General features: G+C 40.0%; 1 protein-coding gene and 1 long non-coding RNA gene across 2 annotated transcripts; one reads left to right on the top strand and one right to left on the bottom strand.

Annotated features, from left to right (window-relative positions):
* Window positions 1-33,549: 33,549 nt before the first annotated feature.
* On the bottom strand, window positions 33,550-53,893 carry LOC132658814 (uncharacterized). The gene is made up of 3 exons (XR_009598867.1): window positions 53,801-53,893; window positions 52,475-52,531; window positions 33,550-38,925 (listed from the first exon to the last, which is right to left on the bottom strand). It is a non-coding gene; the product is annotated as an uncharacterized LOC132658814 (long non-coding RNA).
* Window positions 53,894-55,115: 1,222 nt separating this feature from the next.
* On the top strand, window positions 55,116-60,844 carry LOC101123095 (diphosphoinositol polyphosphate phosphohydrolase 3-beta). The gene is made up of 2 exons (XM_027963167.3): window positions 55,116-55,219; window positions 55,464-60,844. Exon 2 carries the CDS (start codon window positions 55,526-55,528, stop codon window positions 56,018-56,020), a length of 495 nt encoding a protein of 164 aa, XP_027818968.1. The 5' UTR covers window positions 55,116-55,219; window positions 55,464-55,525; the 3' UTR covers window positions 56,021-60,844.
* Window positions 60,845-72,089: the final 11,245 nt, after the last annotated feature.

Raw genomic sequence — 72,089 nt, 5'->3', positions numbered from 1 at the left:
ACTTTTTGTGGATCTATTATAGATTTTTGGTTTGTGGTTAATATGAGACTCATATGTAACAATCTGCATATGTAGTTGAGCATTTTAAGTTGATGATCTCTTAAGTCCAATGCATTCTAAAAGTTCTACATTTTTAATTCCCCATGTTTTATGTTTTTTATGTCATATTTTACAATTTTTTATCCCTTAACTACTTATTGTAGACATAGATGATTTTTACTACTTTTTTCTTTTAATGTTCCTACTAACTTTAATCTTTTAATCAAGTGATTGATTTACTACCTTTATTATACATTTTCATTTACCAATGAGATTTTTTCCTTTCATAATTTTCATATTTCTTGTTATGGCCTTTTCTCTTCCTCTTAAACAAGCTCCTTTAACATTTCCTGTAAGACAGGTTTAGTGTTGATAAACTCCTTTAGCTTTTGCTTGTCTGTAAATCTCTTTGTTGCCTTCAGTTCTGATTGACAACCTTGCCAAATGGAATAGTCTTTGTTGTAGGATTATTTTCTTTTCACACTTTAAATATATCATGCCATGCCCTTCTGACCTGTAGAGTTTTTACTGAAAAGTCAGCTGATGATCTCAGAGTTCCCTTGTATGTAACTAGTTATTTTTCTCTTGCTGCTTTTAAGTCTCTCTTCATTTTTAATTTTTTGAAATTTTAATTATAAATTAATTATATAATTTAATTATAATTTTTATTTTTATGGACCTCTTTGGGTTCATCTTGTTTAGGACTTTCTGTGCTTCCTGGACCTAAGTATCTGTTTCCTTCTGCAGCTTAGTGAAATTTCCAGCTATCAATTCTTCCGCTAAGTTTTCTGCCCTTTTTCTCTCTCTTTTCCTTCTGGGACCCCTACAAGGCAAATATTAGTATTCTTATTGTTGTCCCAGAAGTCCCTCAAGCTATGTTCATTTTGTCTTATTTTTTTCTTTCCAGCTTGTGTAATTTCAATACTCTTCTCTTCCAGATCATTGATCTCTATATCATCTAATCTACTGTTGATTTCTTCTAGTGAATTTTAAATTTCAGTTATTGTATTCTTCAAATATAATTAGTTTCTTTTTTTTTTTGTATATTCCACCTCTTTGCTAAAGTTCTCACTATGCTCATCCATTCTTCTCCCAAGTTTGGTGAGCATCTTTATGATCATACCCTAGAACTCTATATTGGATATATAGCTTATCTCCATTTCATTTAGTTCTTTATCTGATATTTTATATCATTTTGCCTAATTTTCTGTGTTTATTTCTTTGTTAGGTAGTTTCATTAATCTCCTTCTTGGATAAGTGACCTTTTGTAGGAGACATCCTATGGGGCCCAGCAACATGTTCCTCTCTGACCACCAGAGCCAAACACTTCAAGATTGTTCCCTACATGGGTTGTGTGTGCTTTTCTGTTGTGGCAAGGCTGTTTGCTATGTGCATATTGGTGGGCAAGGCAGGCTTCCAGCATAGCTGTCCATGAGATCCAGCAGCATGCAACTGCTGCAAGCTTTCTGGTGGTCAGGATAGACTCCCAATGCAACTGGCCGTGAATCTTGGCAACTGCTCCAGGCACACTGGTATGTGGAGCAGGCCCCCAGCATGGCTTGCTGTGAAGCCAGTGTCATGCTACTACTGCTGGCATAGCGGTATGCTGGGCAGGCCTCTGGGTGGCTGGCTGTGATACCCTATACTGTGAAACTGCTGTGAGTGCACTATTTGGTGTGGCAGATGCCAGTGCAGCTGGCTTCATGGCCCAGCAGCATGCAACTCCTGTGGGCACAGCTGACTGTGTGGCCCAATGGTGTGCAGCTGCTGTGTACATGCTGGTGTGTATGGCATGCCCCCAGCACTAACAGGCGAGAAGGAGGATTCCAAAATTCACCAGCACCAGTGTCAGCATAGAGAAGGAGATCACAAAAATGGCTGCTGCCAGCATTTATGTCTCCAAGGGGAATCCCAACTGCCCCCTGTCTCTTTTTAGAGGCTCTCCAAGATCAGCAAGTAGATCTGATCTTGGCACCTTTCAAACTGCTATCTCTGCACTGTGACTCAGAGTGAGTGAGTTTTTGTGCACTCCATTTAAGAGTGGAGTCTTAGCTTCCTATAACCCAAAGACCCTCATGAACATGTCCTGCGGGTTTTCAGTGTCAGACATTTTGAGGGCTCATCTTCCTGGTGTGGGTCCCCTGGGTTTGGGAGCAAGAATTGAGGATCAGATTCCTTGCTTTGGGGAGGACCTACATGGTTGTGATTTTCCTCCTGCCTGTGGGTTGCTGCACTGGGGGTATGGTTCCTGACTAGAACACATCTGTGCCCATCCTACCCATTTTGTTGTGGTACTTCTTTGTATTTTTAATTGTGAAGAATCTTCTCTACTAGTCTTCAGGTTATTCTCAGAGATAGTTGCTCTGTAAGTAGTTATAATACTGGTGTGCCTGTGGGAGGAGGTGAGCTCAAGCCCTTCCTACTCCTTCATATTGATCCAGACCCCACTGGAAAAAGCAAATATAAAACACAGTTTAAAAAAATCTATCTGCTTAAAATGAAAATATCTCACAATACTAAGTATTGTCACCAGCATGGAGAACCAAGAACTTTTATGTATTGTGGAGTGTAAAAGAATACAACCACTTTAGAAAACATTTTCTAGCAGAGTTGAGGTTATTACTCACTGTCACTCTTCTATGACTCACTAATTTCATTTCTAGATATGTACCTAACAGAAAAGTGTGCATCTGTGCAGATGGATATATAGATGTAAATATTAACAGCAGCATTTTTCATGATAGCTAAAAATTGGAAAATTCTAAATGTCCATTAACAGTGGGTTACACAAATACACTTTGGTATGTTAATATAATGGAATATTCTGCAACAATAACATGAATGGCTTTCACAAATAAATAGAGCCAAACACAAATTACACATACCTTCTGATTTTTTTATATAGATCTAAGTAACTTGGAGAAGGAAATGGCAACCCACTCCAGTGTTCTTGCCTGTAGAATCCCAGGGACGGGGGAGCCTGGTGGGCTGCCATCTATGGGGTCACATAGAGTCGGACACGACTGAAGCGACTTAGCAGCAGCAGCAGCAGCAAGAAACATGGAAAGTGAAACTGTACTGTTTCAGAGATATGCATATGTCAGAAAAATTACAAAGCAATGAATAAATTACTAAAAATGAATAGTGGATACTTCAAGGAGTGAGGGTGATACTACAGCAAGAAAAAGACACATGGGGACTTCAAGAAGGTTGGCAATGTTTTATTTCTTGACCTTAGTGATAATCCACAAGTATTCATTTTTATATGCATATCTATATTTCATTCTCATTTTTCTATATGATATCAAAACAATAACTTAAAAATAATGAGAAAATATACAAAATTTTATGACAACCTCTGTGAATATTTAAATCAATTAATATATATTTGAAAAATATAGCTTAACAAGCTTGATTCAAGAAGATACAGAAATCATGAATAGACTATAACCATAAAAATAAATGAATGAGTATTAAAAAAACTTTTCATAATAAAGCAAAAATAAAATATTCTAGGCCTACCAAATATTAAAGGAAAAAATAACCCCAGTCTTCTATAAAACATTCCAAGGAACATAGGTGAGACGGAACATTTCCTAATTCATATTATATGATAATGATTTTCATAGTAAATATTATAATATATAATTATTACAATAAATAATTATAAAGGTATAGATAAAGAAGAATAAGTGATGAATCACATTCATGAAAATAGATGAAAAATTGTTAAGAAAATATTATCAAATAAATTCAGCAAGTATAAACAAAGTGATACATCAAGACCAAGGTTGGAAATAAATTATTGTAATCTACCATATTAACAGAATAGAGCATGGAAATCATATACACGCAGTAGAAGGTGTCTGACAAATGTCAAGCTGCATTCATAGTATTTTTTCAAACATTTAAGAATAGAAAGAAACTTTCTCAACCGAATAAAATTTACCTTTAAATCCCTACAATAAACATCTTACTAAAAGAGTGAAATAAAGAAGTAGTTCCACTTAACAATGCTATTGGAGACCTTAATTCTCTCAGTAAGGCAAAAATAAAAAGTATAAGCATTATGAATGGAGAGATAAACCTGTCATTATTGAAAGGTGACATGATTATGAACTAGAAAACTCAAAATAATCTATAGACTAAACTGTGGATACTGGAATATACATATATATATATATACACTATATATAATTTGCAGCCCTAGATATCTGTGAATAAGTGATACAGAATGAATAAAATTAAAATGTAGGAACATTAATTTCATCAGAAGAATGAAGTACTGTATCAGTATGGATCTAATCAGGAAAGGCATCACACATGGCAGGAAAAAGTGTAAATTTGGTACAAATTCTTATTAGCTATGACAAAAGAATAACTATGAGATATAAAGAAACTCTGTATGACACCCTAGGGCTGAGAGTTCAGTACACTATATATAGAAGAGAAATTGGTTGATTTAGCCAGGCTGGTTCTGGTCTACAGTCTCTGGACAAGTAGAAGGCAATCCAACCCTCTGGAGCATAGGCAGGGAGAAGGTAATCAGTAAACTGGTGACTTGGATGTACAGTGGGTGAGTAGAGAGGATGGGACCCCTCCAGGCCACAGACAGGCTTGTGATAGGTTCTGCAGAAAAATCAGAACACTGGTGTGGGTGAGTAGCTTTCAGGGAAACAGGCACAGGAGGGAGGACTTTGAGTAAACATGCTAGTAATAATCATTCTGGGGTAGAGAACCTTAGGGGTTCCGGTTTCTGTGTTGAGAGGTTCCGTGGACCGATTACTGCCAGGCAGGGGCTGCAAGATTATTGAGGGACCCTGAGTTCCTGCTGAGGCAGCTGCCTACTAAGCTGACTCACACCTACACCATGAACTCACCCGCCACAGCTGGATGAAGGAAAGCCTCTTTTTCAATGTCCCTCTACTGCCATCTACTGAGAAAGTTTAACATCATGTGTAGTTAAAAGCAGACATGCTTAGTGGAAGTACATTTTCAGACCATATATTGAAGGCTATATTCCAAGCCGAGAGGTAATAAATTCGTAACTGTCACAAACACCACAGAATAAATCAAAGAATGTAAAGACCTATGTATAAAAACTATAAAACTTTATTCAGAGATACCGCTATAGGTTAAACTGTGTCCCCCACCACCACCCCAAATTCATGTGTTTAAATTGTAAGCCCTAGTACCTCAGAATGCGAACTTATTTGTAAATAGTCATTGCAGTTGTAATTAGTTAAGTAATTAGTAATTGTAATTACTAATTGTAAGAGTAATTGTAATTAGTTAAGTTAAAGTCATTATGGTGGACCCTAACCCAATATGACTGATGTCCTTATAAAATGGGGAAATTGGGGAAAAGAAAACTAAATGGAGGAAAGATCACAAGAAGACACATAGGGAGAAGACAAGTAAAAGAGTGAAACAGAGGTATGGGACAGATTTTCTTTTACAGCCCTCAGAAAGAATCAACCTTGCCAATACCCTCATTTCGGATTTCTAACTTCCAGATAGTGGTATGTGTATACATATGTCTATAGACATAGATATATAAAGAGCAATATTGGATAGGAACCTGGAATGTCAGGTCCGTGAATCAAGGCAAATCGGAAATGGTCAAACAAGAGATGGCAAGAGTGAACGTCGACAATCTAGGAATCAGCAAACTAAAATGGACTGGAATGGGTGAATTTAACTCAGATGACCATTATATCTACTACTGCGGGCAGGAATCCCTCAGAAGAAATGGAGTAGCCATCATGGTCAACAAAAGAGTCCAAAATGCAGTACTTGGATGCAATCTCAAAAACGACAGAATGATCTCTGTTCGTTTCCAAGGCAAACCATTCAATATCACAGTAATCCAAGTCTATGCCCCAACCAGTAATGCTGAAGAAACTGAAGTTGAACGGTTCTATGAAGACCTACAAGACCTTTTAGAACTAACACCCAAAAAAGATGTCCTTTTCATTATAGGGGACTGGAATGTAAAAGTAGGAAGTCAAGAAACACCTGGAGTAACAGGCAAATTTGGCCTTGGAATGTGGAATGAAGCAGGGCAAAGACTCATAGAGTTTTGCCAAGAAAACGCACTGGTCATAGCAAACACCCTCTTCCAACAACACAAGAGAAGATTCTACACATGGACATCACCAGATGGTCAACACCAAAATCAGATTGTATTCTTTGCAGCAAAAGATGGAGAAGCTCTATACAGTCAACAAAAACAAGACCAGGAGCTCACTGTGGCTCAGATCATGAACTCCTTATTGCCAAATTCAGTCTTACATTGAAGAAAGTAGGAAAACCGCTAGACCATTCAGGTATGACCTAAATCAAATCCCTTATGATTATACAGTGGAAGTGAGAAATAGATTTAAGGACCTAGATCTGATAGATAGAGTGCCTGATGAACTATGGACAGAGGTTCGTGACATTGTACAGGAGACAGGGATCAAGACCATCCCCATGGAAAAGAAATGCAAACAAGCAAAACGGCTGTCTGGGGAGGCCTTACAAATAGCTGAGAAAAGAAGAGAGGTGAAAAGCAAAGGAGAAAAGGAAAGATATAAGCATCTGAATGCAGAGTTCCAAAGAATAGCAAGGAGAGATAAGAAAGCCTTCTTCAGCAATCAATGCAAAGAAATAGAGAAAAAGAACAGAATGGGAAAGACTAGAGATCTCTTCAAGAAAATCAGAGATACCAAGGGAACATTTCATGCAAAGATGGGCTCAATAAAGGACAGAAATAATATGGACCTAAGAGAAGCAGAAGATATTAAGAAGAGGTGGCAAGAATACATGGAAGAACTGTACAAAAAAGATCTTCACGACCCAGATAATCACGATCGTGTGATCGCTCATCTAGAGCCAGACATCCTGGAATGTAAAGTCAAGTGGGCCTTAGAAAGCATCACTATGAACAAAGCTAGTGGAGGTGATGGCATTCCAGTTGAGCTATTTCAAATCCTGAAAGATGATGCTGTCAAAGTGCTGCACTCAATATGCCAGCAAATTTGGAAAACTCAGCAGTGGCCACAGGACTGGAAAAGGTGAGTTTTCATTCCAATCCCAAAGAAAGGCAATGCCAAAGAATGCTCAAACTACCACACAATTGCACTCATCTCACATGCTAGTAAAGTAATGCTCAAAATTCTCCAAGCCAGGCTTCAGCAATACATGAACTGTGAACTTCCTGATGTTCAATCTGGTTTTAGAAAAGGCAGCGGAACCAGAGATCAAATTGCCAACATCCGCTGGATCATCACAAAAGCAAGAGAGTTTTGGGAAAAACATCTACTTCTGTTTTATTGACTATGCCAAAGCCTTTGACTGTGTGGATCACAATAAACTGTGGAAAATTCTGAAAGAGATGGGAATACAGACCACCTGACCTGCCTCTTGAGAAATCTGTATGCAGGTCAGGAAGCAACAGTTAGAACTGGACATGGAACAACAGACTGGTTTCCAACAGGAAAAGGAGTACGTCAAGGCTGTATATTGTCACCCTGCTTATTTAACTTATATGCAGAGTACATCATGAGAAACGCTGGACTGGAAGAAGCACAAGCTGGAATCAAGATTGCCAGGAGAAATATCAATAACCTCAGATATGCAGATGACACCACCCTTATGGCAGAATGTGAAGAGGAACTAAAAGCCTCTTGATGAAAGTGAAAGAGGAGAGTGGAAAAGTTGGCTTAAAGCTCAACATTCAGAAAACAAAGATCATGGCATCCGATCTCATCACTTCATGGGAAATAGATGGGGAAACAGTGGAAACAGTGTCAGACTGTATTTTGGGGGGCTCAAAAATCACTGCAGATGGTGATTTTAGCCATGAAATTAAAAGACGCTTACTCCTTGAAAGAAAAGTTATGACCAACCTAGATAGTATATTTAAAAGCAGAGACATTACGTTGCCGACTAAGGTCCGTCTAGTCAAGGCTATGGTTTTTCCAGTAGTCATGTATGGATGTGAGAGTTGGACTGTGAAGAAGGCTGAGCGCCAAAGAATTGATGCTTTTGAACTGTGGTGTTGGAGGAGACTCTTGAGAGTCTGCTGGACTGCAAGGAAATCCAACCAATCCATTATGAAGGAGATCAGCCCTGGGATTTCTTTGGAAGGAATGATGCTAAGGCTGAAACTCCAGTACTTTGGCCACCTCATGTGAAGAGTTGACTCATTGGAAAAGACTGTGATGCTGGGAGGGTTTGGGGGCAGGAGGAGAAGGGGACGACAGAGGATGAGATGGCTGGATGGCATCACTGACTCGATGGACATGAGTCTGAGTGAACTCAGGGAGTTGGTGATGGGCAGGGAGGCCTGGCGTGCTGCGATTCATGGGGTTTCAAAGAGTCGGACACGACTGAGCAACTGAACTGAACTGATGCTGTGTTTGTTGTTTAAGCCATTAAGTTGGTGGTATTTTCTTATAGCAGCCCTACTAAACCAATGTCCTTTTCATCATAGTGGACTGAAATGCAAAAGTAGGAAATCAAGAGATACCTGGAGTAACAGGCAAGTTTGGCCATGGAGTACAAAATGAAGGAGGGCAAAGGCTAACGGAGTTTTGCCAAGAGAACACGCTATTCTTAGCAAACACCTTCTTCCAACAATACAAGAATCGACTCTATTCATGGACATCACCAGATGGTCAATACTGAAATCATATTGATTATATTCTTTGCAGCTGAAGATGGAGAAGCTCGATAAAGTCAGCAAAAATAAGATCTGGAGTTGACTATGGCTCAGATCATCAGCTCCTTACTGTAAATATCAGACTTAAATTAAAGAAAGTAGGGAAAACCACTAGGCTATTCAGGTATGACCTAAATCAAATCCCTTATGAATATACAGTAGAAGTGACAAATAGATTCAAGGGATTAATTCTGACAGAGTTGACTGAAGGACTATGGAGAGAGGTTCATGACATTGTACAGGAGGTGGTGACCAAAACCATCCCAAAGAAAAAGAAATGCAAGAAGGCAAAATGGTTGTCTGAGGAGGCTTACAAATAGCTGAGAAGAGAAGCAGAAGGCAAAAGAGAAAGGAAAAGATATACCCATCTGAATGCAGAGTTCCAAAGAACAGCAAGGAGAGTAAGAAGTCCTTCTTAAGTGAACAATGCAAAGAAATAGAGGAAAACAATAGAATGGGAAAGACTAGAGATCTCTTCAAGAAAATTAGAGATACCAAGGGAGTATTTCATGCAAAGATGGGCACAATAAAGAACAAAAAAGGTAACGACCTAACAGAAGCAGATGAGATTAAGAAGAGGTGGCAACAATACACAGAAGAATGGTACAAAAAGGTCTTAAGGACATGGATAAACATGATGGTGTGGTGACTCACCTAGAACCAGATATTTTGGAGTGTGAAGTCAAGTGAGCCTTAGGAAGCATTACTACGAACAAAGCTAGTGGAGGTGATGGAATTCCAGGTGAGCTATTTCAAATCCTAAAAGACGATGTGGTCAAAGTGCTGCACTCAATATGCCAGCAAATTTGGAAAACTCAGCAATGGCCACAGGAATAGAAAAGGTCAGTTTTCAATTCAATCCCAAACAAGGGCAATTCAAAAAATGTTCAATCTACCGCACAATTGCACTCATTTCACATGCTGGCAAGCTAATGCTCAAAATCCTTTAGGTAGGCTTCGGCAGTACATGAACTGAGAACTTCCACATATACAAGCTGGATTTAGAAAAGGTAGAGGAACCAGAGATCAAACTGCCAACATCTGGTGGATCATAAAAAAAAAGCAAGAGAATTCCAGAAAATCACCTGCTTCTGCTTCATTGACTACACTAAAGCCTTTGACTGTGGATCCCAACAAACTGTGGGACATTCTTAAAATAGAATGGAATACCAGACCACTTTACCTGCCTCCTGAGAAACTTGTATGCAGGTCAAGAAGCAACGGTTACAACCAGACATGAAACAACTGACTAATTCAAAACTGGGGAAGGAATACATCAGTGCTGTATATTGTCACTTGCTTATATAACTTATACGCAGAGCCCATTATGTGAAATGCCGGGCTAGATGAATCAAAAACTGGAATCAAGATTGCCAGGAGAAGGAGGCGGTCCTAAGGTGACAGAGGAATAGGTCGGGGAGACCACTTTCTCCCCCACAAATTCATCAAAAGATCACTTGAACGCTGAGCAAATACCACAAAACAACCTCTGAATGCTGGCAGAGGACATCAGGCACCCAGAAAGGAAGCCCATTGCCTTTGAAAGGAGGTAGGACAAAATATAAAAGATAAAAAGAGAGACAAAAGAGGTAGGGATGGAGATCAGTCCCGGGAAGGGAATCTTAAAAGAGAAGTTTCCAAACACCAGGAAACATTCTCACCAGTGGGTCTGTAGGGACTCTTGGAATCTCATAGGGCAACATAACCGAGAGGAAAAATAAATAAATAAATAATTAAACCCCACAGATTACATGCCTAACAGCAACTCCCAGCACTCCTAGCCGCCACCAGCAAGCTGGGGCTGAACAGGGAGGTGCGGGATGCATTGCTTACAGTAAGGACCAGGCCTGAATGCCCTGAAGGCAATCTGAGGGAACTAACTTGAGATAGCAACCCAAACTGTGGGATAGCCAGAGAGAGGGAAAAAAAAAGAGAGAGAACTATCCTGCAATAAGCCCTAACCTAAGACACTACCAGGCCCACTCACAGAACAAAGGACTGAGCAAATATCAGAGGAGAGCTAGCAGGCTGCGGACCAGCCCATCCCCCGCCAGAGACAAACAGGTTGGGGGCAGCCAGAGCCAGAAAGTGGCAATTGCGGCCCCAGAGAGGCATCCTCTACCAAACTGCAAGCAGGCTTCGTTGCTAACCAAGACTTCTTGGGATTCTGGACGGTTGACATCCACCGGGAGGGTCGCAGCCAGAGATTACCTCCCCAGAAGAGACACACGGCACACCTGAGAAGGCGCACCTATTGTACACCCAGAAAACCGAGCAGCTGGGACGGAGGAGGCGATAAGACGCACCCCCCCCCAACACCTGCGGGTGACTGCGCTCACCAAGCACCTGGTCACCTGAGCTGCTCAAACCTGGGAAGGGCACAAAACACAGGCCCAATGGAGTATGCACCTTTGTGGAGTACCTGAGAATCTGAACCTGAGCTGCTTAGACCTGGGAAGTGCATGCAACCCAGGGCCTGCCTCAGACAGTTCCTGGCAGAACAACCTAGAGCCTGAGAAGTGTAGACCATGAAAGAACACATGCCATGAGTAGGGGCAAACCCAGTGCGTTTGAAACACTGTGAGCACTTCCCACACATGCCAGTGATTTGTTTGCAGTGTTCCTCCCTCCCCACAGCACGACTGAACAAGGGAGCCTAAATAAGCAACCGCAATCACCTCCTTGTGTCAGGGCAGAAATTAGACACTGAAGAGACCAGCAAACAGAAGAAGCTAAAATAAACAGAGGGAACCACTTTGGAAGTGACAGGTGCAACAGATTAAAACCCTGTAGTTAGCACCAACTACATTGGAAGGGGCCTATAGATCTTGAAAAGTATAAGCCAGATCAAGGAACTATCTGAAACTGAACTGACCCCACACTGTCTGCAACAGCTCCAGAGAAATTCCTAGATATATTTTCACTATTATCATTTTTAAAATTTTTTTTAATTTTAAGTCCTCTATTACTCCTTTAATGTTCATTTTTATAACCTATTACCTTGAAAAAATACCCTATTTTTAAAGCAAACTTCATATATATATTTTATAATTTTTGTGACTTAGTTTTGTTTTCTTAATATTGTGTTTTTGCGAGTCTAACCTCTACTCTAGAGTTTTAATCTTTGCTTTTTGGTATTTGTTACCAATTTTGTACCTTTAAGAACCCAATCTTAGATACCCATTTTTACTTGGGAGTGTGATTACTGGCTAGATTGCTCTCTCCCCTTCTGATTTCCCCCTCTTCTCCTCCTAGTCACCTCTATCTCCTTCCTCACTATTCTCTTCTCTATGTAACTCTGTGAACCAGTCCAGGTGTCCCTCACTGTGGAGAAACTTTTCATCATTAACCTAGATGTTTTATCATCAGTGCTGTATAGATGGAGAAGTCTTGAGGCTACTGAAAGAATAAGACTGAAAATCAGAGGCAGGAGGGTTAAGCCCAAAACCTGAGACCACCAGAGAACTCCTGACTCCAGGGAACATTAATCGATAAGAGCTCATCCAAATGCCTCTACCTATACTGAAACCAAGCACCACCCAAGAGCCAACAAGTTCCAGAGCAAGACATACCATGCATATTCTCCAGCAACACAGGAACATAGCCCTGAGCTTCAATATACAGGCTTCCCAAAGTCACACCAAACCCACCGACATCTCAAAACTCACTACTGGACATTTCACTGCACTCTAGATAGAAGAAATCCAGCTCCACCCACCAGAACACTGACACAAGCTTCCCTAACCAGGAAACCTTGAAAAGCCACCCGTTGAATTGCACCCACAGTGAGGAACCTCCACAATAAAGAGGAACCACAAACTACCAGATTATGGAAAGGCTACCCCAAACACAGCAATATAAACAAGATGAAAAGTCAGAGAAATATTCAGCAGGTAAAAGAACAGGATAAATGCCCACCAAACCAAACAAAAGAGGGAGAGATAGGGAATCTACCTGAAAAACAATTGAGAATAATGAAAGTGAAAATGATCCAAAATATTGAAAAAAAAAAGGAGTTACAGATAAATAGCCTGGACACAAGGATTGACAAGATGCAAGAAATGTTTAACAAGGACCTAGAAAAAAAATAGTCAATATATAATGAATAATGCAATAAATGAAATAAAAAATGCTCTGGAAGGAACCAACAGTAGAATAACAGAGGCAGAAGACAGGATAAGTGAGGTAGAAGATAGAATTGTAGAAATAAATGAAGCAGAGAGGAAAAAGAGATGGGAGGGGGGTTCAGGATTGGGAACTCATGTACACCCGTGACGGATTCATGTCAATGTATGGCAAAACCAATACAGTATGGTAAAGTAAAATAAAGTAAAAATAAAAATTAAAAAAAAAGAATGAGGACAACCTCAGGGACCTCTACAAGGAAACAAACTTTAAATGATACAATAGACCAGTTAGACCTAATTGATATCTATAGGACATTTCAGCCCAAAACAATGAATTTCACCTTTTTCTCAAGTGCACATGGAACCTTCTCCAGGACAGATCATATCCTGGGCCATAATTCTAGCCTTGGTAAATTAAAAAAAAAATTGAAATCATTCCAAGCATCTTTTCTGACCACAATGCAGTAAGATGAGATGTCAATTATAGGAGAAAAACTATTAAAACATCCAACATATGGAGGCTGAACAACATGCTGCTGAATAACCAACCAATCACAGAAGAAATCAAAACAGAAATCAAAATATGCATAGAAATGAATGAAAATGAAAATACAACAACCCAAAAACTATGGGACATGTTAAAAAGCATAGCTAAGGGGAAGGTTCATAGCAATACAGGCATACCTCAAGAAACAAGAAAAAAGTAAACTAAAAACCTAACTCTACAACTAAAGCAACTAGAAAAGGAAGAAATGAAGAATCCCAGGTTTACCAGAAGGAAAGAAATCTTAAAAATCAAGGCATAAATAAATGAAAAAGAAACAAAAGAGACCATAGCACAAATCAACAAAGCTAAAAGCTGGTTCTTTGAGAAGATAAATAAAATTGGCAAACCTTTAGCCAGAATCATCAAGAAACAAAGGGAGAAGAATCAAATCAACAAAATTAGAAATGAAAATGGAGAAATCACAACAGACAACACAGAAATACAAAGGATCATAAGAGACTTCTATCAGCAACTATATGCCAACAAAATAGACAACTAGGAAGAAATGGACAAATTCTTAGAAAAGTACAACATTCCAAAACTGAACCAGGAAGAAATAGAAAATCTTAACAGATACATCACAAGCACAGAAACTGAAACTGTAATCAGATATCTTCCAGCAAAAAAAAAAAAAAAAAAAGCCCAGGACCGAGGACTTCGCAGCTGAATTCTACCAAAAATTTAGAGAAGACCTAACACCTGTCCTACTCAAACTCTTTCAGAAATTGCAGAGGAAGGTAAACTTCCAAACTCATTCTATGAGGCCACCATCACCCTAAAACAAAAACCCAACAAAGGTGCCACAAAAAAAAAAAAAAACTACAGGCCAATATCACTGATAAACATAGATACAAAAATTCTTAACAAAGTCCTAGCAAACAGAATCCAACAACATATTAAAAAGATCATACATCATGACCAAGTGGGCTTTATCCCAGGGATGCAAGGATTCTTCAATATCCACAAATCTATCAACATAATACACCACATTAACAAATTGAAAGATAAAAACCATTGATTATCTCAATAGATGCAGAGAAAGCCTTTGACAACATTCAACATCCATTATTGATTAAAAAAACCCTCCAGAAAGCAGGAATAGAGGGAACATACCTCAACATAATAAAAGCTATATATGACAAACCCACAGCAAACATTATCCTCAATGGTGAAAAACTGAAAGCATTTCCCCTGAAGTCAGGAACAAGACAAGGGTGCCCACTCTCACCAGTACTATTCAACATAGTTTCAGACTTTTTGGCCACAGCAATCAGAGCAGAAAAAGCAATAAAAGGAATCCAGATTGGAAAAGAAGAAGTAAAACACTCACTGTTTGCAGATAACATGATCCTTTACATAGAAAACCCTAAAGATTCTACCAGAAAATTACTAGAGCTAATCAATGAATATAGTAATGTTGCAGGATATAAAATTAACACACAGAAATCCCTTGCATTCCTATACACAAACAATGAGAAAACGGAAAGAGAAATTCAGGAAACAATTCCATTCACTATTGCAAAGAAAAGACTAAAATACTTGGGAATATATCTACCTAAAGAAACTAAAGACCTATATATAGAAAACTATAAAACACTGTTGAAAGAAATCAAAGAGGACACAAATAGATGGAGAAATACACAATGTTCATGGACTCTAAGAATCAGTGTGGTGAAAATGCATATACTACTCAAAGGAATCTATACTTTCAATGCAATCCCTATCAAGCTACCAATGGTATTTTTTCACAGAACTAGAACAAATAATTTCACAATTTGTATGAAAACACAAAAAACCTCGAATAGCCAAAGCAATCTTGAGAAAGAATGGAAATGGAGGAATCAACCTGCCTGACTTCAGGCTCTACTACAAAGCCACAGTCATCAAGACAGTATGGTACTGCCACAAAGACAGAAATATAGATCAGTGGAACAAATAGAAAGCCCAGAGATAAATCCACGCACCTATGGACACCTTATCTTTGACAAAGGAGGCAAGAAGATACAACGGAGAAAAGACAATCTCTTTAACAAGTGGTGCTGGGAAAACTGGTCAACCACTTGTAAAAGAATGAAACTTGAACACTTTCTAACACTATACACAAAAATAAACTCAAAATGGATTAGAGATCTAAACGTAAAACCAGAAACTATAAAACTCCTAGAGGAAAACATAGGCAAAACACTATCGGACACAAATCACAGCAGGATCCTCTATGACCCACCTCCCAGAGTAATGGAAATAAAAGCAAAAATAAACAAATGGCACCTAATTAAACTTAAAAGCTTTTGCACAACAAAGGAAACTATAAACAAGGTGAAAAGACAGCCTTCAGAATGGGAGAAAATAATAGCAAACCAAGCAACTGACAAAGAATCTCAAAAATATGCAAGCAACTCCTGCAGCTCAATTCTAGAAAAATAAGCGACCCAATCAAAAAATGGGCCAAAGAACTAAACAGCCATTTCTCCAAAGAAGACATACAGATGGCTAACAAACACATGAAAAGATACTCAACATCACTCATTATCAGAGAAATGCAGATCAAAACCACAATGAGGTACCATCTCACACCAGTCAGAATGGCTGCAATCCAAAGTTTACAAAAAATTAATGCTGGAGAGAGTGTGGAGAAAAGGGAACCCTCTTACACTGTTGGTGGGAATGCAAACTAGTATAGCCACTATGGAGAACAGTGTGGAGATTCCTTAAAAAACTGGAAATAGAACTGCCATATGAACCAGCAATCCCACTGCTGGGCATACACATCAAGGAAACCAGAATTGAAAGAGATATGTGTAGCCCAATGTCCATTGCACCACTGTTTATAACAGCCAGGAAGGACGTGGAAACAACCTAGATGTCCATCAGCAGATGAATGGATAAGAAAGCTGTGGTACATATACATAATGAAATATTACTCAGCCATTAAAAAGGATACATTTGAATCAGGTCTAATGAGGTGGATGAAATGAGGTGGAGCCTATTATACAGAGTGAAGTAAGCCAGAAAGGAAAACACCAATACAGTATACTGATGCATATATATGGAATTTAGAAAGATGGTAATGATAACCCTATATGTGAGACAGCAAAAGAGACACAGATATATAGAACAGTCTTTTGGACTGGGAGAGGGCAAGTGTGGGATGATTTGGGAGAATGGCATTGAAACATGTATATTATCGTATTTGAAGCAGATCGCCAGTCCAGGTTCGATGCATGAGACAGAGTAATTGGGGCTGGTGCACTAGGATGACCCAGAGGGATGGGATGGGAAGGGAGGTGGGAGAGGGGTTCAGGATGGGGAACACATGTACACCTGTGGTGGATTCATGTCAATGTATGGCAAAACCACTACAATATTGTAAAGTAATAGCCTCCAATTAAAATAAATAAATTTTAAAAATAAAATAAAATTTTAGCATAGATATATAAACATAAATTCAAAACCATCAACAATATGATAAACTGAAATACACTGTAAAATTTCTTCCATTATTCAAATAAAATATTAAATTTTCTTTAAAAAAAGATTGCCCAGAGAAATATGAATAACCTCATATATGCAGATAATAATAATATGGCAGAAAGCAAAGAGGAATTAAAGAGTCTCTTGGTGAAGGTGAAAGAGGAGAGTGAAAAAGCTGGCTTGAAACTCAACATTCAAAAAATGCAGATCATGGCATCTGCTCCCATCACTTCACAGCAAACAGAAGGGGAAAAAAGAGGAAACAGTGAGAGATTTTATTTTCTTGTGCTCCAAAATCACTGTGAATGGTGACTGGAGCCATGAAATTTAAAAAACTTGCTCCCTGGAAGAAAAGCTATGACAAACCTAGACAACATATTAAAAAGCAGAGATATAACTTTGCTGACAAAAGTCTGTATAGTCAAAGCCATGTTTTTTCTAGTAGTCATGTATGGATGTGAGAGTTGCACCATAATGGCGGCTGCATGAAAAATAATTGATGCTTTCAAACTGTGGTGCTGAAGAGGACTTTGAGAGTCCTTTGGACAGCAAGGAGATCAAACCAGATAATCCTAAAGGAAACCAACCCTGAGTATTCATTGGAAGGACTGAAGCTCCAATACTTTGGCCATCTGATGTGAAGACTCATTGGAAAAGACCCCGATGCTGGGAAAGACTGAGGGCAGGAGGAGAAGTGGGCAACAGAGGATGAGATGGTTGGATGGCATCACGACTCAATGAACATGAGTTTGAGCAAACCCTGGGAGATAGTGAAGGACAGGGAAATCTGGTGTGCTTCATTCCACAGGGTCACAAAGAGTAGGACACGACTGAGGTAATGAACAACAATAACAATTTTGTTATAGAAGTCTACAAATGTAATACAGATTTTGGTACCACGAAGTATGCTGCTGATGTAACAAATGCCTAAAAATGTGAGAATAGCTTTGGAATTAGATCAGAGTAAGGTGGACCCCTAATCTACTATGACTGGTGTCCTTACAAAATGGAGATATTCATACCCAGAGGGGATGCCAAGTAAGAAATGGAGTTATGCTTCCACAAGATATGGAAATACCAGAGGCTAGGAGAAAGGCATGGGACAGATTCTCCCTCATAGCCTTCAAAAAGAAGCACCTGCTGGTACCTTTATCTTGAACTTCTAGCCTTCAGAATCATGAGACAATAAAGTCCTGCTATTTCAACAACTCAGTCTGTGATATCTTGTTACTGCAATCTAAACTGAAAACTAATACAGATAATATTCATTCAACAAATAGAGAAATGTACTATGTTCACTGAGAAACTCAATATGGTAAAGACATTAGTTCTCTCTGGATCATTTTAAAGATTCAATATTATCACAAACAAAAATACCAACAATCACTGTATGTGGCATTTGAGAAGGCAATTTTAAATATCATGCAGTAATGCAGTTGGTGAAGAATACCAAAGAGGTAGAAAAATGTAGGAAGATGTTCAATAGTACAGGCAGTCTTTACTTTGCGTGGTAGTTGAGCACCATAAAAGCTGAAAGCAAGCAAAGCAACTGTAATAATCAATAGGAAAAATTATGATTGTTCTGTGAATGTTAGACATTTTTGTCAAAAGTTAAAAACTCTCTTACTTTTGGTTATACATGTATAATTTTTTTAAAAAAATATTAATATTAAGGCTGTCATTTAAGACAGTAGAAATTCTGAGAAATAAACTGTCAAATATCTCTGAGGGTTCCTTTACTGTAAAGTTATTTTATGCTATTCATAGCATCATTATTCCTAATACTCCCAAACTGGAAATAACACAAATGCTCCTCATTATTAGAACTGGTGCATATATGTTAGAATTTATAGAATGGTATTTCTGCAGCAATAACAAATAAGGAAACTACAGTTACTAGCATCAAGATAAACAACTTTCATTAGAGTGAGAAAAATTAATAAGTCAAAAGGACTAAACAGAGTATGACTGCATATTAAAGGGTTTAAGAACAGGAAACTATAGTGTGAAGGGGTGTATGCAAATATGGTAGAAGTATCAATAAATACAAGGTAAAGATTTTTACAAAGGTCAGGAAAGGTGTACATTGAGTGGGGGTGTATTTGAGAAGGGGCACACTAAGGGTTTATAAATTACATGAAGTGGTCTTTAAATTAGGTTATCATTACACAAGTGTATGCTTTATAATTATTATTTTGAATGCAAACATTTTATATCATATATTGCAATTTCCTGATACATATTTAGGGCTATCCGTAAAAATGAACACTTAGATTTCATGAGTGGGAAAGAAATGCAGGAAACATCTGGGAGACTCTAATGTTCTATTTCTTGACATATATGAAGACATGTGTGTATATATATCTTACAATAAAAATAATTTCATGTCCATGTAATATGTATGCTTTTGTATATTTTCTTTTACAAGTAGGCTAGTATATATTTGGGAAACAATGGTAGGCTTTAGCCCAATTAAATATATTGGAAGTACCTCCAAAATCATCTCAATTTGGGGCTTTGTTGTTGTTACTGTTCTGCTCAGCAACCTGAAACATGACTTTGAGTTTGGAACTTTTGGACAAGGCCAGGATGCCCAGCAAAAAGAAAAACTAGAGAAAGGACAATGAGGGGGATATCTGAGCCACATATTAGAAATATATCAACTTTTGATGAAGGTCCTTTCTGAAACCTAAGAGTGGCCAAAGTAGATCATTGAAATTCAGGTATGAATCACTCACTATTTTATTTCTGCACAGTGAGCAACTCAACTGGTGCCTGTCAGGGATTCCCTCTAGACTTCCCTGCTCATCACACCTTCTTGAAGCATGACGAACAATCTCCTGATGCCTTCCTGTATGGTAAGTTTGAATTGCTTTTTATTTTCTGTAAGATGACAGATCTCATTTAATTACCTTAAGCTCTCAGTTCGTGTGGCAGGCTCCATGGAGAACTTGCCATTTGAAGGAGCAAACAATATTTGGAACAGCAGAGGCTACTGAGCCTGGGACTGAAAGGCCCACCAAAGGTTGGGAGACAACTGTCAAGACTCTGGTCATGACCACAGACCAAGGGAGAGGGGCAGGCCCCACAAAACCAAGGGATAGGCTGCTAAGCCTTGACATTAATACCATGGCCACTTTCTTCCATAATACAAACACCTGTTAAAATTTCAGATGGCAAAAATTAGCGTTCAATGAGGAGGATCTCTTTCATATTCCCCTGACCCCCAGCACCACTGCCAGAGGTAACAACTACAAACACTTCAGCCTATCCTCCCTGTAGAGCTAGATGTTTAGAAGTGTAAGTATAGATAAATATCAACATTTCTTTTTCCATTTTTCTTTTATGGAGTTATATTCTACCCTATATCAAAAAGAAGGCCTGCAGTAGGCCCCTCCCATATTGGGAAAATTCACAAACAGACTCACCTTGCTCAAAAAAGAGGTCTTCTGTGCAGCCTGTGCTCAGCTGTGGCCAAGAATGGCCCTGGCTACATTTCAGACTCTGCCCATCCCTGTACATTGCTGAGCTCAGAATTTGATGGTAACCTTCATCCTGTCAACTCCATGAAGTTCTTAGTGGAACATAAGACTCTCCCCTTCCTCCACAGAAAGTACTGAAGTCAGTCATCTCACCAGTCATCAAAAAGGACATGTAGAATTTGCTTCATTCCCTGAGGATCTCATTTATACTGCTTTCTTATTGGAAAGCAGAAATAATTTTGACCTGGAAGACTGGATTCCCAGAAATGCTTACCTCTAACATTGAAAATATCATCAAACATGTGGGGTTGCTCTCCTCTTCACCTGGATGGGCCTGAGAGTGGCCAGGGAAGGAAATATACCGGCCTATTAACCAGACACATGATACTTGGGAGCTACTCCCCCCATATTCCTTCAAAGGCCTGTGAAAAACATGGGCTTTTCTGGGTTGCTTATCTCCACAAGACTGTTGAAATGATCTCTTGGAAGTGGCCTGGAAAATTCAAGCCCTGCAACCTGCTACAAAGGCTTAATACACCACCTTGGGCACCTGGAATGGAGTGATATACAGATCCCCACCTAGTCTTTAATTCACAAAAATGGATCTTACCATTTCCCTGACTGTGAAAGTAAGAAAAGCAATTGAATAATCTTAAGCAAGGGATTTACAGAGTGGGATAACATATACTTTATGTGTAAGGCTACTGAATAGCTGTAAAATTCCTATCCCCACCACCAAATACCAGTCCCTAATGAAGAGCCAGGCCTCTTACACTGATGTACTTTATTTCACTATGGAATAAATAGCTCCCTCCCACCCCGATTATAATTAGTACATATGAATTATTTTCAAAATTCAAATAACTCAGGAATGCATGTGAATAAAAGAAAAGATCACTTCAAATTACTTTTCTGCTTTGAAGTTTCTCTATCTTGAGGTGACAGCAATTAATATTTTGCTGACTATGTGAGGCAGAATTGGACACCATAATCTTCACTCCTTCAGTTTCAGTTTATTCGCTCAGTCATGTCCAACCCATGAATCACAGCACGCCTTAGTGTTATTCATTTCTATACATATGTTGTATCACATAACAAAATGGACTTTGCAAATATAATTAAAGTTACTAAGCAGTTGACCTTAAGATAGAGTGACTATCCTGGATTTTTCAGGTAATACTACTGTAAAAACAAAAGCCCTTAAAAGTCCACGGTGGGAACAGAAAAGAAAATCAGAAAGATATAAAACATGAAGACTCAATAGGCTGTTGATGTTTTAAGATGAAGGGGTTCATGTGAAAAGGAATGTAGGCAGTTTGAAGATCCTTGGAGAAAGGACCCTGGCTGACAGCTAGTGAGAAATGGGAACCCCAGTTCTACAACCACAAGAAATTAAATTCTGCCAACAACCTAAATGAGCTTAGAAGTGGATTCTTCTTCCACAGCCTCCAGAAAGGAATGTGGCCTTACCTGCACTTTGATCTCTGATCTCAGAGAACCCATTTACGCCATACTGTTTCAAGACTTGTGACTATGAAAACTGAGATAATAAATAGATTTTGTTTTAGAACATCAAGTTTGTGGTAGTTTGTAAGGAATAGCAATAGCAAACATGATGGTAATTCTTTAATGTACTTTTTATATATGTACTGTTGTAGTTGTTCAGTAGCTAAGTCATGTACAACTCTCTGCAAATCCATGGATTGCAGCATGCCAGGCTTTCCTGTCCTTCACTATCTCCAGGATTTGCTCAAATTCAGGTCCATTGAGCTGGTGATACTATGTAACCATCTCATCCTCTGCTGCTCCCTTCTCCTTTTGCCTTCAATCTTTCCTAGCATCAGGGTATTTTCCAATCAGCTGGCTCTTTGCATTAGGTGGCCAAAATATTGGAGCTTCATTTTCAACATTGGTCCTTCCAATGAATATTCAGGGTTGACTTTCTTTTAGTACAATTACTCAGTCATGTCCGACTCTTGTAACCCCATGGACTGCAGCACACCAGGCTTCCCTGTTCATCACCAACTCCCAGAGCTTGCTCAAACTGATGTCCATTGAGTCAGTGATGCCATCCAACCATCTCATCCTCTGTTGTCCCCTTCTCCTCCTGCCTTCAATCTTTCCCAGCATCAGTCTTTTCCAATGAGTCAGTTCTTTGCACCGTGTGGCCAAAGTACTGGAGCTTAAGCTTCAGCACCAGTACTTCCAATGAGTATTCAGGACTGATTCCCTTTAGGATGGACTGGTTTGATCTCCTTGCACTCCAAGGGACTGTCAAGAGTCTTCTCCAGCACCACAATACAAAAGCATCAACTCTTCAGTGCTCAGCTTTCTTTGTGATCCAATTCTCACGTCTGTACATGACTACTGGAAAAAACCATAGCTTTGACTAGATGGACCTTTGACGGCAAAGTGATGTCTCTGCTTTTTAATATACTGTCCAGGTTTGTCATAGATTTTCTTCCAAGTAGCAAACTTATTTTAATTTCATGGCTGCAGTCACCATATGCAGTGATTTTGGAGCCCAAGAAAATAAAGTCTCTCATGTTTCCATTTTTCCCCATCTATTTTCCATGAAGTGATGGGGCCAGATGCCATGGTCTTAATTTTTTGAGTTAATTGTTTAGTTTTAAGCCAGCTTTTTCACTCTTCTCTTTCACCTTCATCAGGAGTCTCTTTAGCTCCTCTTCACTTTCTGCCATTAGGGTGGTATCATCTACATATCTGAGGTTGTTGATATTTCTCCTGGCAATGGATATGTCCTATCAACTTGATTTATAACTGAAAAAGTTCACCTCAATTACTTCGCTAAGGTAGAGTTTGTCAGGTTTCCCCATTGAATAGTTCCCCACTATTTTGCAACAAGTTCCATGAACACTGAAAATAAAATCAAGGGACCTCCATGGTGGGCCAGTGGTTAAGAATCCGCCTTGCAATGCATGGTATATGTGTTCAATCCCTGGTCAGGGAACTAAGATCCCACATGCCTTGGAACAACTAAGCCTGCACACTAAACTTAGAAAGTCCAAAGGCTGCAGTGAAAAAGAGTCCACATGAGACAACAAAGATCCCTGTGCTACAACTAAAACCTGATGCAGCCAAATAAATAAATAAAAGAAAATTGAAAGTAATATTAAGAATAACTCTAAGTCTACAAATTTGATAATCTAGATAAAATGGTCCAATTCCTTGAAAGACATAATCTGCCAAAACTCACACAAGAAGAAATAATTTAAATAGGCCTCCATCAATAAAATCAATAAAAAATTGAATGAATAATTCATAACCTTCCAAAATGGAAAGTGACAGGCCCAGATAGGTTCATTTGTGAAATCTACCAAACATTTAAGGATGTGATTATATCAGTTCTGTATAATCTCTTCCAGAAGACAGAAACTGAGGGAATATTCCTAATCCATCTGTGAGGCCAGCATTACCCTAATATTAAAACTATACAGACACTAAAGGAGAAAAGAAAACTATAGACCAATATCTCTCTTAAGAAGACTCTTGAAAGTCCCTTGGACTGCAAGGAGATAAAACCAGTCAATCCTAAATGAAATCAGTCCTGAATATTCATCGGAAGAATTGATGCTGAAGCTGAAGCTCCAATACTTTGACCACCTGATGCGAAGAACTGACTCTGATGCTGGGAAAGATTGAGGGCAGGAGAAGAGGGCGACAGAGGGTGAAATGGTTAGATAGCATCACTGACTCAGGAACATGAGTTTGAGCAAACTGCAGGAGATAGTAGAGGACAGGGAAGCCTGGAGTGCTGCAGTCCATAGAGTCAGAAAGAGTTGGATATGGCTTGATGACTAAACAACAACAACAAATATCTCTCAGGAATATAAATACAAAAATTCTCAGAAAAGTATTAGCAAAGCAAACCCAACAATGTATGAAAAAAATCACCAGTCTATGTCCAATGCAGGATACAGCATGCTTGGGGCTGGTGCACGGGGATGACCCAGAGGGATGTTGTGGGGAGGGAGGTGGGAGGGGCGTTCATGTTTGGGATCGCATGTACACCCGTGGTGGATTCATGTCATGTATGGCAAAACCAATACAGTATTGTAAAGTAAAGTAAAAATAAAAATTAAAAAAAAAGAATTATATACCACAATCATGTGGAATTTATCCTAGGCATGTTAGACTGGTTCAACATTCAAAACTCAATAGGCAAATGAAAAATTGTTTGACTACATCAATAGATGCAGAAAAACTATCTAAGTCCAACACACAATCATGCTAAAAAGTCTCAGGAACCAGGAATAGAGGGGCCCTTCCTCAACTTGATTAAAAAAAAAACATGTACAAAAACCATATAGCTAATATCATACTTAATGGTAAGAAAGTACAAGTTTTCCTGCTAATATTAGGAACAAGGCAAGGAAGTCCCCTCTCACCACTACTTTTCAACACTGTACTCAAAGTCCTAGCTAATACAATTAGACAAGAAAGGGGGAAAAATGTATATAGAAATTGGGAAGAAAGAAAGAAAACTATCTTTGTTGTCAAAAGATATAATCAGCTATGTAGAAAAATCTGAAAGAATCACCAAAAATCCTCTAATAAGGAGGTTCATTAGTTCCATGCCTGGAACTAATAAGCAAGGGTTAATATGCCAAAGTCAATTATTTTCCTATATGGAAGTAATGAGCAAGTATAATTGAAATTAACACAATGCTATCTATATTAGCACACAAATGAAATACTTATATATAAATCTAACAAATATGTATATATTTTATATAATAAAGTTATATATTATATATATATATATAACTATATATATTTATATATATATAGTTCAGTTCAGTTGCTCAGTCATGTCTAACTATTTGCGACCCCATAAACCACAGCACACCAGGCCTCCCTGTCCATCACCAACTCCTGGAGTTTACCCAAACTCATGTCCATTGAGTCAGTGATGCCATCCAGCCATCTCATCCTCTGTCATCCCCTTCTCCTCCTGCCTTCTGTCTTTCCCAGTATCTGAGGGTTTTTCTGTGAGACGGCTCTTGGCATCAGGTGGCCAAAGTATTGGAATTTCAGCTTCAACATCAGTCCTTCCAATGAACACCCAGGAATGATTTCCTTTAGGATGGACTGATTGGATCTCCTTGCAGTCCCAGGGACTCTCAAGAGTCTTCTCCAACGCCACAGTTCAAAAGTATCAATTCTTTGGTACTCAGCTTTCTTTATAGTCCAACTCTCATATCCATATATGACTACTGGAAAACCACAGCCTTGACTAGACAGACCTTTGTTGACAAAGTAATGTCTCTGCTTTTTAATATGCTGTCTAGGTTGGTCATAACATGTAGATTTATACATAAATCTAAAAATATACAATGGAAACAGTGAGAGACTGTATTTTCTTCTGCTTCAAAATCACTGCAGATGGTGACTGCAGCCATGAAATTAAAAGACGCTTCCTCCTTGGAAGAAAAGCTATAACCAACCTAGACAGCATACTGAAAAGCAGAGACATAACTTTGCCGTCAAAGGTCCATCTAGTCAAAGCAATGTTTTTTTTCAGTAGTCATGTATGGATGTGAAAGTTGTACTATAAAGAAAGCTGAGAGCTGAAGAATTGATGCTTTTGAACTGTGGTGTTGGAGAAGTCTCTTAAGAGTCCCTTGGATTGTAAGACCAAACCAGTTAATCCTAAAGGAAATCAGTCCTGAATATCCATTGGAAGGACCGATGCTGAAGCTGAAACTCCAATACTTTGGCCACCTGATGCGAAGAACTGACTCATTAGTGTCATACAGAAAATTTCACTACCCTAAAATTCTCCTGTGTTTGTCCTATTTATCCCTCCTTTCCCACTAAACCCTGGAAAACAGTGATCTTTTTACTGTCTATAGTTTTGCCTTTTCCAGAACTTCATATAGTTGGAATCATACAGTATGTAGCCTTTCAGATTGGCTTTTCACTTAGTAATATGCATTTAAACTTCCTCCATATCTTTTAATGGCTTGACAGCTCATTTCTTTTTAATCCTGAATCATACTCCATTTTCTGGATGTACCACTGTTTATTTATCCACTCACTTACTAAGTTGCTTCCAAATTTTGACATTATGAATAAAGTTTCCATAAACATCCAAAAAATAAAAAGGAAAAGACTCTGACACTGGGAAAGATTGAAGGCAGGAGGAGAAGGGGACGACAGAGGTTGAGATAGTTGGATGGCATCACCGACTTAATGGACATGAGTTTGAGCAAGCTCCGGGAGTTGGTGATGGACAGGGAAGCCTGGCGTGTGTCCATGGGGTCACAAAGAGTCGGACACTACTGAGCAACTGAACTGAAAAAGAAAAAAATATGTACAAGTCCTATATAAGGAAAAATATGAGGCTTTGATGAAAGACATCAAAGAAGAACTAAATAAATGAAAAGATGTTCCAAGTTCATGGATAAGAAGACTCAATACTGTCAGGATGTCAGCTCTTTTCAATTTGGCTTAAAGATTCAATATAATTCCAATAAAAATCGCACCAAATTATTTTATGGTTATTGACTAACAGATTCCAGTTTATATGGAATGGGAAAATATCCAGAATAGCCAACATAATATTTAAGGAGGAGTAAAAATTCAGGGGATTGATATCATTCTAATTTAAGACTTATCATAAAGCTAAACTAACCAACAGAGTGTGGTACTAGTGAAAGAATAGACAAAATAGAGCAATGGAAGAGAATAGAAAGCCCAGAAATAGATTCTCACGAGTAAATAAAGGTCAACTTCAAGGCAGCAAAGACAACTTAATGGAAGAAGAATAATAGTCTTTTCAACAACATGAAAAAATAAATCTGGACACAGAATTTACACTCTTCACAAAAATTTACTCAAAATAGATCACAGATCTAAATGTAATATATAAAACTATAATACTCTTAGAATATAACATAGGAGAAAATCCAGAGGATTTTGGGTATGATGGTGAACAAAAGAAATAAATAATTGATAAACAATTGAAAGAAATAATTGATAAGCTAGATTTTATTAAAATAAAAATCACTGGCTGTGCAAAAGACAATATAAGGAGAATGAGGAGATAGGACACAGACTAGGAGAAAATATTTGCAAAAGATACATCTGATAAAGAATTTTTATCTAAAATGTGCATAAAATTCTTAAAACTCAATGAGAAGAGATCTTTTGTTCAATATAGTATCTATAGTTAGCAATATAATATTGTGTTTTAAAATATGAGGATACGCTCATGTTGTGTTCCTACCCTATACACACCAAAAAATCTTACAAAACAGCACAAGGAAATTTTTGGATGTGACAGATATGATCTTTAATACCTTGATTCCGGTGATATCACAGGTTTATTCATGTGTCCAAACTCATCAAAATATATACATTTGTGCATAGCTACTCTGTCATGTCCAACTCTTTACAACCCTTTGGACTGTAGCCCATCAGGCTCCTCAGTCCATGGGATTCTCAAGACATGGAAGAATCTCAAATGAGTATTACTTCATGAAATAAGCCAAACTTAAAAGGCTACATACCATAGATTCCAACAAACCAGCTATTATTATTGTCTTTATTGCTCAATAACTTTACTGTTTTAGATTTCAGTCTTAGATATTTCCATGCATTTTCTTGGATGTCAAATCCCCATTTTCTTGAAAAGAGCACTTCATCTCAGGGAAATTAAGTAATTCATTTTCTTGTGGGATTCTGCTTTCAAGTTTCCCACTTCAACCCCCAGCCCATACCCCATTCTACCTATGGCCATTATGAACTACTCCAGGTTCTCTGAACCCAGCAAGCTCTCTCTCACCTCCACATCCACTCTGTCTTCTGTACACACATAGATCTTATTTATCCCTTTCTTCATTGTCTTTTCACATGAGAATGAAATATTGATGAGTACAGAGGGTTTGATTATTGTGCTCAGAGCTCTGTCCCCAGAGCCAAGAAAGGCCTAGAGCAAGTGATTGATAAATATTTGTTGAATTAAATACCTGATCCTGAACCAGTCTTGGATATTCAGTCTGGTGTCTGTGGGTATCCCATTTGAATCTGGGAAACATGGAAACTGGACGAGATAATCTTTCTGGGAAGGCCCACTGTTCAAAGAGGCCAATGCAACTAAGATATCAGGCTTCTAGAGTCATACCAGGATGGAATTCCACCTCTATTTCTTACTAGTTATATGGCCTTGGGGATATCCCTCTATCTTTTTGAGCCTAGTTTCTATCCCTCATTATTTATTATAATGAGATAGTGAAACTACTCAAAACTTCCATCCATTCAATCAGCAAATACTTGTCAAATGTCTTCTGACAGGCACTGTTTTAAGTGCCAAGAATAAGTCATAAACAAGTTACATCTATCAGTTCACAGTCTACTGAATAAAGCAAACAAATAACTGTTTAGAGCACAGTGCTCTTGGGACCAGGATAAGGGAGTTACTGGATATAGAAGCAGAACTGTAGGAGTAGTTGGTGCTCTTCACTTGCTCTTTTTTTCTAATACTGAAGTGGTATTAGTCACTAAGGCCTGAGCCATGCTTCTGGGATCATTCTTCATGCTTCTATTTTTGCAAGTTCTGTGATGCTGTTGAGTTGACTTTGACTTGACAAGGCTACTACTGTAAACTTAAGGTTTTACCCAGAGGTATCTCTTACTGACAGTTGGAAATATTTGACAGTAACAAAAATGATGATGAAAATAGCCACCACTTATTTTCTAATGGACTTATAGATTCTTATTTTATTTACTGGATGATAATCCATTATTATTATTCTTTTTGATGCTTAAATTATGCCATTAAAAAACTACCTGTGTGCCAAGCACTATACTAAATGTTTCATTACTATATTTAAACCTTACAACATACCAATGACAAAAATCATATTTTGGGGAATTCCCTGGATGTTCAGTGGTTAGGACTTAGCACTTTCACTGCGGAAGGCCTACATTCGAACCCTGGTTGGGGAACTAAGATCCCATTAGCCATGCATTGCAGCCAAAACAAAATTCCTATTTTTATGCCAATTTCACATATTGGGAAACTGAAGTTAAGGGAAATGCAGGAGGTTGTAAATTCATTCTGACAGTAGAGAATAACAGTTAAAAGCACAGACTTGATTTCTAAATACCATTCTACACAAAATAAACCAGAGCTCCTTGGGAAATGGATGATTTCAGGGAAAGAATAGGGAAAGTACAAAAAGAGCCAGGAATATCTTGTTGTACCGAAATAACTTTTCAAAGAAAAATAGGGGGGAACATCCAAAAGGACACAGGAACATGATTTAAGGGGGCTCCATTTTTCCACTGACCAGATATGGACAAACTGGAGCATCAAACTGAATTATGATGGTAATGCTTTATTACCCAATGAATAAAATATATGTCCATGAGCTCACAGGATATAAATGAAGACATGAATAATTTATAAGTGAATGTGAGATTAAAAGTTCTTCATTGCAGAAGAATCCCAACTAGTAAATGGGGGTAATGTGCATGACTTTTCAACCGTCTTATGTTAATGGGCTTAGGGAAGAATCATCAGTGATGACAGAACAGGATACTTCCATAGTCTCCAAGTATACCCCCACAACAAGTGGACAAAAGGAAAATAACTTTACTCTAGGGTAACTTGCCGAATACAACCTTGAGCAAGGGATCAAATCCAAAATTACCAATACAGAATAAATAAGTATCATGTACTAATTGATATAATGTACTGAGAAGGATATACTACCACTTTTTGTCTTTTCCCTGGCAAAGATACGTAAGCTGAATCTAGTCATGAGAATCAAAAATCAGGCAAACCCATACTGAAGGACATTTGAGTAAATGGCTCATACTTTCAAAACTGTTATGGTCATTCAAGACAGTAAGTCTGAGGACTTGTTCCAGATGGAAGAATACTAAAGTGGAATAACAACTACATACAAGTGTGATTCTCGACTGGCAAGTAGAACTGAAAGTTATAAAACTTTCCATTTGGTTGGTGCAAAGTAATTGCAGTTCTGCATTGTTGAACTTTGCCATTTGATATTGGAATACATTCTTAAATAAGTGTGGTTATATTATGTATCATTTAATGTGCAATTTCTTGTTTTATTTTGCTAATGACTTATTACTTGCTATTTGTTTTATATTTAGACTATAGTAATGATGTTAGATAAAAAGCAAATTGGAAAAAAAAAAAAAGCAAATTGGAGCCATTTTTTAATTCAAGTTAAAAATGGGTCGGAAAGAATGCAGAGACAACTTGCAACATCAGCAATGCATTTGGCCCAGGAACTGCTAATGAATATACAGTGCAGAGATGGTTCAAGAAGTTTTGCAAAGGAGATGAGAGCCTTGAAGATGAGGAGTGCAGTGCCCAGCCACTGGAAGTTGACAGTGACCAACTGAGAGCCATCATCGAAGCTGATCCTCTCATATCTACATGAGCAGTTACTGAAGTCAACATCGGCCATTCTATGGTTGTTCGGCATTTGAAGCAAATTGGAAAGGTGGAAAAGCTTGCAAAGAGGGTGCCTCATGAGCTGATAAAAAAATCATTTTGAAGCATCATCTCTTATTCTACACAACAACAACAAGCCATTTCTAGGTTGGATTGTTATGTGCAATAAAAAGTAGATATTTTTTTTCAAAAAGTAGATTTTATATGACAACAAGTGATGACCAGCTCAGTGACTGGACAAAGAAGAAAACCTAAAGCACTTCCCAAAGCCAAACTTACACCAAAATAAAGTCATGGTCACTGTTGGGTGGTCTGATGCCAGTCTGATCCACTACAGCTTTCTGAATCCCAGAGAAATCATTACATCTGAAAAGTATGCTCAGCAAATTGATGAGATGCACTGAAATTGCAACATCTGCCTCTGGCATTGGTCTACAAAAAGGACCTAATTCCTCTCCACAACAACACCTGATCACAGGTCACATAACCAACACTTCAAAAGTTGAATGAGCAACCTAGATGTCCATCAGCAGATGAATGGATAAGAAAGCTGTGGTACATATACACAATGGAGTATTACTCAGCCATTAAAAAGAATACATGTGAATCAGTTCTAATGAGATGGATGAAACTGGAGCCTATTATACAGAGTGAAGTAAGCCAGAAAGAAAAATACCAATACGGTATACTAACACATAGATATGGAATTTAGAAAGATGGTAACGATAGCCCTGTATGCGAGACAGCAAATAGACACAGATATATAGAACAGTCTTTTGGACTCTGTGGGAGAGGGAGAGGGTGGGATGATTTGGGAGAATGGCATTGAAACATGTATAATATCATATATGAAACGAATCACCAGTCAAGGTTCAATGCATGATACTGGATGCTTGGGGCTGGTGCACTGGGATGACCCAGAGGGATGGTATGGGGAGGGAAGTGGGAGGGGGGTTCAGGATGGGGAACACGTGTATACCTGTGGTGGATTCATGTTGATATATGGCAAAACCAATACAATATTGTAAAATAATTAACCTCCAATTAAAATAAATAAATTTATTTTAAAAAAAAGAAAAAAGAAGTTGAATGACTTGGACTATGAAGTTTTGCCTCATCCACCATATTCACCTGACCTCTTGCCAATTCTACCACTTCTTCAAGCATCTCGAAAACTTTTTACAGGCAAAATGCTTCCATAATCAGCAGGAGGCAGGAAATGCTTTCCAAGAGCTAGTCAAATCCAGAAATATGGATTTTTATGCTTCAGGAATAAACAAATTTAGTTCTCATTGGCAAAAATGTGTTGATTATAATGGTTCCTATGTTGATTAATAAAGATGTGTTTGAGCCTAGTTACAATGATTTATAATTCTCAGTCCAAAACCATAATTACTTGTTCATCAACCTAATATAAATGACACTGTTGAGATAATTGCCATGTTTAAATAAGATCTGTAAAAACATACAGAATAGTACTGTGTCAACATTAATTTCTTGATTTTCATAATTGTACAGTGCTTACCCCCAAAGGATATCCTTGTTCTCAGGAAGTAACACTGCAGTATTTAGGGGTAAAAGAACATGTCTGCAGCTTACTTTCAAATGATTTAGAAAATATTTGTATGTATATGCATCTGTGTATGGTATGTGTGTGGACAGGAAAATGAGAAAGGGAGGCAGACAGAAAGAAAGAGGTGGAAAGGAGAGAGAAATTATTACCTATTGAAGAATCTGAATGAAGTATAAATGGGAGTGGCATGTATTAATACTATTCTTACAACTTTTCTGTAAGTTTGAAATTATTTCCCCCTCAAAGTATCTCCCTCACAAAAAGTAATGTGGGTTCTAGGTATGGTCTACAATCATTTTCTGTGCCCTTCATTATTAACTGTGTGATCACAAAAAAATGTTACTTAATCTCTGAACTCAATGTTTTTGACCAGTAAATAGGGATAATCACTGAGCCTACCTACTTCCTCAGGCCATGGTAAGGATTAAATGAGATGATACACATAATATGCTGCTGCTGCTGCTGCTGCTATGTCACTTCAGTCGTGTCCGATTCTGTGCGACCCCATAGATAGCAGCCCACCAGGCTCCACCGTCCCTGGGATTCTCCAGGCAAGAACACTGGAGTGGGTTGCCATTTCCTTCTCCAATGCATGAAAGTGAAAAGTGAAAGTGAAGTTGCTCAGTCGTGTCCAACTCTTGGCGACCCCATGGACTGCAGCCCACCAGGCTCCTCCGTCCATGGGATTTTCCAGGCAAGAGTACTGGAGTGGGGTGCCATTGCCTTCTCCACACATAATATAATCAAGCAATATATTGGACGCAGGGAATACTCAACAAAAGTTAAGCCTCTGCAATGTTTTGATTTTGTAAAAAGCAAGGTACATCATTAACCTAGACTTTCCTGGTTTAAGTACTCAGATCTTACTGTGGCACTGGGGTGCCCGGCTGGAAGCAGACTCTCTATGTCCATTGGGACTTAGAGTGAAGAGTACCATCGGGACTTAGAGTGAAGAGTACAAGTTAGCTTTCACCTTGATTATAATCATTAATCCCAATATTTATTATCTTAATGTCCAGGCTCTTATCACTCCACTTAGCTGTTCCTGGGGGTAAACAAATCTTCACATTAACATCTAGTAGGTACTAAAGTTACTTGACTTGTATGTATGCCATCTACACTGTTCAGGGAAAATTGAAATCAAAATATAGTTGACCCTTCCTTTGGACCAGTGTGATCAATGGGTTACGGTACAGAGCTATAAAGTTCCACATATGATAACCATGGGGAGTATGTTTTTTTTTCTTTATTCTTTTAAAAATTATTAAAGTATGATAATGCATTTACAGGAGACTTGGAAAATACAGAACAAAGTTACATATAGTTCTATTATATATTACAATTATTTTTTAAGTGGATAAATAAAGATTTTTAGTTGGAGTTTCAATATCAAACTCTCAAAAATTAATAGAATGGATAGAGAGAAAAGTGGAAGGATACAGTAGACCTGAAAAGCACTATGAACCAATTCAGCATAATTAGGATTTATACAATTTTCACACAACAGTAGGATACAAATTCCATTCAAGTTCCCATAGACTAACCAGGAGACATTGGAACAGATCCAGGGACATAATATAAAATGAGCTGCAAAAATTTCATTGTCTAAATGTATTGAAATCACACAGAATCTGTTCTCTTATCACTGTGGAATTATGTTAGAAACAAATATCAAAAGGTGTTTGAAAATAACCCACATATTTTCAGGTGCAATGTGAGATTTACCAAGAGAGATCTTTGACTTAGCCATTTAAAGCCTCAATAAAGTTAGAAGACTGAAAAAACAGAGGGTGATTGCAGAGAAGAAAGCATTTAAATGGGAAATTAATACCAAAATGAGAAATTAATATTAAGGATACTTAAAAAAACATGTATTTGGAAATTAACTGTCCACTTTGAAATGATGGGTATATCTAAGAAGCCACAGCAAGGAAAATTGAAAATATTTATAACAGAATAATAATTAAGAGAGAATTTATCAGAATTTATTACATGTAGCTGAAACTGTTCAATGCAGGTTTTAAATCTCTAAGAAGTGCACAGGCTCAGAAAGGTAGAGAGACTTGCCCCAAATCACAAACCAGTAATAGGTGCCACCAGAAAGACCTCCCCCATGGCCTTGCTGCTAACCTGAGCCATCTTCAGCTCTAGCAGTGTACAGCATCAGTAAACACCATCTTCCTAACTGGCCTATAGACTCACTGGAGGTTGAGAACACCGTTTAGCTCTCATGTATACCCTCGCATTGAATTCACTCCCAAGCACATACTTGGGGCAAGGATTTGTCCCTTTAACCTGGGAAGAGGGATTCATTTCAATATTTCAGGAAGCTTCTATAAGCAAGTTACATGAGGTGGTTCTCTAAGTGTACACTAAAAACTCAAACATGCATGTGATGCCTGATGGCATAGGATTTTTTCAAACATGAAAGTAGATAATTTAGTGTAGTTTACATAGGTGGTAGGTGAAGCTATAATGAGCTGTAAGGAAGAAATACTGAGCAAGGATCAGGACGGCAGATTTCTCTACTGAGGAGACATACAGTTGTGGTCAGAGAGGAGAGCATCAGGGGCTCTGGGGTTTTAATAATATTTGAGTCATTGTTTGGAGTGATGGTTATATATGTTTTCATGTTATAATTATTCATTATTAATCTCTGTATATATGTTTTATGCTTCTTTTGTATGTTATTATTATCTCAAAACTGAACCAAATGAAAAAGAATAGGAAGGTCACAAGACAGAGAAATGGCAAGATTTGAATAAAGGTATTAATGGCAACCCACTCTAGTGTTCTTCCTGAAGATACTACAGTAAACAAAATGGACATCTGTCTCTGTCCTCACAGGGTTCATATTTTGGGGTAACTGCATAAACAATAAAAAATAAATCATTAAACTATACTGTAAGTAGGAAGATTATACTACATGGGAAGCAAATTAGAGCAAATTAAGAAAGATCTGGAATGCTAAGTAATTGGAAATTTTGTTAAGTAGTCAGGATAAGCCTCACTTAGAAAGTGATATTTAGGCAAAGACTTGAAGGAGTTGATGGGATGAGCCATTAAATATGTAGAGGAAGAACATTTCAAACACAGACAACAGCCAGTTGAAGAGCCTTCAGGTAAAATGTGACTACTTAAGGTAGATATGGAGGAATTTCATGGTAATGTAGTTGGATTTCAGAGAAATAACATAACATCGAATCTCGTAGAAACTTGTAGGTCATGTAAATACTTCGATAGTGTGGCAGTAATCAAGGCAAAAAGTTATAGTGGCTTAGAATTAAGTGGTAAGAGTGAAGGAGGCAAAATTTTTCATACTCTCAATCTACTTAGACCATAGAAGCAACTGGATTTTTGGATGGATATAATGGTAAGACTGACCCCAATATTTTTTAACATTTATTTATATATTTGGCTGCACTAGGAATTAGTTGGAGCATGCAGGATTTTCAGTTTTTGGAACAACCTGTGGTATCCTTAGTTGGGGCACACAAACTTTTAGTTGTGGCATGTGGGATCTAGTTCCCTGATCAGGGATTGAACCCAGGTCCCCTGCATTAAAAACACAGACTCTTAGCCACTGGACTAGCAGAGACTCCCCTGACCCCAAACTTTTTAAGTGAGTATCTAGAAGTATAATGTTAACTGAGATGACAACCAACAGAGGTCGATTGATTGACATGAAATAAGTTCATTTTCTGCGTGATTGAAATGTAATGTCTATTGGATATCCATTTGTGCTTCTAGGTGGACAGTGACAACAGACTCTGGAGCCTAAGTTGGACATGAAAGCTGGGGAGAAAAGAGGGTATAGATGGCATAGAAAGCCTCGGTCCTGGATGAGATCATGAAAGGAATGAGTGTAGGTAGAGAAGAAGAGGATAAGGATTCAGTTCTGAGGTTTGTCAATATGGAGAGAACACAAAGAAAGGAGGAGAATCAGCCAAGGAGACTGAGCAGCTACAGTTACATGACATCAGGGAACACCAGGGAAGTGTTGTCCTGGAACCCGGGTGTGTATGCGTCAACCTGACTGGATCACGGGGTATCCAAATATTTGGCTAAACATCATTTCTGGGTGTGTCTGTAAGGCTATTTCCAGGTGAAATTAACATCTGAATCTGTGGACCCAGAAAAGAAGTTTGCCCTTACCAATGTGAGGGCAAACAATCCTGAAGAGAACAAAAAGGTGGAGGAAGGAAAATCTGGGCCTCTCCTGCCTGACTGAATGAACTGGGACATCAATCTTCTCCTGTTCTCAGTGCTACAGTTTCTCAGGTCTTTAGACCCTGACTGGAATCTACATCATTAGTTCTCTCGGTTCTCAGGCCACTGAAGTTGAAATGAATTAAGCCACCAAGCTTCTCTGGGACTCCAACTTGCAGACACCAGATAGGGGGGCTTCTCTGCCTCCACAACTACATAAGCCAATTCCTTTAAAGAAATCTCTTCCTGTATATATATCCTACTGTTTCCATGTCTCCAGAGAAAGCTCAATGATACACAAGGGGAGAAGGTAATCCCAGGTGGAAGGCGTGATCAACTCGGCCCCAAATTATAGACAGGTCACGTAAGGAGGGACTGTGACACAGACCTTGACTTAGAAATATTGTGTGATTATTATGTTGATCAGAGCAGTTTCAGTTCAGGTGACGGTGTCCACGTTCAATCACAGTGAGATTAAGACAGAATGGGAGTAGGGGGAACTGGAGACAGTGAGTGTAGACCCTCCTCAAGGGAGGTTGGCTACCAATGGGAGAAGAAATGTCCCCATAGCAGGTAAGAAGGAGGGAGGCAAAAAGGTTTTTTGTTCTGTTTTGTGTTTTTGTTTTTTAAAATAATAATAATAATAATCAATTTTTATGTTGACAGGAATAATCTAGCAGAGGGAGGGATGGTGATGCTGATGTTAGAAAACTTCTGAGATCATGAACTTCGTTTTCCATTGAGACAATCTAGAAAAGAACTTTCTGCTCCTTGCAATGCAGAGGATTTTCACTAGCAGAGTGAGCAGTGTCTTCATACATCTAAGTCTTTTCCATTTTATGCCCACTGAGGTATAATTTTCAATGGTGTTCTCATTCTGGTGTGGATGATAAATTCAATGCTCACACTAATGAGTTCAGGACATTGGTTCTGAAGCCACAGATGACAACCCTAGGACCTACCACTTACCAGCTGTGATCTGGGACAAACTACTTTCCTGCTTCAGTTTTTTCATATGGAAATGGGACTAACAATGGCATGTATCTCATGGGGTTTTGCTGAATAAAGCAGGTAAAGCATTTTTTAAAATGTACAAAAGAGTGTGCTAAATACAGTAACTATTTCACAAATATTCAGTTCAGTTCAGTTCATTTCAGTCGCTCAGTCATGTCCGAGTCTTTGAGACCCCATGAATTGCAGCACGCCAGGCCTCCCTGTCCATCACCAACTCCTGGAGTTTACACAAACTCATGTCCATCGAGCCGGTGATGCCATTGAGCCATCTCATTCTCTGTCGTCCCCTTCTCCTCCTGCCCCCAATCCCTCCCAGGATCAGGGTCTTTTCCAATGAGTCAATTCTTTGCATGAGGTGGCCAAAGTATTGGAGCCTCAGATTCAGCATCAGTCCTTCCAATGAACACCCAGGACTGATCGCCTTTAGGATGGACTGGTTGGATCTCCTTGCAGTCCAAGGAACTCTCAAGTCTTCTCCAACACCACAGTTCAAAAGCATCAATTCTTCGGCGCTCAGCTTCCTTTATAGTCCAACTCTCATATCCATACATGACCACAGGAAAAACCATAGCCTTGACTAGACGGACCTTTGTTGGCAAAGTAATGTCTCTGCTTCTGAATATGCTGTCTAGGTTGGTCATAACTTTCCTTCCAAGGAGTAAGCGTCTTTTAATTTCATGGCTGCAATCACCACCTGCAGTGATTTTGGAGCCCCCAAAAATAAAGTCTGACACTGTTTCCACTGTTTCCCCATCTATTCCCCATGAAGTGATGGGACCAGATGCCATGATCTTCATTTTCTGAATGCTGAGCTTTAAGCCAACTTTTTCACTCTCCTCTTTCACTTTCATCAAGAGGCTTTTAGTTCCTCTTCACTTTCTGCCATAAGGGTGGTATCATCTGCATATCTGAGGTATTGATATTTCTCCAAGCAATCTTGATTCCAGCTTGTGCTTCTTCCAGCCCAGTGTTTCTCATGATGTACTCTGTATAAGAGTTAAATAAGCAGGGTGACAATATACAGCCTTGACGAACTCCTTTTCCTATTTGGAACCAGTCTGTCGTTCCATGTCCAGTTCTAACTGTTGCTTCCTGACTGGCATATAGGTTTCTCAAGAGGCAGGTCAGGTGGTCTGGTATGCCCATCTCTTTCACAATTTTCCACAGTTTATTGTGATCCACACAGTCAAAGGCTTTGGCATAGTCAATAAAACAGAAATAGATGTTTCTCTGGAACTCTCTTGTTTTTTCGATGATCCAGCGGATGTTGGCAATTTGATCTCTGGTTCCTCTGCCTTTTCTAAAACCAGTTTGAACATAGGAAGTTAGGAAACACCTGGAGTAACAGGCAAATTTGTCCTTGGAGTACAGAATGAGGCAGGGCAAAGTCTAATAGAATTTTGCCAAGGGAACACACTGGTCATAGCAAACACCCTCTTCCAACAGCACAAGAGAAGACTCTACACATGGACATCACCAGATGGTCAACATTGAAATCAGACTGATTATATTCTTTGCAGCCAAAGATGGAGAAGCTCTATACAGTCAGCAAAAACAAAACCAGGAGCTGACTGTGGCTCAGATCAGGATCTCCTTATTGCCAAATTCAGACTTATATTGAACAAAGTAGTGAAAACCACTAGAACATTCAGGTATGACCTAAATCAAATCCCTTATGATTATACAGTGGAAGTGAGAAATAGATTTAAGGGCCTAGATCTGACAGAGAGAGTGCCTGATGAACTATGGATGGAAGTTCTTGACATTGTATAGGAGACAAGGATCAAGACCATCCCCATGGAAAAGAAATGCAAAAAAGTAAAATGGCTGTCTGAGGAGGCCTTACAAATAGCTGTGAAAAGAAGAGAAGCAAAAGCCAAGGAGAAAAGGAAAGATATAAGCATCTGAATGCAGAGTTCCAGAGAATAGCAAGGAGAGATAAGAAAGCCTTCTTCAGCGATCAGTGCAAAGAAATAGAGGAAAACAATAGAATGGGAAAGACTAGAAATCTCTTCAAGAAAAGTAGAGCTACAAAGGGAACATTTCATGCAAAGATGTGCTCAATAAAGGACAGAAATGGTATGGACCTAACAGAAGCAGAAGATATTAAGAAGAGGTGGCAAGAATACACAGAAAAACTGTACAAAAAAGATCTTCACAACCAAGATAATCATGATGGTGTGATCACGCACCTAGAGCCAGACATCCTGGAATGTGAAATCAAGTGGGCCTTAGAAAGCATCACTATGAACAAAGATAGTGGAGGTGATGGAATTCCAGTTGAGCTGTTTCAAATCCTGAAAGATGATGCTGTGAAAGTGCTGCACTCAATATGCTAGCAAATTTGGAAAACTCAGCAGTGGCCACAGGACTGGAAAAGGTCAGTTTTCATTCCAATCCCAAAGAAAGGCAATGACAAAGAATGCTCACAAATATCAGGTATTGTTAAATCTGCATGCTACATGATGCAAAATTCTCCTTTACTGTATAGACTGTACACTGCTTCCTGATAAATGTTTCCCTTTCATACATATCTTAAAGGTAATTGGTTAAAATGCAACTAACAAAGTGAACTTATCCACAGCTCCCTCTTATAGATAAGGAAGCTGAGAAACCGAGCAGTTAAATTAAAACAGAATGGGAATTTTAAAATAAATGATAATGTATGGACTGTGTCAAGATGCATGGACTGATGTGCAATATTTTGCATCAACGTGATTGGGCCACAGAAAGTGCCCAGACAGTAGGTCAACCATTATTTTGAGTGTGTCTGTGAGGGAGTTTTAGATAAGATCAGCACTGGAATAAGTGGACTGAGTAAAGCACCTTGCCCTCTATGTGGATGTCCCAAACCAAGTTGAAACCTTGAATAGAAAGTGATCTAGTTTCAGTCTTTTACAAGTGGTTGACCAGTTTTCCCAGCACCACTTTTTAAAGAGATTGTCTTTACTCCATTGTATATTCTTGCCTCCTTTGTCAAAGATAAGGTGTCCATATGTGTGTGGATTTATCTCTGGGCTTTCTATTTTGTTCCATTGATCTATATTTCTGTCTTTGTGCCAGTACCATACTATCTTGATGACTGTGGCTTTGTGGTAGAGCCTGAAGTCAGGCAAGTTGATTCCTCCAGTTCCATTCTTCTTTCTCAAGATTGCTTTGGCTATTCGAGGTTTTTGTATTTCCATATAAATCTTGAAACTCAAAATGGATTAAAGATCTAAATGTAAGACCAGAAACTATAAAACTCCTAGAGGAGAACATAGACAAAACACTCTCCGACATAAATCACAGCAGGATCCTCTATAATCCATCTCCCAGAATTCTGGAAATAAAAGCAAAAATAAACAAATGGGATCTAATTAAAATTAAAAGCTTCTGCACAACAAAGGAAAATATAAGCAAGGTGAAAAGACAGCCTTCTGAATGGGAGAAAATAATAGCAAATGAAACAACTGACAAACAACTAATCTCAAAAATATACAAGCAACTTATGCAGCTCAATTCCAGAAAAATAAACGACCCAATCAAAAAATGGGCCAAAGAACTAAATAGACACTTCTCCAAAGAAGACATACGGATGGCTAACAAACACATGAAAAGATGCTCAACATCACTCATTATTAGAGAAATGCAAATCAAGACCACAATGAGGTACCACTTCACACCAGTCAGAATGTCTGCGATCCAAAAATCTGCAAGCAATAAATGCTGGAGAGGGTGTGGAGAAAAGGGAACCCTCCTACACTGTTGGTGGGAATGCAAACTAGTACAGCTACTATGGAAAACAGTGTGGAGATTCCTTAAAAAATTGCAAATAGAACTGCCATATGACCCAGCAATCCCACTGCTGGGCATACACATCGAGGAAACCAGAATTGAAAGAGACACATGTACCCCAGTGTTCATTGCAGCACTGTTTATAATAGCCAGGACATGGAAGCAACCTAGATGTCCATCAGCAGATGAATGGATAAGAAAGCTGTGGTACATATACACAATGGAGTATTACTCAGCCATTAAAAAGAATACATTTAAATCAGTTCTGCTGAGATGGATGAAACTGGAGCCGATTATACAGAGTGAAGTAAGCCAGAAAGAAAAACATCAATACAGTATACTGACACATATATATGGAATTTAGAAAAATGGCAATGAGGACCCTGTATGCAAGACAGCAAAAAAGACACAGATGTGTATAGTGGACTTTTGGACTCAGAGGGAGAGGGAGAGGGTGGGATGATTTGGGAGAATGGCATTGAAACATGTATACTATCATGTAAGAATCGAATCACCAGTCTATGTCTGATGCAGGATACAGCATGCTTGGGGCTGTGCATGGGAATGACCCAAAGGGATATTGTGGGGAGGGAGGTGGGAGGGAAGGGGGTTCATGTTTGGGATCGCATGTACACCCATGGTGGATTCATGTCAATGTATGGCAAAACCAATACAGTATTGTAAAGTAAAATAAAGTAAAAAAAAAAAAAAAAAAACAGAAACCTTGAATAGAACAAAAATAGCTGAGCTTCCTTCAAGCAGGAGGGAATCAAGTATGACTGCTTGAAGTGGGACTCTGGTCTTCTCCTGCCTGTAAACTGAAAAAGCACATCTTCTTGAGGCTCGATCTCAGCACTTTTGGACTAGAACTTAACGCTACTGGCTATCCTGGTTCTCAGCCCTTTGGACTCAGATGAACTGTACCATCAGCTCTCCTAGGTCTCCACCTTGCCAAATGCATATTTTGGGATCTTGTCAGCCTCTATAAACATGTGAGCCAGTTCCTAATAAAAAATTATTCTCTATCTCTAAATATCCTATTGGTTCTGTTCCTCTGGAACCCTGACTAATACACAAGTCACTGGTGCAAATAAAACTACATTATGACATGATGGAACTCAGTGAAGAGCTATAGTATGATCACAGGATTTATAGATACTCCATCAGGGTCACAAAACAGGGTTTTAATAAATAATTATCTGATGGTTATTAAAGGCTATGGTAGGCAGAATTTTAAAACTGGTCTCCCAAGATATCTCACCATAATCCCAGGTACTGTGAATTAGAGGAGGAATCACACACACATTTGTGTTATATCCGCATGGTTAGTCGGATTGTGCAGTTATAATTGAGGTTATTAATCCACTGACCTTAATTGGGAGATTATCCTGAATTATCCAAAGAGGCCTAACCTAATAACAGGAGTCCTTTAAAAGCAGAGAGTTTCCTCTTGCTTGCAGCAGAGGAAAGCAAGAGAGATTTGAAGTAAAAGGTTTTGACATACCATCATTTGCTTGAGCTTCCCTGATAGCCTGTTGGTAAAGAATCCACCTGCAATGCAGGAGACCCCAGTTTGATTCCTGGGACAGGAAGATCCGCTGGAGAAGGGATAGGCTACCCACTCCAGTATTCTTGGGCTTCCCTAGTGGCTCAGCTGGTAAACAATCAGCCTGCAATGTGGGAGACCTGGGTTTGATCCCTGGGTTGGGAAGATCCCCTGGAGAAGAGAAAGGATACCCACTCCAGTATTCTGGCCTGGAGAATTCCATGGACTGTATAGTCCATGGGGTTGCAAAGAGTCGGACACAACTGAGCAAGTTTCACTTTCATTTGCTTGAAGATGGAGGGAACTATATGATGAGAAATACAGGCAGCCTCTAGAATCTGAGAGCAGCTCTAACAACATCCTGCAAAGATATAGTTCAGTCCCGCCACCACAGGAGATGGATTCTGCCAATCACTTGGATGAGCTTGGAAGCTGCTTCTTCCACAGCATCTCCAGGTAAGATTCCAGCCCCACCGACACCTTGATTTCAGCCTCGTAAGACTCTGAGCAGAGAACTCACTTGATCCATGCAGCATGCATTAGCTATGGGAACCAGGGAATAATAAATATGTTTTGGTTTAAGCTGCCAAATTTGAGTCAATTTGCTGTGCAGCAATTGAAAACTGATCACCGGTATTTAAATTATTAGTGTACTGAATCTGTTGAGCATAAGGTAATTCTCTGCATTATCCACTGTACTGGGAAGGTTAAGAAATCATTTCTGGCCCAGTAATAATCACACGTACCTGAAAGGTGCCAATTAAAATAAGCATCACTAAAGTCACAGTACAGAGAATTCTAACTCTAATTGTAGTGAAGACTAATTACAAGGTAGAGGTAAGAACAGGCAGCCTGCAGTGTGGCAACATGAGGTCACATGGAGGTCTGACGGGGCCATACTCAGCATGAACGGCTTGGGTGCAGAAGCTGCCCACTCAGCCCCTGCCCTTTAGATAAAGCAGAACATTCAGTTCCCAGTCTCTCTGCAGGGCAATAACAGGCAAGCACAGTCAGGGGAACTGCAGGTAATGGTTCTCAATTAAATTGAAATAAATTATTATGAAAAAGGGTTTAATGTCATAGACATTCTTTGAGGCTTTAGAGGCAGACAGACTGGCACCAAAACTCTATGATCCTAGCTGGGTTTAAGACTTATAATTTATTAACTGTGTGTATGTGTCTGTGTGTGTGTGTGCAGGTAAGACACTTCCTCCATCAACAATCCTGACAAATCTTTTCAGACCACTGGGTTTAAGATGTCCTTGCATGATTTTCTGTACTAAGAGAGCTGGATCAGCTTGCCTGATACATCTAACCCCAGAGCCTACCACGGTGCATGGAACATACACATTTCCTGACTTTTATACAGCTCCCTGTACTCAGGAGCCTCGACTACCAATGTACTGGCGACTTCCTGGATTCATCTTCACTGTTGGTCCTTCTAACAATCTCTCAGTTTCTGAAATGTCCTCACGATGGGAGCCTTTGGAAATCCAAGGCTTTGCAAATGAAAAAATGATGGAAACATAAAAATCATTTAAAAAATGTAACTGGAGAAATTAATTAGTGAATATAAGGCTGGTATAAGAATATAGTAAGAAAGGGATGACAGAGGATGAGATGGTTAGATGGCATCACCAACTTGATGGACATGAATGAGTTTGAGCAACTTCTGAGAGTTGGTGATGGACAGGGAAGCCTGGCGTGCTGCAGTCAACTGGGTCGCAAAGAGTCGGACACAACTTAGCAACTAAACTGAACTGATAAGGCTGGTAATGTGATTATTTAATCATTCTGTTGAAAATCACAAATATTCGGGATTAAAGAATCGCATCCCACCTGCAAACAGTGGAATTTTCCAATACAGGCCTTAGCATTCAGAGTCACAATATGATCTGACTTCTGACCCTACTGCCTCTCTTCATTCTCAGCCCTAATCTTTGTTTCCTCTTCCTCTTTGCCCATCTTGCACTGTACATGTACTCCATGGATGCTTCTAATTCAGAAAGGACACTTCTTTTTTGGTTTGTTTTCCTGTGAGATCCTAAGGGCTGGCACCATGGTTGCTTTGCTCTTTGCTTATCATGTAGGACATACACTGCAGGAGACATCTTAGGCATTGCTGAAGGTTTGTTGAATGCGACTCTTTCATACTGAAACTTTAACCCCAAAAACATCTATTTGCAACCTGGGGGTAGTAGAGTAGAGGCCTTCTACACAGGTAGCATAGCTGTGGGTTATGAGTATCAGGTACCATGGAAACTCTTCTAGAAACTCAGGAGGTTTTGGAGGACATGAACTGGCTCTTATCTCCATGTGCCTCTACACAGTATATGCCACAGTTTTTAGCCCACAGTATGGCAAAATGCAACACTTTCCAGAACTGAGTCATGTTTATGCCTTTCCACGTTTGCCACCCCCAAGTATAATGTTATAAGCTTAATACTGTCTGTAAAGGAAAGTACTATTTGTCATGAGAAAGACTCTAAAAATAAACAGAATGAGGAGATAGAGAAACAGTATAGAATTTTTCAATTTACACTGGTGACTCTCAAAAACACAAGTGAAGTCGCTCAGTCGTGTCCGACTCTTTACGGCCCCATGGACTGGAGCCTACCAAGCTCCTCTGTCCATGGGATTTTCCAGGCAATAGTACTGGAGTGGATTGCCATTTCCTTCCCCAAGGGATCTTCCCGACTCAGGGATTGAACCCGGGTCTCCCGCATTGTAGACAGACGCTTTACCATCTGAGCCACCAGGGAAGTCCTCAAAAACACAAGAATGTTCTTCAAATTCTTTTTTAAATTGTGGAGATATGCAGACAATGGATTGTGACAGCAGTTCTAAATCCCAGCTCTGCCACTTCCTCACTCTGTGGTGAGCAAGGCATCTATCCTCCCGGGCCTCAATTCCCTCATTTGTGACACTGGAATAATAGCACTTATGCTGCAGGGATTTTATGAAAACTGTCAGCGAGTTATGAAAACAGCTGACCTGCAGTAGCCCCCAAAGAGATTCTATCATCTCTTCTGATATGTAGTTAGGAAACAGCAACAAGAGAACTAGGATTCCTTTACAAGAACTCTGGGAATTATACACATCAGAAGATTCATCCAAAGCAACAAGTCAAGGAGCTTTCCTATGAGGTGTAGGCTGGTACTAAAAGCAATCTGATCAACGTTAAAATGAAGTTTAGAAACTAAGAGTCTAATTGGTGTCCTCTGCTAGGAGATCTTCTATTTTATGAAAACTGCTAACAAAACCCCTGATTTTCAAATGTGCCTGAAATAAATACCCGAGAAGAAGATGGGGAAAAAAGTAAAGGGAAAGCCATTGTCCACTAATCTCTAATTCCAGAGGATGATGCCTGGCTCAGAACTCCTCTACCATGCTGCTCACTAATGTGCATCATCCCAGAACATGGAGATTTTACTGAGGTCCTGGAAGACTGTGGCCATTTTCCTGATTCCAATTTTGATTCCAAATCTCACTTGTTGTCTTTATCAAAGAAGCCTGTGAAATGTGCAGAACAGCTTGGTAACCCTGAAAGATCTGTGTTGCTTCTGAAGGAACCGGTCTCGTGGTACAGTGCTTGGGCCTGTGGGTACACAGCAGCACTGATCAGTAAGATCCTGACCTTCCCTCCTGGGCCAGTTTGAAGTCTTTGTGGAAGGAAAGGGCATCCTGCCAAGAACTCGATTCTCATACAAGGAAACTAGCTCTGCAGCAAAGGACCCTCCCCAGCATACACAATCATCAAAAGTCATGAAGAAGTATAAATAACACTTACTTTGTTCCTTTGCAAGGACTCAAAACAGTCACCTTCCATCTGCCACAGCAGGGGTCAGTGTTGAATATACCACCATTTGATCAAAGGAGCTGGGCCGAAATCTCTGGGATGAAGCACTTCTGCAAGTGATATGAGCCGGGATGAAAGCTTTGGAGAGTGTATCAGTGAAAAAAGGAAGGGAACCAAACAGGACTGCTGGGAGCAGATTAAGTGTGTGTGTGTGTGGGGGGGGCGTCTGCCTACACTGTGGGCTTCCCTGGTGGCTCAGTGGTAAAGAACCCACTTGCTAATGCAGGAGATGCGGGTTCAATCCCAGGGCCCGGAGGATCACCTGGAGAAGGAAATGGCAACCCACTCCAGTATTCTTGCCTGGGAAATCCCAAGGACAAGGATTCTAGTGGGCTATAGTCCATTTGGTCACAGAAGATTCAGACACGACTTAGTGACTAAACAACAACAGCAACTGTCTATGCTGAACTCACTCTGAGGTGTTATCACCAATGAGCCCTGAATTGGGCTCTCATTGGGCTGTCTACTGCCAGATCACAGGCAACCCAAAGAATGTCCATGGTCTCAATATTCACCCTTGTGAAATGGGAATGACAATATGACCTCTTGAGGGTTTTTATTAGGATTCAACTACAGAAGATCCATGAAGAGCCTAGCGTGGTGCTGATCTTTGTGTGTGCTATGACTCCACAGTAGTCTCAACTTACGTTCAACTAGTTCATTACCTTCTTTTGCACTCACCATGTTTGATTATATGGTTACCTTTTTATTCTCAAAGATACAATTTTATTGAAAGAAAATATGTAAAGTACTGCATGTTCTGCACAGCTAAAGCAAAGTCTATTTAGATGACGAAGGCCTGAGTTCCAGAAATGCCACCCTAAGTCAGGCTGGGTAGTAAGCCCAGTGCTAGCCTATGAGACTTCCACAGAAAATGAGTCAGACATCTGGCCGCACTGACTAGCAGACTTTGCATGGCGCTGATAGGTCCATGGTTCTCACACGGATGGTGCCTACTGGGAGAACCACAGTTTGGAAACAGAATCTTTTCTCTATTAGTGCCACTTTCACAATTTAATTCATTAACTCAGTGAATATTCAGTAGTGTCTCTCCAGCTGTATCAGAAAGTTTGCTGGACCGTGGACTGACAAAGTTCCATGGTTTGACAAAGACAAACAACAGCCCTTGCCCTCAAGGGTATCACAATGTACCAAGGGAGGCAGAAACATTCAGTATAGAAACTGATAGCATCTGCATGACTACAGTGTGTTCTCAGTAATGTTCTGGGCTGGTGGAGATTGACCAGTGAGCAAGAGAGAAAGATCTCTAAGATCAAGGACTTCGCAGCTGGGAACTATGGGGGAGGACAGAGATAAGTACAAAGAAAACAAAGAAGTAAATAACAGAGTCTGTTAGGTGATAAGTGTTGTAATGAAAGGACAATGTACGGCAAGATAAAGGGGATGAGGGATAGGGTGGATGGTGGGACAGGTGGGTACACCTGCCCATATACTGTCCAGTGGCCTGGGTAGCCCTCACAGAGAAAGCAAGTGAAAACTGAGCAAGGCCTCCATGGAAGTGAGCAGGTCAGCCAGGCAGATGTGGGTGAGGAGCATGCAGGCAAAGGGAAGAGCTGGGACAAAGGCCCTGAGGAGGGAGCCTAGCTGACATGACCCAGAAACTGCAGAGCCCAGCTGACCTGGAGCTGAGTGACTGAAGGGAGGCTGCTGGGGGTATAGTCAGAGAGGAGACAGGGTCAGATCCCATAGGACCTCAAACACCTCTCTTAGTGATTAGCATTTGACTCTAGAGACAGCACTAGCAAGGGTTTGGGTGCTGAATTTAGGTCAGTAGAGAGGACAGTATCGGTGAAAAAGGGGGACACTGCACTCAGGGAACCAGAGGGAGTGACCAAAGAAGCAGGAGGAATCAAGACGTGCTCACGGCCTCTTTGAGAGAGTGGAAACACTCACCTGGACTTGCTCTCCATTGATCTTTGTGCGCACACCCTTGATTGTTCACACGTGTGCTGTTACTCACACAATCACAAACCTAGAAGTCTTGCTTTTATCCCCATGGTTCATTGATTAATCAAAGAGAAAGACTGGAAAGATATTGTTTTGTTCTGATCACTTGGTGTTTGAGAAGTTTCTACTGAATGCCCTCCTATAGCCCCTCTCTGCACTTGAGGGAAAAAGAGATAATGCAAGGAACACGATGAAGCCTCCCCACATGAAAAGCCACGTATGGAGTTGCCTGTGTTCACTCATCTCTCATTTTATATTTGGAATAAACAATTATTAGGTGTAATAAGAACCATCCTTCATGATCCAAATAGCCTTTGTCACACTCTTTCATTCAATCAATATATTTTGAATCCCTGCTGGATGCCAAGTTCAGGTCACTGTGCTGACTCTGAGAACAGGTGTTTATTTGGCTGGCCCCTAGCCTTTACATTTTTTTCAAACATGCAGACAGACCATCACAGCGCTCCCTAAATAAAACCATGACAGAATTCAAGTCAACGGAGCCTGGCAAAAAGAGGAGGGTAATTTGATCGCAGTATAAGAGATGAGTGAGTAATGGTCAGGAAAGCCTTTGCGGGAGGGAGAAATTAATGAGGTAGGTACTTTCATGATCCCCATTTTAAGATGAGAACTATCAAGGTCCAAGATATTCACTGATGGAAGAAACACAAGCTGGAATCAAGATTGCCAGGAGAAATATCAATAACCTCAGATATGCAGATGACACCACCCTTATGGTAGAAAGTGAAGAGGAACTAAAAAGCCTCTTGATGAAAGTGAAAGAGGAGCGTGAAAAAGTTGGCTTAAAGCTCAACATTCAGAAAACGAAGATCATGGCATCCGGTCCCATCACTCCATGGGAAATAGATGGAGAAACAGTGGAAACAGTGTCAGACTGTATTTTGGGGGGCTCCAAAATCACTGTAGATGGTGAGTACAGCCATGAAATTAAAAGACGCTTGCTCCTTGGAAGAAAAGTTATGACCAACCTAGATAGCATATTCAAAAGCAGAGACATTACGTTGCCAACTAATGTCCATCTAGTCAATGCTATGGTTTTTCCTGTGGTCATGTATGGATGTGAGAGTTGGACTGTGAAGAAGGCTGAGCGCCAAAGAATTGATGCTTTTGAACTGTGGTGTTGGAGAAGACTCTTGAGAGTCCCTTTGACTACAAGGAGATGCAACCAGTCCATTCTGAAGGAGATCAGCCCCGGAATTTCTTTGGAAGGAATGATGCTAAAGCTGAAGCTCCAGTACTTTGGCCACCTCATACAAAGAGTTGACTCATTGGAAAAGGCTTTGATGCTGGGAGGGATTGGGGGCAGGAGGAGAAGGGGACGACCAAGGATGAGATGGCTGGATGGCATTACTGACTCGATGGATGCGAGTCTGAGTGAACTCCGGAAGTTGGTGATGGACAGGGAGGCCTGGTGTGCTGTGATTCATGGGGTTGCAAAGAGTCGGACACGACTGAGCAACTGAACTGAACTGAACTGAAGACTATACAGCTAGTGAGAGAGTGAGATTTAAATTCTAGGGCATTTGGTTAACAAAACACAAATTTTCCCCACTCATTGACTACTACTAAAATCACATTCCCTGACTCTGCTTCCCTTTAATACATCCAGAAATTCTCGCAGGTATGGGTGGTAACTCTCCTGAAAGCTGGAATCGGCTATAAATACCATAAAGCTCTGAGAAGGTCTGAAATTGTCTCCATCTGAGCTGACATCTGTTGTGGAGAACTCCTCCCTCTTAGAATTGCAATCCACTTCAATTTAATCACAAAAGAGACAATTCTAGGTTCCCTGCCCATCTCACCAAGAAAGGTGCCCAACTGTGCACGATCATTTTTCTAATCTTGCTCTCACTTTCCAATCTGCCTGCTCCTTCCTAACTCAGAAAAAGTGCACAAATATGTATCCCTGACCTGTTGCTCTCAGGGAAGATCATCTCAGTTTTAGAACATTACATAGAAGCTATGGTTTCCTGGGTGCCTGGATCACCCAGGTAGAAAAAAAAAAAATGAGAGAGGAGAACATCTGTACCATAAGGGACGACATGTACTGTGTGTGCATCTCAGCAATCTCAGCACACGTGCAATCTGTCATAGTGAAGGGAAGATTACCTTTGGAGTCAGAGTCAAGGTCTGACTCAGTTCAATGTCAATCTCAACCCCAGTACACAAGCGCTTTTCAACTCTCTGCTTGCTTCACACATGCTGTTGTCCCATCAAAGCAAGCTCCATCGCCAAGGCTATGACAATGTGGGAGGCATGCACGTATCACAGCTGTCGCTCTAACAGTCTACTACTACAGTGGCTCAAAAAACAACCCTGTTCATCAGTGCAGTAGCGCTGAACTATAGATAAACCACACAGTGGAGTGCTAGTCTTTCAGAAAAGATTTCTACTCTTGTCTAGAAAAAGTCAAAACTGTCTTGCCCTATTGTTTTAACAGGTGGAAAATACAATTATTTTATGAAAATCAGGGGAAAAAACTAGTTTGTAAATATCCTTGGCATTGTACTAAACCTGCAACTAGTGGATCTCATTATCCAGAAACATGCTATGACTTTGCCAGTAGGAATTCACTCTCTACCTCCTTACATATTATAATGTTGCCTCTCCTCTGCCTTCCAAAAACTATGCCCCACCCCCAGCACAGACATATTCAGTTCAGTTCAGTCCAGTCGCTCAGTCGTGTCCGACTCTTTGCAACCCCATGAATAGCAGCACGCCAGGCCTCCCTGTCCATCACCATCTCCCGGAGTTCACTCAGACTCACGTCCATCGAGTCAGTCAGTAATGCCATCCAGCCATCTCATCCTCGATTGTCCCCTTCTCCTCCTGCCCACAATCCCTCCCAGCATCAAAGCCTTTTCCAATGAGTCAACTCTTTGTATGAGGTGGCCAAAGTACTGGAGCTTCAGCTTTAGCATCATTCCTTCCAAAGAAATCCCGGGGCTGATCTCCTTCAGAATGGACTGGTTGCATCTCCTTGTAGTCAAAGGGACTCTCAAGAGTCTTCTCCAACACCACAGTTCAAAAGCATCAATTCTTCGGCGCTCAGCCTTCTTCACAGTCCAACTCTCACATCCATACACGACCATTGGAAAAACCATAACCTTGACTAGACGGACCTTAGTCGGCAAAGCAATGTCTCTGCTTTTGAATATACTATCTAGGTTGGTCATAACTTTTCTTCCAAGGAGCAAGCGTCTTTTAATTTCATGGCTGTACTCACCATCTGCAGTGATTTTGGAGCCCCCAAAAATAAAGTCTGACACTGTTTCCACTGTTTCCCCATCTATTTCCCATGAAGTGATGGGACCGGATGCCATGATCTTCATTTTCTGAATGTTGAGCTTTAAGCCAACTTTTGGCTCTCTTCTTTCACTTTCATCAAGAGGCTTTTTAGCTCCTCTTCGCATTCTGCCATAAGGGTGGTGTCATCTGCATATCTGAGGTTATTGATATTTCTCCCAGCAATCTTGATTCCAGCTTGTGTTTCTTCTAGTCCAGCGTTTCTCATGATGTACTCTGCATATAAGTTAAATGAGCAGGGTGACAATATACAGCCTTGACATACTCCTTTTCCTATTTGGAACCACAGACATATTACATGGGTGTAATTTAATGTGGGAATGGGGGAATAGACTATAAAATGGCACCTCTGGTATGACAAGGAAATAGTACCTGGTAATTGTGAAGCAGACCTGTGATGTAGCTGCAGCCTGTTTGGTCCACACCTCCCTGCAGACAGGAGAAGAAAATGGCAACCCATTCCAGTATTCTTGCCTGGAGAATCCCATGGACAGAGGAGTTGGCAGGACATGACTCAGGGACTAACACTTTCAAGTCCTAAGCAGATAGTGAAGGACAGGGAAGCCTGGTGTACCGCAGTCCACGGGGTCCCAGAGAATCACGACACGACTAACTGACTGAAAACAAGAAAGTACTAAGCAAGAAATGAATAATAATAATCCCTGCAGACACCAGCACAATCTCCCAACTTTGCTAAATTGCCTCTTGATTTACTCAAATATCTTTTAAAGCTGAGTATGAGTTTTATCATTTTACAATGTCTTAACCATATTTTTAGGATTCCTTGGTGTTTCATTTACTTTGTAGTGGTTGATACTACCACTGTGATGTGATCATTTACCCATTCTATTTTCTACAGGATTATTGATGGCATACATGAAAGCTCTTGGGATTTTAAATGTGAATATTTATTAATTTCTCCCACTTAAAGAAGTTTATTTTTACATCATTTCTCAGGTGTTTCCCAAGAATATATTCCTCCTGTCTGCAAAAAAGAGAATTTTGTCTTCTTTACCAAAATGGCAGGCATTTTTCTCTTCACGTTCTCATTACATGGGAAAGAAAATTTTAAATGATATCTAATAACGTGGGTGATAATTGATATATTTGCCTAGATTCTGATTATGATGGATTTTGTTTTTGATTTTTAATTGTCAGTATGAACACACTGAGGAATACATCTTGCTGAAATTTATATTTTTTCCTAGTGTAGTGGTTTTTTGTTTTTTGTTTTTTTTTTTTTGGTGGGGGGTAGGGTGGAAGTCCTAGCATGCAGCAGAGGAAACTTTCCTGAGCAGGGATCCAACTTGTGCCTCCTGCTTTGAAGTGCAGAGTCCTAACCACTGGATCTCCAGGGAAGTCCTCCTAGTTTGTTTTTGGTCATGGTCTGTTGCATTCCACCAAATGTTCTTTGATCATCCATACATCATTGACATATGGTCATTAGAGGTAGTATGGCTATTGGTTCAGGTGATACTCTGTATATCTCTTATCTTTTTCTTCCGATAGTTTTGTTCTATCATGCCCACATACTTTTGTCATATTATGCTCAAGATATTGAGGGTAGTCTTGCCACCAGGAACAGAATCATTTTTATGGGCTATTTGGGTATACACGGAGTGGAACAGACCCTGGGAAGCTGAACAAACTTGTTATTTAAAAAACAGACTGTATGTTTCATAACCATTTTCCACATACCTTTCCGATTCGATTTCCCCTTGAGGAATGGATTATTTCCTTGGAAAAGTGAGTTGTCATGATCCGGCTTGCCTGATGCCAGCAGAGTGTCTGCAGGTAAAAGAGACAAAGATGCCTAAGTTGCAATAAGGCAAAATGTGGGGGACATCAGAGGTCTTCTCCATAAGGTTACTGTGAGAGCAGGGAAACAATCAGAAGGAATAAAATGCAGGGGGAAGGCTTTAGGTTGTTATATCTGGGGTTGTGGGAAGGCCACTTCTTGGCCATGGGTATAGGATGGCTAGACCCACTCCAGTATTCTTGCCTAGAGAATCGCATGGACAGAGGAGCCTGGTGGGCTGCTGTCCATGGGGTCGCACAGAGTCGGACAGGACTTAAGCGACTTAGCATGCATGCATGCATTGGAGAAGGAAATGGCAACCCACTCCAGTATTCTTGCCTGGAGAATCCCAGGGACGAAGGAGCCTGGTTGGCTGCCATCAGACTCAGACACGACTGAAGCGACTTAGCAGCAACAGCAGCAGACAGAGGTGAGAGATCACCAAGTGGCCTTGCTGGAGTCCCAGGCCAGGAGGCTTCTGAAACTCAAAATGTAAAATGTGAAGGGACTGCCAGAGGCATGTTTCCCAAAACCTCAACCAGTGCTTCCCAATGAGAAAGAGATGTGTGGAGTGTGTGAAGGGGAGAGATTCCTGCTTTGCGTGGCTCTCCAGCTGTTGGGTGAATATGACCTAAAGTGCAAAGGTCTGGACCAAGTAGGTGAGGAGTTTACTGATGAGGAAACCAGAGACCAGAGGTTAGGTAACATGTCAACAGGGGTAGGTTCAAGAAAGCTGTTCAGTCGTGGACTGGACTGTGCCAAGGTGTCTGGCCAAGTGAAGAACCTGTTGAAAAAACAAAACTGCACGAAATGACTCAGCAACGATTCGGTACTCTTTCGCCCAATACCTAGGATCATCTTGACAAAACCGAGGCCTTCCTATAAGGAAGCCGGTACTCTTCACTGTGGAAGATGACTACGACCTTATGCACTTGACCATCCGTCTTGTGGTGCTGTGTGAAAAACGATTGCGTGTGTGTTTTCTGCGACCTGCTGGAGAGGGTGAAGAGAAACGTCCGGCCGCGCCACAGCCACGTCTGGGTCAAAGGCACACGTGGAAAGAAGCTGGCCCAAGTCACAATGCGGTGCCTTTCACCCTGGGGGACGGACAGCCCCAGCCGGAGAAGGGCCAGGCGCCTGCGCTGTGCGCCAGTGGCGCCGGGCGCTGCGGGAGCCGCGAGACCCCCGCCCTCCGACGGGAACGCGCACGTGCCTGGGGACGCGGACGCGCGCGCGAATGCGCATCACCTCGCTCAGCCTCAGTCTGGGCGGCTGAGGAGGGAAGGAGGGACGCACGGAGACGCGCACCAGAGACGCGAGTGGGCTCTTCGCAGAGTGGCGGGCTCGGGGCGGAGGCGGGGATGGGGGCGGGGGCGGGGCCTCCTCCACTCTGGCGTCTGTGCCCGGGACCCCCGGCCGCGCAGGGGACGGACCGACTGACGTACCTCGCGCGCCCCCGCCCCCGTCCCCGCCCCCGCCTTATCTTCCCTGAGCTCCTGGGGCTCCTGGGCTGAGGCCCCTCTCTCACCCTCGGCCCCTCCCCGCGGCTCTTTCTCTCCCCAGCACCTTGGAGCCCCTCGAGCCGGCGGCGGCGGGGACCTGAGCGGCGGCGGACGGCCTCGAAGATGAAGTGCAAGCCGAACCAGACGCGGACCTACGACCCGGAGGGGTTCAAGAAGCGGGCGGCGTGCCTGTGCTTCCGGAGCGAGCGCGAGGACGAGGTGCTGTTAGTGAGTAGCAGTCGGTACCCGGACCGCTGGATCGTGCCGGGCGGGGGCATGGAGCCCGAGGAGGAGCCGGGCGGTGCGGCCGTCCGCGAGGTGTTCGAAGAAGCGGGAGTCAAGGGGAAGTTAGGCCGGCTCCTGGGCATTTTCGAGCAGAACCAAGATCGCAAGCACAGAACGTACGTGTATGTACTGACTGTCACTGAGATTCTGGAGGATTGGGAAGATTCGGTTAGCATTGGGAGGAAGCGAGAGTGGTTCAAAGTCGAAGATGCGATCAAGGTTCTCCAGTGCCACAAGCCCGTGCATGCCGAATATCTGCAAAAACTAAAGCTGGGCGGTTCCCCAACCAATGGAAACTCCGTGGCCCCGTCCCTGCCGGAGGGCGATCCCTAGTCTACCGCTCGTGCACAGACTTCTGCTTTCCGCCTACCTGACAATAAGTAGTGCCCGGAGCACCTCTCTTGTTGCCGTGTGCGTTCTCACTGGGAGGAGGGAGGCTTCTTTTGTTTCCTTGGCAGACCTCTGAATCACGCTTGCAAACTGTCTCAGTTGCCAGGCACTGTTTTCAGGCACTTTGCACGTTTTTCAGATGCTTTCAGAATCGCTTCTTGGTAACACTATAACACATTTCAGAAAGCCAAAGCCACGTGGGTTGTTTTTTTTAAGTTGCCTTAACTGCTCACTCAGACTTTGAGGTTAACGTATGTGTGTGTGTACGTGTATGGGCGCTGTGGTTTGTTTTTTCATATTTCACACTTATGTGTGTGTGTATGGGTCTTCATGTGTACTTTTGGTACCAGTCTTGTGGTTTGAGTTGTATTGAGGTCCTTTAAAATCTGATCACCTTGCTTGTGGGCCTTTTCATTAATTTTTTTTCTTAAATTGTTTTCTCATTCACAGCATTAGCCCTTATCAGCAAGCCCTTCTGTGAAGGGAATTGGTTTGAAGGACGAATTTTGAATTTCAAAAAGTTATTAGAAATTTTACAGCGTGTGCTCTTTCTGTATTGAACAATAATTGTATGTTCAGATATGTGATCTAATTTGCCCTTTTCAGAAATTGCTTTATTCATTTGTAGATAATTCGAGTTTCAGAACATTTTCACAACTGGTATTTTTTTACTTCTTACTTGAAATAGCCATTTCCCATTTAGCCCGAATGTAGCTTAGCAGAATATTATTTTAGAGTAAACGCACTCTTGGGGTGATATTGTTATGTACATCTCCTGATACATATTATGAAAACTGTATTCCGACTGTGATTTAGCATGCTCATCTCCAACTCATATTTCTCTTTTCTCAGTGCCCTAAAACAACTGTGGTTCTCTCAGTATAAACTATTCTTTGAAAGAAAGTTTGCGTATTTGAATTTGTGATAGTCCACTTAAACTTATCTGAATACCAGTAGTCAAAAGAATGGAATATTATGTTGTAATTAAAACCCAATTGAGGGAGTTAGCCTCTTGATATTCAGCTGTTACACACTTCTCAAACTGTTAGGATGCCTGAACAATCTCTCATAAAGTTTTAGGATAAAAATTTTGTGTCACATAATAAACTTTTTTGGCACCAATTTAAAAATACTTAGATTATCTTCAATATTTGCTTGAAATCAGGGATCCTATCTAGAGCATATAGGTCTGGCTTCTAGGACTACCTTTATTTCTCTAGCCATAGTAAATAGGTAGATATAAAGCCTACTTGGTGAAGTGGGTATTGGTAGGTGGAAATATCTTACCTAATTTTTAGGGCAACCTGAATTGTCATATCTCTTAATCATTATTGATAGATATTTTGTGTCAATTAACTTTTGGAAGGTCACTATTATGCACTCCCTATTAAGAACTTTGAAAATTTAGCAACTTGGAACTCTCAAGAACGTTAAGAAAAAGCCTACTTTGTGAAGAGAGTATGAGTGGGGGATATTTTTATTTAACATCTTAAAAATATTCCACAAATAGATAAGTGGTAATTACTGTAATTTAAACCCTTTTTTCTTCTACAAATTAACAAAAACACAGTCACTAGTAAAATTGAATATTCTACGTTTTCTTTTAAAACTTTGGTGCCAATTTTTAAAATAAGATCTTTACCATACATAAATATGTCTAAATAAAAGTATGTGTTGTAATTGACAAAACTAATATCATAGGAGTGAGTAGAAAATGAATAGCTTTTAAAAGACAAATTATATGATTTCATATTTTAAATTATGTAGGATTAGCAAATATGTGTTTCAAAATTATGTTCTTTTTTACAGAAAGATGTCTTATTTTTAACAAACTCTCTAAATCCCACTAGTTGCCCTTTCCTTTTCTAACAGTCCAAATCAACTAATGATATTTGAAATTTTTCAAAGTATACACTAACAGCAGAGAAATTGGATTTTTAAATGACCATTTCATATATAAAACTGCCTCCATCTAAAAGGTTGCCACAGACACCTTGGAAGTTTAACTTATACATGGCATCCTTAGAGATAATAATGCACGATCTTGTTTTGACTTTTCAACTACGTATTTGACAAATGTGAAAAGTACAGTGTTGATGTTCATCAGGTCTTGTTAGCTTGCAAATATTTGTTATATTTAATTCAGAAAAATTTGAATTGGGTTTTATCACTTGCTAGGATTATCTTTAGTTCCCCAGTTATCTTCAGTTTATGCAGTCTGTAAAACTTTTCACTTCTAAATTGCAAAAGAATATTTTATGGTTATCACACACTTTTTAAACATTCAAATTCAAAAGAGCAGTTCTTGTTATACTTTTGGAGTTTAGTCAAGAAAATATTAAAAAGCCTAAAAATCCTTTCATTTTAAGAGAGAAATCCAAAGAATTCAGCTTAAAAAAGTTGACACAGAAGTAACAAACCAAATCGCATCTAGTTAACCTCCATCCTCCAAGAGCTTGATCCACAGTTGGGATTTTCTTCATGCAGAGTCATTATTATTACACTAAAAATGTACAGATGAGTTTTTCAATTCATTCCCCTCAAAGAAAACAGTGCATTGATCAACCTTTCAGACATGAGGTGGGAATTTATTTTCAGCAGGTTTTTAAGACTGGATTTTTTTCCCCAAAACTTGACAAATGTTTTAAAAAACATTTTAAGAAGACATGTTGGAATAAAGATAATGTTGATATGTAATATATAGTTTCCCTGGATGCCCAGTGTATTATATTTTCTAAGGAACTTGTTTTGTTGATCAGATCAGTTAAAAGAAATAACTCTGAAAGGGATATGAGGTGGCTATACATATTTTGAATTCTGTTGTATAGTTTATTTTGAAAGAACTGTAAATATTTCAACATTTTTGTATTTAGAAACATCAGTTAAATATTGATGAATGTGTGTGCATGCACATGTGTAAGCAACAGGAATAGACAGCTTCTGAAGTCTTAGCATCATTAGAGGGCCCTTCTGGGACAGAAGGGTAAAAGGGCTCTGAAGCTGGAGCTGCTCCTCTCATTTCCATTTAAGGGGAATCCAATTGTAAGAAAGAGCAATTCCTCCATCAATAGGTGTTAACTGGGAAAAGGAAGCTGAAAATGCTGCTTTAAAGCCTGTAGTACTAACAGCTGGCCAAAGTTTTCTTTTCTGGATTCCTTTTGTGGAAGCACCAAGAAAAATAGGAAATATTTTCAGCATCATTCCAGTATTGTAATCATCTTTCTAAATGACTATTAGCATGTTAGACTATGGACTCTTTGAGGACTAGGACCCAGCCTGAATCCTTACATATCCCCAAAGCCTTAGAACAGTGGCTAAAATATGGAGACATCTGTCATTAATCCACAGATTAGAAATATCTACTATTAGTGTATTCTATAACAAAATACTTGTGTGTTGATTTATTGGCTTTATATTTTAACTAGGACAATCTTATTCCTCAGGCTCTCAGGTGGCTTCATAATGGAACTGCATTGGATAATTCACTGAAGGCTTTTCCAATACAAAGTAGTTGATGAACCATACTTCAGTAAATACTTGTTGATTAGAAGAATTGATGAACAAATACAACTATTAATGATATATTTTTTTAGGTGAATGGCATAGATGTTCAGATTTACTTTGAAGGAATCAAGTATATGAACCCAGTGATGAATGGAATTATGAAGACAGGTGAGCTCTTTCACACTCCCAAGGACACAGCTCATCCTATCCTTTTGGACACTTCCTCCCTGTTTATTGCAATGACTATTCTCCAGGTTGTTGCACTACTTCTGTATCTGTACAGACTTCTAATTTGGCATCTATGGCCTTCTTTGTGCTCTTATGATTATGTGTCTGTATTTCCCACCAGGTTATGTGACCTTGAGTGCAAAGACCTTATTTCCTTCATCTTTTTATAAATCTAGCATATAAGAAACCACTTGAAATATGGTAGACATCATTGAAGATTTGTCTAAAAAATAATATTTTGTAATGACACTGAGTGGTAAGGCATTTACCTTCTAATCTGGTGTTAGTACAGTAAATGCTATTTAGGTGATATGTGGCTTTTGTATATCAGGTGTGACACAGGTGTTTAAAGGCTTCTGTGAGATATTAGTAAAAATTCTTCTTTGTATGTCTGTGTCATCCCAGACGTTATGTGACTGCTATGGCAGTATGCTACACCACCTATGAAATATTTGCCAAAATTTTGAACCTAAATCTGGCTGTGCCTCTCGACATAACTCCTTATCTGTAGAAAATACAGGGAACAGAGAAACATTACATCACAGAGATGATATGAGCAGAATCAAGACTGCAGGAAACTCTACAGGACAAATGACCTAGTACCTTCAGTGAATGGCCAGAATGAAAGAAATGAAGGATGAACCTGCTGATTAAAAGAGATTTAAGGGACTTAACAACCAATTGTAATATATGGCTCTTTTTAGGATCCTGATTTGACTAGACTATAAAATAAAAATATTTTGAGACAAACTGGATAATTTGAAAATTGGACAACTTGATATTTTATATTAGTTGGAATAATAGTATTGCTGTTATGATATATTCCCAACTATTTACAGTTGAAATGATGTCTGGAATTTGCTTTAAAATAATGTCTGTATTTAAGTGTGTTGGAGGTATTGATGAAACAAGATTGGCCTTGACCAGATAATTGTTTAAGTTGGGTGATGGTTAAATGATGATTCATTATATTAAATATATGTTCCTCTCTACTTTTGTATATTTGACATTTTCCAAAATAAAAAGTTATCAGAATTCTTATTAAAGCTAATATATGAGGCATTAAGAAAAAAGAGGGAGAAAAATTTTATATTGTTTAGAAAATGTTGGCTCTGGTGTGCCATTTCGGGCCAAATAGGTCAAATAAGTCCCCCCAAAAGAAAAGGGGGACATACCCTGAAATAGCTAGTGTTTCCATTGCTACAGACCATTTCTGGGAGTTTTTTCTCTTAATTTGGCCCACTAAAATAGGAAAAATTAAATTTTTATTTAACAACTAACACTCACACGGAGAGTCCAGTTTATGTCAATGTGCAAAACCTAAGGGGTGAAGTCTCCAAGGGAGCAATTTTATGAAATTATAAAAATCCACAAAATATTTTTATTAGTTTTATAGAAGAATAATGGCTATAGATGTGTTAGTTGCACATTTGTTAAAGTTATACTTGAAGGTAGGTGACACAGGAAAGTAAATAGTTGACATTCTTGACTGCAGTGAACCATTTTGTGTTTCACAGATTGCAGATATTCCTTACGTTTTGAACTGTGCTTAGAATTCTGTAAAAGCTAAAACCTAGGTCAGAGTTAGTGAAGCTCTACTGAACTCATGAGGTCTGTCCTGACTTATTTTGTGGAGTAGCAGGCAGAAAGTGAGAACAACACTGGAGGTACCTTTTAGGGAAAATGCAGCAACAGCTCATTCACTCAGTCATGTCTGACTCTTTGCAACCCCATGCACTATAGCCTGCCAGGCTCCTCTGTTCACGGGATTCTCCAGGCAGGAATACTGGAGTGGGTTGCCATGCCCTCTTCCAGGGGATCTTCCTAACCCAGGGATCAAACCCAGGTCTCCTTCACCTCCTGCATTGGCAGGTGGATTCTTTATCACTGAGCCATCTGGGAAGCCCCTAAACACCTTCATAAGTGTGAAGGGCTGTGAAGATGAAGCTGCCCTTTCTACTCCTTACTGCCTTCTAGGTTGTATTCCAATCCTAAGAGCAAGCAGTTGCCCCAGAAAAAACTGTTTCTTGGAAAAGAAGAGATGAAAGGTTTATCTCAGAGGCCTTTATTACACACAGCTGGGCAGAGCTTTCACTTTCAAGATTCCCCTGTTTGTTAGAAGCAACAGAAAATTCCATAAACTTTTTCATTTATACCTTTCCTGAAAGTTATTTCCTAGCTTAAGTTTACTCTACTTTTAGCCAGTTTTTAAACTTTTAATTGAAGGATAATTGCTTTACAATACTGTGTTTTCTGCCATACGTCAGCATAAATCAGTCATAGGTATACGTATGTCCCCTTACTCTTAAACCTTAGTCCCACCTCCCACCCTTCTAGGTTGTAACAGAGCAACTGATTGGAGCTTCCTGCATCATCCAGCCAATTTTCACAGGCTATCTATTTCACATGTGGTAATTTATATATTTCCATGCTACTCTCGATTCATCCCATGCACTGTGTCCAAGTCTATTCTCTATGTCTGTGTCTCCATTGCTGCCCTGCAGATACGCTCATCAGTACCATCTTTCTAGATTCCATATTGTTGTTCAGTCGACAGTCATGTCCCACTCTTTGTGACCCCATGGACTGCAGCATGCCAGGCTTTCCTGTTCTCAACTATCTCTTGGAGTTTGCTCAAACTCATGTCCATTGAGTTGGTGATGCCATCCAATGATTTCATCCTCTGTCACCCCCTTCTCATCCTGCCCCCAATCTTTCCCAGCATCAGGGTCTTTTCCAATGACTCAGCTCTTCACATCAGGTGGCCAAAGTATTGGAGCTTCAGCTTCAGCATCAGTCCTTTCAATGAATATTCAGGGTTGATTTCCTTTAGGATTGACTGGTTTGATCTCCTTGCAGTTCAAGGGACTCTGAGAAGTCTTCTCCAGGAACACAATTTGAAAGCATCAGTTCTTTGGCATTCAGCCTTCTTTATGGTCCAGCTCTCACATCCACGCATGACAAGTGGAAAAACCATCCCTTTGACTATATGGACCTTTGTTGGCAAAGTGATGTCTCTGCTTTTTAATACTCTCCCTATGTTTATCATAGCTTTTCTTCCATGAAGAAAAGAAATTAATTTTCTTTTAATTTCATGGCTGCAGTCACCATCTACAGTGATTTTGGAACCCAAGGAAATAAAATCTGCCACTATTTCCATTTTTTCCACATCCGTTTGCCATGAAGAGATGGGAACAGATGCCATGATCTTAGTTTTTTGAATGTTGAGTTTTAAGCCAGCTTTTTCACTCTCCTCTTTTCACCTTCATCAGGAGGCTCTTCAGTTCCTCTTTGCTTTCTGCCATAAGGGTGGTGTTATCTGCATATCTGAATTTATTGATATTTCTCCCAGCAATCTTGATTCCAGCTTGCGCTTCATCCAGCCTGGCATTTCACATGATGTACTCTGCATATAAGTTAAATAAGCAGGGTGACAGTATACAGCCTAGACATACTCTTTTCCCAATTTTGAACCAGTCTGTTCCATGTCCAGTTCTAACTGTTACTTCTTCCAGTAACAAGCACTTATAACTTCTTAGCTTCATAAAATACAATACTATGGGATATTTGCTCAGGTGCTGAACTGGCCACACAGCTGCATTTAATAACTTACTGCTGCTGCTGCTGCTAAGTCGCTTCAGTTATGTCTGACTCTGCGCCACCCTATAGACGGCAGCCTACTAGGCTCCTCCGTCCATGGGATTTTCCAGGCAAGAGTACTGGAGTGGGTTGCCAGTGCCTTCTCCGAATAACTTACTGAAGGCGTCCCAAATACAAATGATTGAAAGAAACAGCCCTCAGTATTCATTATGTTGAAGAACTATTCATTAAATACATGTATACTAATTATTTTATTTTATGGATAAAAGATATAAATAGCAATCAGGGTTATATGATAACAAATTCACACATATAAGTCAAGCCAAGGCCATGACCTGACTGATTGGACTGGTAAAGATACAATGAGCTACTTCTAGATTTAGATAGTTTATTACTTAAATATACAGTGGAAAGATGAATGAGCCACAGGTTTCCAGCTCCCCAGGTCCTCAACCCACATTCCCTAAAAGACAAGAAACAAAAGGGGCTGTGTGATGATAATGCAAATTTTAGGATACACCATTACTAAACAGGCATACCTAGACTGGAGCTGAGTGGTTTTATGTTCTGTAACTCTGTTTTAAGGGGCACAGGACAAAAAGCCCAATACCTCATCAGAAACTGGTATGTGATGAGAAACTGCCTCATAATATACTACCAGAGGAGATGAGGTGTGTGGTATGTGGTCATGTAGCAGCTCCTTAACAGCGTTCCATCTCCTCATGTTCTGAAAAGTCACCAAGCATTTAACCAAGATTGAGATTAGCTGCAAGTTCAAGCCTGTATAGATACATACAAGGTTTGTCAGGTCACCATGGAGGAGCCATTCCCCTACAACTCCACTTTCCCCTCCTATGTCCAGCTAGTAATTCTTTCTGTAAGCACAGACCAACAGTCATGGCCACTCTGAAGATGCATGATGGACCTCCATCCAAAATTTGGTTCAGATGTTGAGGCCGATGATACCACTAACATACCAATAGGATATTCAAAAATTTATTACTCATGGAAAAGGGCTTTATGGGGAGAGCAGGACAGGCTTCCAAAGCTGTTTTGAAAATGTCTTGAGAGAACAGATAAAGGAGGCTGACTTGGATTTTTATTGCAGATAAATGGTAGGGATAAAGTGAGTGTTGCGATGCACAGCTACACACACTTCTGAAGACTAGTGAGTCCCAAATTTGCATTGTGGGCTGGCAGCTGAGAAATGAAAGAACCAATGGTGCAGTCTCTGTCCAAAGGCTAGCAGCCTGAAGACCCAGAAGAGCTGATGGTACATTATGAAATCTGAAGGTCACCTGCTGGAGAATTCTTGCTTGCTTGGGGGAGGTTGGTTTTTTTTGTTCCATTTAGGCTTCAGCTAAGTGGATGAGGCCCACCCACATCATGGAGGGCAAGCTGTTCATGCAAAGTTCACTGATTTAAGTGTTAATCTCATCCAAAATACCCTCCAAGTTGACATATAAAATTAACTCTCGCAAATCTATCCCCCCCCCCATCAACTTGGCACTCATAAACATCTCCTAAAACCATACTTAATCTCCAAATGAAGATGATAACAAGGTCATCTTTCCACCTAACATGATACAAGGATCCTGTGTATACCAAAAATAGACTCTTTCCCCAGAAGAGGAGGTAAAGTCCTTGAGTGACCTTTACTCTTCCTTCTTGATATCTCGTAACTTAAATACTATGATGCAAAATTAATACTGAAATGCTATGAAATAAAGTGAAGACACCTTCACTCTATTTACTTTATTCACTTTTAATGTTACACAAGGGGTTAATAGAGGGAAGAAAATGTATTATATACAGACAAACATACACATAACATACAACAAAATAAGGAAGAAATAAGACAGTTACATTCCTCATTATTAAAACAGGTCATGTGGTCATGGCTGGTATTCATAAATACCTTCTTCCTCTACTGCATATTCCCTTTGCCTTCAAGAAACACCTAAAATGGTTGTGGTTCTTTACCTGGTGGGGTGACCCAAACCTTCATTCTCAAAAGGTCTGGACCATTACTAATCCTGACTGGAATGAGTTGTTATAGTTTTCCATTTACTTTAATCACCAAACATACCACACTAAGAGATACTCTAGGGCATCTCCTGTATTGCAGACATGTTCTTCCTTCCCTGTTATATAGAGGAGCAGCCCAATTTCCCTTTGGTAGTCAGGATCAATTATCCCAGCCAAAACTAACTTTGCTGACTGACTCAGAGGCATGAGGAGCCCAAAATGGGCAGATTGCAGTCTTAACTTCTAGTTCAATGGAATCATTGTGTCTCCTGGAGGAGCTAAGACCTCTAGGTGAGCAGAGCATAATGTGAGAACAGGAAACAAAACTTTTGTTAATGGGTCACTAAGGGTAATAAGAGAGCTACTGCCATTTCCACCCCTTGATTCCTGGACCTATACATCCTAGCTATGGGAGAAAATGCACATGATGCTGAATGAGAGCACATACAGCCTCCTGGAGAAGCTGCTTGCTCAGGCCTACAAGATATTTACTAATTTCAAGATATTATTCCTCAAAGCGTTGTTCTGTTCTCCAAAGCTGGCCATTCCAAAGCAGACCAACTGCTTTAAGATTGTGGGGACTGCTTTAAGATTGTGGGAAAACCAGTGACTTTCATGGGTGTGGGCCCACTGCTGTACTTCATTTGTAATGAAGTGAGTTCCTTGATCAGAAGCAATGCTATATAGAATATCATGATGGTAGAAAGGCATTCTGTAAGTCCATGGGTAGTGGTTTTAGGAGAAGAACTAAGTGTAGGGAAGGTGAGCCTATATCCAGAGCAAGTGTCTATTCCAGTAAGGACAAAATGCTGCCCCTTCTGTGATGGGGGTGGTCCAGTGTAACCAACTGCCACGAAGGTGGCTAACTGATCATGCTGCCATATAGGGGGCTCTGTGTTGGTCTCTGCTGCTGGCAGAAGGGTCATTGAGTGGTGGCCATATTCAGGTTAGCTTTAACTACTAGACATCCATGTTGTAGAGTCCATGCACAACCCCCATTGCTCCCACATTGGCCACTTTGTTCATGAGCCTGTTGGGCAGGAGTGGCTGGGGAAAGAGGCTGACTGGTGTCCATAGCGTGGGTCATACTATCCACATGAATATTAAACTCCTCCTCTGTTAAGGTCATGCTTTAGTGAGCATTCACATGGGATACACTTATTTATGGTTTTTGCCCACTGAGAGAGGTCTATCCACATAACTCTTCCCCAAATTTCCTTGTCATCAGTTTTCCAATCATGTTCCTTCTAAGTGCCTATCCATCCAGCCAAGCCCATGGCCACAGCCCATGAATCAGTATGTCTGGCCATTTCTTCCAAGCAAAGTGAACAACCAAGAGCACTGCCCAAAGTTCTGCACACTGGGAGGAATTTCCTTCACCACTACCACTCAGGGATGGCTGTAGTGCTGTAGCTGTCCACTTTAGGGTGGTATCTGCATATTGTACAGAAACACCTATAAACCAAGCCTGAGACTTTTCTTCCTCTGTCAACTGATAGTAGGGACTCTGCATGAGGCCAGAAGTGCAGTCGGGGAGAGAAGGCAGTATAGGAGGAGGGGTACCATAGACATTTCAGCCACTTCTTTGTGTAACTTACTCATGCCTTCAGGGTACCCATGCCTGGGACTGATCACATATATACTGATTCCGTTTGAGGATGGAGTGTTGCTGTGTACACCCAACTTGGCTTGGTGCATCCATTCCACCATGAAAGTGACTTGGTGGCTATAGTTAAGCATTCAGTCTCTCCTAAGGCCTTGCAGCAAGCTAACAACTTTTCTCAAAAAAGAGAGTAGTTATCTATGGATGATGGCAGGACTTTACCCCCAAATCCTAAGAGCCTGTGTGATAATTCACCTAGAGGAACCTGCCAAAAGCTCCAAACAGCACCCCAATCTGTCACTGACAATTCAAGCACTCTTCAATCTATTAGATGATATGGCTTAAATGGTAGAGCAGCCTGGACTTCTTGCAGAGCCTGCTCTTATTCTGGGCACCACTCAAAACTAGTACTGTTTTTGTGTCATTCATAAAGTGGCCCAGAGTAACATACCCAAATGAGGAATATGTTGGCTCCAAAATCCCAAGAGGCCCAAGAAGCATTGTGCCTCTTTTTGGTTGTGGGAGAGCCAGATACATCTTATCCTTCTCCTTAGAAGGGTATCTCAACATTCCCCACTCAACTGGATTCCTAGAAATTTCACTGATGTAAAGTAATCTTTAATTTCTGTCAGATTTATTTCCTACTCCATGGCACATAAATGTCTTATCAATAAGTCTAGAGTAGTTGCTCCTTTTGCTCACTAGATCTAATCAGCAACAAAATACTAGCAAACAGAATCCAACAACACATAAAAGGATCATACACCATGATGAAGTGGGGTGTATCCCAGGGATGCAAGGATTCTTCAATATTCATGAATCAATCAATGTGATACCCTATAGTAACAAACTGAAAGATAAAAACCATATAATTATCTCAATAGGAGCAGAAAAACCTTTTGATAAAATTCAATACCCACTTATGATTAAAAATTCTCCAGAGAGTGGGCATAGAAGAAACCTACTTTCACATGATAAGGGTAATAAATATATCACAAACTGACAGCAAACATCATTCTCAATGGTAAAAACCTGAATGCATTTCCTCTAAGATCAGGAAGAATACAAGGATGTCCACTCTTGCCACTAATATTCGACATAGTTTTGGAAGTCCTAGCTACAGTAATCAGAGAAGAAATAAAAGGAATACAAACTGGAAAAAAAAAAGAAGTAAAACTGTCACTGTTTGCAGTTGACATGATACTATACATAGAGAATCCTAAAGATGCCACCAGAAAACTAGTAAAGCTAATCAATAAATTTCAGTAGAGTTGTAAGATACAAAATTAATACACAGAATCTCTTGCATTCATATACAAAAACAATGAAAAGCCAGAAAGAGAAATTAGATAGTCCCATTAGCTACTACAACAAGAAGAATAAAATAACTAGCAATAAGCCAACCTAAGTAGGCAAAAGACCTATATGCCGGAAATTATAAGATACTGATGAAACAAATCAAAGAGGACACAAAGAAATGGAAGCATATACCATGTTCTTGGATTGGAAGAATCAATCTTGTGACAATGGCTATAATATTCAAAGTGATATATGGATTCAATGCAAGTGCTATCAAAATATCAAGGGCAGTTTTCACAGAGTTGAACAAAACATTTTACAATGGGTGTTGAAACACAAAAGACCTGGAATAGCCAGAGCAAACTTAAGAAAGAAAAATGGAGCTGGAGGAATCATGCTCCCCAATTTAAGACTATACTACAAAGGTACAGTAATCAAGACAGTATGGACGGGGCTTCCCTGGTGGCTCTAGTGGTAAAGAACCCATCTGCCAATGCAGGAGACCTAAGAGACATGGGTTCGATTCCTGCGTTGGGATGATCCCCTGGAGGAGAGCATGGCAACCCACCATGGACAGAGGAGCCTGGCAGGCTACAGTCCATGGGGTTGCAAAGAGTTGGACATGACTGAAGAGACTTAGCACACAAGCACGCCAATGCAGGAGACACAGGTATGATCCCTGGTCTGGGAGGATCCCACACACCACAGAGCAACTAAGCCCATGCACCACAACCATTAAGCCTGTGCTCTAGAGCCCACACACTGCAACTACTGAAGCTTGTGCACCTAGAGCATGTACTCTGTAAGAGAACCCACCACAATGAGAAGCCCACACATGGCAACTACAGATTAGCCCCTGCTTGTCACAACTAGAGAAAACTCCACATGGCCACAAAGACCCAGCATAGCAAAAAGTAAATAAATAAAATTATATTTTAAAAAGACAGTGTGGTACTGGCACAAAACCAAAAATCTAGATCAATGGAACAGGATGGAAAGCCCAGAGATAAACACAAACACCTATGTTCACCTAATCTTTGACAAAGGAAACAAGATTATACAATGGAGAAAAGACAGTCTCTTCAAGAAGTGGTGCTGGGAAAACTGGTCAGCTGTGTGTAAAAAAATGAAATTAGAACACTTTCTAACACCATACACAAAATTAAACTCAAAATATATTAAAGACCTAAATGTAAGGCCAGACACTATAAACCTCTTGGAGGAAAACATAGGCAGAACACTCGATGTAAATTGCAGCAAGATAATTTTTGACCCATCTCCTAGAGTAATGAAAATAAAAACAAAAATAAACAAAGGGGATCTGATTAAACTTAAAAGCTTTTGGACAACAAAGGAAACCATAAGCAAGACGAAAAACAACCCTCAGAATGGGAGAAAATATTTGCAAATGAAGCAAGTGACAAGGGATTAATCTCCAAAATATACAAACAGCTCATGAAGCTCAATATCAATAAAAGAACCAAGTCAAAAAGTGGGAAGACCTACATAGACATATTTTCTAAAGAAGGCATACAGCCAGCAAACACATGAAAAGATGCTCAACATGACTAATTATTAGAGAAATGCAAATCAAAACTACAATGAGGTATCACTTCACACTAGTCATAATGGCTATCATCAAAAAATCTACAAGCAATAAATGCTAGAGAGGGTATGGAGTAAAGGGAACCCTCTTACACTGTTTCTGGGAATGTAAATTTACAGCCTCTATGGAGAACAGCATGAAGATTTGTTAGAAAACTAAAAGTAGAACTACCATATGACCCAGCAATCCCACTCCTGGGCATATGTCCAGAAAAAAACTATAATTCAAAAAATATGTGTACCCCAATGTTCATTGCAGCATTATTTATAATGGCCAGGACATGAAAGCAACCTATATGTTCATCAACAATCAAATGGATAAAGAAAAGTGAAAGTGTTAGTTGCTCAGTCATGTCCAACTCATTGCGACCCCATGGATTATAGCCTGCCAGGCTCCTGTCCACGGAATTCTCCAGGTAAGAATATTGGAATGGATTGCCATTCCCATCTCCAGGGTATCTTCCCAACCCAGGAATCAAACTCCAGTATCCTACACTGCAGGCAGATTCTTTACTGGCTGAGCCACCAGGGAAGCCCATGGATAAAGATGTCCCACTCCCACCCTCCCCCTGGTATTCATACATTTGTTCTCTACATCTGTGTCTCTATTTCTGTTTTACAAATAAGATCATCTATATAAAAGACGCTTACTCCTTGGAAGAAAAGTTATGACCAACCTAGACAGCATATTCAAAAGCAGAGACATTACTTTGCCAACTAAGGTCTGTCTAGTCAAGGCTATGGTTTTTCCAGTAGTCATGTATGGATGTGAGAGTTGGACTGTGAAGAAGGCTGAGCGCCGAAGAATTGATGCTTTTGAACTGTGGTGTTGGAGAAGACTCTTGAGAGTTCCTTGGACTGCAAGGAGATCCAACCAGTCCATTCTGAAGGAGATCAACCCTGGGATTTCTTTGGAAGGGATGATGCTAAAGCTGAAACTGCAGTACTTTGGCCACCTCGTGCGAAGAGTTGACTCATTGGAAAAGACTTTGATGCTGGGAGGGATTGGGGGCAGGAGGAGAAGGGGATGACAGAGGATGAGATGGCTGGATGGCATCAATGACTCGATGGATGTGAATCTGAGTGAACTCCAGGAGTTGGTGATGGACAGGGAGGCCTGGCGTGCTGCGATTTATGGGGTTGCAAAGAGTCGGACACAACTGAGCGACTGAACTGAACTGATATCATTTTTCTAGATTCCACATATATGCATTAATATACAATATTTGTTTTTCTTTTTTTCACTTACTTCACTGTGTATAGCCAGTCTCCAGGTCCATCCATGTCTACAAATGACACAATTTTGTTCTTTTCATGGCTGAGTAATATTCCATGAAGTTGTGTTGCATATATGTGGAATCTAGAAAAATGGTATGCTGCTGCTGCTGCTAAGTCACTTCAGTCGTGTCTGACTCTGTGCGACCCCATAGACAGCAGCCCACCAGGCTCCACCGTCCCTGGGATTCTCCAGGCAAGAACACTGGAGTGGGTTGCCATTGCCTTCTCCAATGCATGAAAGTGAAAAGTGAAAGTGAAGTTGCTCAGTCATGTCCAACTCTTCGCGACCCTATGGACTACAGCCTACCAGGCTCCTCCGTCCATGGGATTTTCCAGGCAAGAGTACTGGAGTGGGGTGCCATCGCTATAGATGGTCTTATTTGCAAAACAGAAATAGAGACACAAATGAAGAGAACAAATGGATACATTTCCCCCAGGGGAGGAGGTGGGGTAGAATGAACTGGAAGATCATGACTGACAAATATTCACTACTATGTATAAAATAGATAACTAATGAGAACCTACTGTATATCACAGGAAACTCTTACTCAGTGGTCTGTGGTAACCTAGATGTGAAGGAGATCCAAAAAAGAGGGGATAGGTTTATGTGTATGCCTGATTCACTTTGCTGGACAGCAGAAACTGACACACCAGTGTGAAGCAGCTATATTCCAATAAAAATAAAAAATAAAATGCTGAAAGGAAAAAGGAAAACCCTAAAACCTAGGATACAGCAAGATTATCATTTAGAATAGAAGGCAAGATAAAGAATTTCTCAGACAAGCTAAAACTAGTAGTTAATCAATACTAAACTGACCCTAAAAATGTTAAAGTGTCTTCTCTAAGTGGAAAAGAAAAAGGTGTAAC

The sequence above is a fragment of the Ovis aries genome, chromosome X (genome assembly GCF_016772045.2).
Source record: "Ovis aries strain OAR_USU_Benz2616 breed Rambouillet chromosome X, ARS-UI_Ramb_v3.0, whole genome shotgun sequence".
NCBI classification, from domain to species: domain Eukaryota; kingdom Metazoa; phylum Chordata; class Mammalia; order Artiodactyla; family Bovidae; genus Ovis; species Ovis aries.
This window is presented reverse-complemented; position numbering and strand designations above follow the sequence as displayed.

Excerpts from the sequence above, each read along its gene's own strand:
- LOC101123095 (XM_027963167.3), top strand. The coding sequence starts at position 55,526 with ATGAAGTGCAAGCCGAACCAGACGCGGACCTACGACCCGGAGGGGTTC.